The 72089-nt window shown below is 42.6% G+C and overlaps 1 long non-coding RNA gene across 1 annotated transcript; it reads right to left on the bottom strand.

The window, feature by feature from the left end:
- Positions 1 to 9633: 9633 nt before the first annotated feature.
- On the bottom strand, positions 9634 to 34302 carry LOC124712494. Its single transcript, XR_007005581.1, has 4 exons — positions 34259 to 34302; positions 25174 to 25260; positions 15931 to 16067; positions 9634 to 9899 (listed from the first exon to the last, which is right to left on the bottom strand). It is a non-coding gene; the product is annotated as an uncharacterized LOC124712494 (long non-coding RNA).
- Positions 34303 to 72089: the final 37787 nt, after the last annotated feature.

Raw genomic sequence — 72089 nt, forward strand, 5'->3', positions numbered from 1 at the left:
TAACACTTGTGCATGTACGAGCATTGTGCTCTCTCGATAGAGATGCCAAAGATCACCATCTATCCTGCTTTTCAGAGTCATGGACGTCCAACCACATAGCACCTAGTGGTAGTTTCACTGTCCTTCTGCATCTCTCCATACATGCTTACGACTGTATCACGTTAACATTCGACCAACTTCGCCGTTTTCGAGGTACTCGTTCAGAGGCTCTGCATAATAATAGCAGTAGTCAGCATTATAAAAATTCTTTTAAGGTGATTAGCTGGGTGTAGGTGTCCTTAAATCAATTTTCTATGGATATTCTAGAAATAACTTCCGTAAGTGAGTGAAGAAAAGTGGAATTTCAAACTCATATTACATCCCATCTTCTCGAAATTTTGCTACTTATTTTCAGCAAACGACTAGCAATTTGGATTTTTGTAAACCCTAATACTATTCAGATAATTTTGAAGTCATCACAGATTAGCCACTTGTGTTCTTCATAGTGAGATACTTGAAAACAGTACCTTCATGTTCTAGTACTCCTCTTTCAGTGGAACTGAATAGGCCACATACACTCTCCCATAATGCAGTACCACGCCTTCCGGATTCTCGTTGGTGAGCCTAGAAAAAGTCCCCAATAGGCAGGATCTTGTTCAGTGCCATAGAAGTGCATTAAATCTTTCACGTTACAGCAGTAAACTAAGGAATCGCTGTGTGAGAATAAAGCCACTAGGTCTTTCTCTCTATCTGTACCATGAGTAATGTGTTACTGGTTCCGGAAGATTCATAGTTTTTCCCCGGGAGCCACGTAGTTCAGCAGATTCCTGAGGCAAATTTAAATCTCCTACTAGAACATTAAATTTACTCAGAGAGAATAATTGTGGAGTGAAGTCGAATTCAGGCTGGTAGCCATCACTATAATCTTCGATAAATGCGTCAGCTTCATTTTCGTCATCGTCTTCCGCCATTTTCTCTGAAAGAGCTGGAAGAAGAGGAGCAATCAGTTCTTCTCCATGTGCTACTGTCCTGATTGCTGAAAAAAGGCTTGGATACACAATGTGTTTGTTAGTTTCGGAACGGCTTCCCTGAACGTTAACTAAACAGAAGTATCAATCATTAAGGCGACTTTTAGGCCAGCTCCACACCACTGGAATCGCAAATATCATGCGCCGTTTCTTTTCTCAATCCGCAACACAACAGCAGCAAATTGTCTTTGGCACCCGTCATCTGCATCTACATCATACTCGGCAAGCCACCTGATGTTGTGTCGCGGAGGGTATTTTCGGTACCACTATCTGATCCCTCTATCCCTGTTCCATTCGCGAATAGTTCGTGGGCAGAATAATTGTCGGTAAGCCTCTGTATTGGCTCTAATTTCTCGACTTTTCTCCTCCTGGTCAATACACGAGATGTATGTGGGGGGAAGTAATATGGTTTGGATCTTTTGTATCTCCTCTGTCATTCCTACCTGATGGGGATTCCGGACATATGAACAACACTCAAGTATCGGACGAACAAGCGCCTTCTTTTGTGGATTAGTCACATTTCCTTTAGATTCTTCCTATGAATCTGAGTCTAGTGTCTGCTTTTCTTACTATCTGTTGTATATGGTCATTCCACTTGAGGTCGTTCTGCAAAGTTATACCTACATATATTACGGCAGACGCTGTCTCCAGCTGTTTGTCATCGATAGTGTAGGTGTACAGTAGTGTATATATTTCCCTATGTATGCGCAGTATGTTACATTTACTTACGTTCAGTGTCAACTGCCAGAGACTGCACCATTCATGAATTGTCTGCAGGTCGTTCTGCTAATTCTTATTATCTACGTTGTTATAAACAACTGCATCATCTGCGAATTGCCTTAAAGAACATCCGACTCTTTCTACTAGATCAGTTATATACTAGGTGATCAAAAAGTCAGTATAAATTTGAGACCTTAATGAACCACGGAATAATGTAGATAGAGAGGTGCTTGGACTGACATGATGGGGTTCTATCAGACCAAAAAAAAAAAAAAAAAGATTTCACAAAATGTCCGACAGCAGGCGCTGGACAGCAAAACTGCGCATGACAGTCGTGTATAAAAGGAGCTGTAATGAGAGAGAGAATCAGAGGCGCCAGCAGTCGCAGCATGTTGGGTGCTAGTTCAGCGTTACGATCCTATCGCCATAGGAAGCGGACTCGAACGGGTAAAGGTCCGTTGACAAATGCAGATGTGGCGAGAATGATTTCGAAGTTCGAAGCCACGGATTGTTTAGACGATAGACCTCGTAGTGGCCGACCGAGCACAAGGTGTAATGCTGCTGAGACAGTTAAGGAAGAAATGGAGACTGTAGCGGGTTCGTCTATGCACGGGAAATTCAGTGCTCGTGCAGTCGCACGTCACACCGGAATTCCATACTCTGTTTGGTTGGCACTTAAGTGTACCCTCCGTTGCTATCCGTACAAAATCCATCGGCATCATGAACTGTTACCTGGCGATTTAGTGGCGGAGGGCATTTGCGGTGTGGGCGTTTCAAAACATGGCGGAAGATGACGACTGGTTGAGTAACGTGTTGTGGACCGACGAAGCTCATTTCACTCTCCGAGGATCTGTCAACGCCCACAACTGCAGAGTTTGGGCTACCGAAAATCCTAGAACTGTCGTGGAAACTCCATTGCACGACGAGAAAGTCACGGTATGGTTTGGATTTACCACATCTACCGTTATCGGGCCTTTCTTCTTCGAGGAAATGCGTGATTCTGGTTTTGTAACTGCTACCGTGATGAACAAGAGGCACGCCGATATGTTACAGAATCACATCATCCCCAGCCTGGCTGATAAACACCTGCTGGAACGTAGGATGTTTATGCAGGATGGAGCTTCACCCCAATGCTAGACGCGTGAACGTTCTCTTGCGCGGGTCGTTCGATGATGATCATGTGCTCAGCCGACACTTTCGTCATGATAAGCCTCCCAGGTCCCCAGACCTCAGTCCGTGAGATTATTGGCTTTGGGGATACCTGAATTCGCAAGTGTATCGTGATCGACGGACATCTCTAGGGATGCTGAAAGACAACATCCGACGCCAATGCCTCACCATAACTCCGGACATGCTTTACTGTGCTGTTCACAACATTATTCCTCGACTACAGCTATTGTTGAGGAATGATGTTGGACATATTGAGCATTTTTTGTGAAGAACATCATCTTTGCTTTGTCTTACTTTGTTATGCTAATTATTGCTGTTCTGATCAGATGAAGCGCCATCTATCGGACATTTTTTGAACTTTTGTATTTCTTTGGTTCTAATAAAACCCCATGTCATTCCAAGAATGTGTGTCAATTTTTACCTCTCTATCTACATTATTCCGTGATTTATTCGGTATTCAAATTTATACTCACTTATTGATCACCCGGTATATTGTGAACACCTACGGCCCTGTCACACTTTCCTGTGGTACTCCGAATATTACCTAAACATCTGTTACGTTAAGAGCGACGTGTTGAGGTCTATTTGCTACGAAAGTCTTGAATCCAATCGCAGGTCTGCTCCGATACTCAGTAAGCTCGTATAATTTCATTAAACGGCATTGTGGGACGGTGTCAAAAGTCATACTGAAATCAAGGAACACGACATCAGCCTGAGCGCCGTTGTCCACTGCGCTGTGTATCTCATGGAGGAACAGAGCGACCTTAGTTTCGCAGGACCTCTGTTTGCGGAATCAGAGTCGATTTTTATAGAGGAGCTGTTCATTTTCCAAGTACGTCATAATGCATAATTCTAGTTCTGGTCACCACGTTCCATTTTAAAATAATCATGGCTAGCTTTCTTCAAAAAGTCTGTTTTAGCCCCTCTCTGCTTAGACATGGTATAATTTCCACAAACTCAACAGCAAACACTTGGGTCGTTCACGCACTTGAATGTTGACATTGTAGAAACTACAAACAGTAGGCGAACTGTTTTATTAATAGTGTCTTAAATACACAGACTAATCAAATTATATCACTGGTAACGCATGCCCGTGAGATAAAAGCACTTTCAATGTCACACAATAACAACTTGCATCCACAGCTGTGGCAACCGAAAGGTATACAGTGCGAACTGACAAAATTTCTCTCCAACAATATGGATTACCTAGCACAGCAACATACATTTAAGCAGATTGCGCCCAAACTGTACGTTACAGGAAAAAAATGTCAACATATTTAGAAAAAGAACAGAAAGTAGAAGTAATATCACATATTAGTTTTCAGTCACCTGGTACCATGCGGACTAGAATATGCCCTTTATCAAAATCGTTTATCTCAACTGATTTCCCCTTTTGCAACCCATATATTCTCTAGGGTGAGCCCACATACGAATCTGCTCCTGCTACAAACTGTTGTTACCGCGTCAAATGGCCGCAACGCCTCTCGGCGTCATCCAACGCTGCGGTGGGCAGCAGTCGTACTGCTTTGACTTACTAGTGTTTACAGGGTGTAGACAATGACATTCCAAGTTCAAAACGCATGTAGAATGAGAAGCATTCTTGAGAACTACCTCAAATTTTAAGAGCATATTACTGACACGGGGGGAATGGTCAGTGGACAAAAAAACATGTCACAAAAATTTGACCAACAGATGGCGCTGTAAGAGTCAGACACACGACTGCATCACGGTTGCTGCCCTCCAAGACAGGGAGGTGGCGCCGCCCTTGGTCTTGGAGGGCAGCAATCGTAATGGGCGTCGCATGCGCCGTCTACTGAACGCTGGCCTATATAGCACGTCGATTTGCAGCCCGGCGTCAGCTCTCAGCGCGACTCATCAGCAGAAGCAGCATTTTCCTTAAGACGGCGACCAGTTGGATCGCCGAAATATCGAGTCAAGATGATTCTAGGATCGGGCTGCAAATCCGAAGAGACTTTCAAGACTTATTACGCTTGGAAAGCCTACGTAATAGAAGGGAGAACCGATAGAGGTACTCAAGGTACCCTCCCCCACACACCGTGAGGTGGCTTGTGGAGTATGGATGTAGATGTAGATATAGATCACATGTAGACTAGTTTCTTACGTGGAAATTGATGTGTTTTCCCCATGTAAAATCAAAACCTTTGCCATTTTCACACAGGACAAATGAGTAGTTACGACTGTCTTGGTTATTTTACAAACTACAAGAGGCTAGTTCCCACTGCCAGGATTTCCTACATCCGAAATATGGTTACATGTCGTATTTCAAGGGATGGGATAGTGGCGAGGAAGCTTGCCAAAGCACATAGCAACACACATGCGAACATGAATTTATAATTGTCACGTCCTTAATATGAACAAGTGGAGTAACTTCCATAGCAGTATTTTTTCATGTTGAGCAATTCATGACTCCATATAATTTAAAGCTTCCTCTTTCATGACAGAAGCAGTTCCTGTATAGCGTAAGTCCAAAGGATAGGAAATATTTGTAATATCTTCTCCACTCTTTTGAAAATTATCTCACATTGTTATAACTTTGAAGCCAGTGGACGGAGATACGTCGGTTATAGAGACCAAAGAGTTAAAAATGCAATTAAAAGAAAACAGCCCTCGGTCACTAATTTTTAACGAATTAACCGGGTTTCGACACTGCCAGGAGTGTCTTTCTCAGAAGTTAAACCAAAGAATAGTTTGTAACATGGTCTTAGAATTGTGACTAAAAACGTTTGATACAAATTAAGAGTATGGAATTACCGTGAAAGACTGGCCGTACTTATATTTCATTTATAAAATAATAAATATGTCAAAAGCGCATTAGTCACAAGATGCCCTTTTGACCAATTTTTGACACTATGCATCACGGAATATTGAGTTCCAGAACGATTTCCGAAACGGAATATCCCATGTGTCTAGCTCCTACCACCACTGCGCGTTGAAAGTCTGTTAACTCTTGTTGTGCGACCATCATAACGTCTGAAAGCTATTCAAATGAATCGCCAAAGTACAAATGACAACTCTGCCAACGTAGCGCCCTTTTATTCCATGTGTACGCGATACTACTGCCATTTGTATACGTGCATATAGCTAATTCATGATCTTCGCCACCTCAGTGTATTAAAAGAAACTATTGACAATCGGACGAGAGATTATAGCTCAGAAGTATAACCTTGGTACATAGGAGTGGGGAGGATGAAACACAGTTACGTTAATAATTTGCCGATAAGACCAGTGACCACGTAAGTTGAATAGTTAAATGTAGGAAGCACACAGAAACTTAGGAGTGAACACCATACGTTTGCCAAAACGCGCAGCGAGGGCAACAAGCTTGATTCGTGGCCTTAAAATCCGCACTCGTCTGCTGAAGGAACTGAATGAACTTCGCGTCTGAAAGGCGACCAAGCGGGCAACGGAGATTCGTCTTACCAGGCGGGCAAAGAGCGAAAAAATCGGAAGACAGCACCAACAACTCGAGTGTCAGATTCAGCAGTCCATTTGTACTTAAAAATCAAGTGCTGAAATCCTTCCAACGGCAGCAGGGTTCAGATCATCAGTTATCTCTCCTGTCCTAGCCTGAAGCTGCAACTCTGCAGAAACGTGAAGTGACAACTCTGGAGAAACCTAGAACGAATTCATTACTCTGCTGAAATGTACAGGTGATCTCCTTTTGCTTCACTTTGGATCTTCGCTGCATTTCGCCAGAGAAGAAATTCGTTGGACAATGGTGACGAAGATTGCAAATGCCGACCAGAAAAAGCCTAATGAAGGTGTTAAACGATCTCCTATTCTTGTAGATTTTTCTCTTTTTTGACCCAATAGAGCTCTTAGGTGTTGAGGAAGGCAGAAGAACTCCCCTACTACATGGTACAATTCTCAAAAGGGCCTGTCCAATGTTCCGCAAGTAGAAAGAACGAAAACGTGTGGGCATGCCAGAAATTAATAGCATGACCGAGCCAGAAATCTACATTCTCTATGTTTAAACCGGACGTTATTATGAGACGTTGTATTGAAAATTTAGACGGCATGAGGGAAACCACACCCGGCTAGCGGTCTCTTATATGACTAAATGGCTTCTGCGGAGAATTCTATGATTCTTACGACAAGAAAAGTGCTTCCTGGTCTGCCGGCGGAGGGAGAAAGAGGGGTAGGGTTGTTAGAGTGGTCATGAATACCTATCTGCCCACCTTAGGCCGCGCCTCTCACAGGGCTTAACATTTTTATGGTGGCCAATCCTCTTGACAGGACTGATATCTCGTGCAGCCAGCTAGAAAGCTTTCAGTTCTTGGAAACCTCTACTGTATTATCTAGCAAATGTAAAGAAACAAATAGTGAAATGAATACATCCACTGTCTTGGCTAACCCAAATCTGCTATTTCAGAGCCATAGAAATGAACGAGTATGTTTGGTTTCACAACTTACCAGCCACGCCCAAGTACCATCTAGCGGCATTTTGCAAACTGGTCAGGTTAGTCTGTCCAGTATAGTCTGCTACCTGTAGCGATGAATTGAAACGTTGTTTGTCCAGAATTAGGCATGCTCGTCCCCTGTTGACTCAGATACTGGCGAACATCCGTTGAGGAGACACTGCAGCTAGCAGATGCGTGTCTCGACCAGTCAACGACCGCAGCTCTTGCGGAATTTCTAATGTATTACTGAATACCATCTTGGTCACTTGTAAAACGATATGGATTAAAGTATTGTCATATCGCCCTCTGAAAAATGTTAGTGGCAACTTTCAGAGACTAATGCCCATGTTAGAAATGGAACAGTTCTTTAAAATGTCATTCCAAAAAAACTATAACCAATGTTGACATAATTCAGAATTAGCATGGGAAATATGACACACAAAAAACTATAGAATTTGCTTGCTAAGAGCAGGGGACAAAGCAGGGCACAAACCTTATGTACATTCTCGAGTGTGTACTCAGAGCACCAGCACAATACATTATACATACATACATACACTCACACACACACACACACACACACACACACATATATATATATATATATATATATATATATATATATATATATATATATATATATATATATATAAGGCTGGTCCTTAAAACTACAAAGAACGAAGCTCGCCTAGCTTGAAGTGGGAAACGAGATGGAGCTATGGTTGGCCCGCTAGGTGGCGCTGCCATAGGTCAAACGATATGAACTGTGTTTTTTTGAATAGGAACCCCCATTTTTATTATACATATATAAAAGCAGTACTTACGTTCAAAGAACCAAGGTGAATTTATTAGTTCACATGCAACACCATGATAAATACAATTTACTCACCTTTGGGCCATGCCGTGTGGCTCCCACAGGTGACAGCAACACCACAGGTCTGAGTCTGGCAAGCGAGATGTTAAAATTTGTAAATAGAGTCCTAGCATGAATGTGTTAATCCCAGAATGAATGCACTGAATAAAATCTTCTGCCAAGTCGCCAGGTACCTTCAATAGTGAATGCTGTATTCGCCTGATAAACATAGGCATGGAGAGTGTGCAGGTTGTGTGTGTCTACTTCAGACCTTCCTCAAAAGGTATCGGAGTCCAAGTGGTTTTGCCATGAGATTGGGCGCCGAGTGTCATTATAGTGCAGCTTCTAGCGACTCTCTTACATAAGCTGGCCTTGCAGTGTAGTTTGGATTTAAAACGGTTTTATTTACAAGACCTGCAATATCTTCTTCTCCCAAATCGCCAATTATCCTATCTCATATACTTTGTTGACAATGTTGTTTACCGTAATGTCGGATGATTTTTACAATACAATACAGTAAATACCTTCCTACTTGACAATTTGTATTTCAGATTTGTTATGAGGAAGTTTCTGACTTTATGAAAATATGAGAAAGGAGTAGGGTTTCAGAGGACAGAAGAGAGATAGAGTGTGAATTAGGGCGTCGTCGGAGACTGGATCATCCGTTGCTAATAGCTACTATTAATTGTATACCATCATTCTGATTATTTCCGATAATAGCAGCCGTCAGGGTTACATGGTTCCCCAAACTGACCTAGTACCAAACTGGGGCTTAGGTTTGATAGAAAACCCTATGTATTTAGTTTGAGGAGAAGGTCCCATGAGTGAAATTGCGATCTGTCAACTGAAATAGCAATTTAAGCGAATTAACAAGGCAAGGTGTGCTGCTGTTTACGAAATAGTGATTTCAGATGGCGTTCTAGTTGCATTTTTCTATCTGAACTCTCTGATTGGCATTATTTTGGTTCTCCTACCTTTTACGACCCTATAACTAATGCCCTTGGCGTGTATATTCATCGTAAACAAAATTTTCTCTTTTCTAGAGAATTCTTTTTCATGTAAGTTTGCATTTTGTTGCTGGATAATATCTTTCATCAAACGGTCGTATTCTTTCTGTGGCACTTCGCTGCTTCTTTAGTTGTACTGTTTCTGTGGCACTTAGCTGCTTCTTTAGTTGTACTGGGTGAAATCCAGGTATCTATGTGTGTCATTACAATTTTTTAATACCTTAGCAATGATTGACCAGTGTTGTTGTTTATCACAGTCATAACTTCTATTTTGTTAACTTCGTATTGTACAAAGCAAGGATCAGTCGTTTATGACTGAACTTGTGTGGAAACGAGGATATTTTGTTGTAGGCAGTTAGGAAAAATGTGAAAGGAAGAGCTTCTTTATTAAGACTGAAGTTGTGGGATGAATTGACAAAATAAATCAAATCATCATGATGAAAAGAAGTAGTTTATTTCCAATAGAATTGTGGAAATTAATATTCGTGCGAGTTATTTCTGCATGTGGTGCTGTTATCACTAGTATTATTGAAAGAGCGACAGATATCGTAGCAAATAGTCTGCATTTATTAGTGAAGATGTTATCATTACTACGGTAGTGAACAGCAACAGGCCTGGAATTGTCAGTAGCCGTTGTACGTCAGTGAGGTTGTTGGTTGGTAAGAGCTCATCCACCTTCTTGCGTCGTGGTTTAGCCCCTAGATGGACGAAGCGTTGGACGCTAGAGAGGAGGACAAGAAAAAGAACTCGGTTATTACTATGTTTCTATCATATCTCGAGCCATCATCACGTTCCACAATTAACTTCTTATATCAACGAATGTAGCATAAGAATTGCAGAGAATACACAAGGACCTGTATGTTACGTTTGCAGGAAGTGTCTCCTTAGCCATTTTGTTGCTGTGCACGTCTATAGCAGAGAGATAGGAACAGCAACAGACCGTCACACTCATAGCGCACAAATGTCAATCAGTGTTTTATAAATGGGGTTGTTTGCTTCGTTCTCACCCATCGTTGTTGGCAAAGTGTATGAATACTGCATAGCTTTCAATTGCGAAAGGCGGCATACATCAATAAACGTTTTTGACCAAGGCATAGTCTTTTGATATCTTTTCTTAGTTTGACACAACTGAAAGTCTATGTGTCGAGGAGGCATCACAGAAAAACTATTACGGTTCAAGTAACTGTTGTATTATCGTCGTGGGAAGAGTTCACAATTAACTATTTGAAACTGACAATAGGCAAAGATTCATGATTTACATTGTGGAAACGTCAAGAATTATGCCGCGATGGACTTGGTACCGTTCCAGTGGTGCCGGATTTTAATTTATTATGATGTTCAAAAGCTTATTGTGTGATTTCTTTTCCTGTTTACCGTCTCTGAAGCTTATCTTATTGAGGAGTTGAATGACTGCGAGGTTGTTTTTATACCAAGCAGTGGATTTTAATAAATATAGCGAAACCTAACACACACAGACAGAGACACACACACACACACACACACACACAAACACACACACACATACATACATATATATATATATATATATATATATATATATATATATATATATATATATATATATATATATATAAAACCAACTCAGTACTACCACTACTACCACTCTCCTTGGTTGAGTTCTGTAGTGGCAGCGGAGTGTGGTTGAGAACACTATGTGCCTTATATTTTATAATAGCTTTACATTCTACTAATTCTATGTTTAAGATGCGTGGCCGGCGTTCTATTTGAAGTGGTCTGTTTCACCGTGTCTGCCTCAGAGCTGTTACGTTTAATGCTTCGAGGTAAGTAAAACTGAGTTCAGAATTAAAAATAAGTATGAATGTTACTATGTCGGAAGTTTAAATGAAGTGTTGTATCAACCGGCATTGCTGCCGACGTCGGGCGGGGAATGTATGACTACAGCCGTGTCTGTTACTGAAATGACGTTAGTAGACAAGTTGACATTACTTTCATTCTTCGAAGAACTGGAACCGTCCTCCCTACAACTAAATTCCTCCGGCACCAACGGGGAAGGTGTACTTTACGCCCATCTCTCGTAAGTACTATAATCTAGTGATGTACTTCATATTTAAAAAGTTTGAAAAAATGTATACTGGTTCCCAAGAATGCTTCTGCCATATTCTACAGTACTTTTAAACTTTTATCATTTAAAGTTAATTCAGAAATATAAGTTGTAGTGATAAATGTAGTTGTAGTAGTATACTAGTAGTCCAGACGACTTGCTACAACGACAGTCATATTAAATATTTTCAACTTCTGAACGCTATTTACACGTCATCTATTTAAAATGTAGGCTATTAGTAAAAGTCCACAACAGCTAAGATTATCTGTACTTTTTTTTAACTTTTTGTTTTCGTGGTGCTGTTGATGAACAAGATAGAATCGAGTTTAATAAGCTGTAGGTAGAGACAACATTGGGTAAGGGCGGTAATGAGAATAGAATTAGTGCAGAAATGTTTCAGGTGAGTGAGTATCAACCATGTTAAGTGAGTTTGCCAGTTGGTACGTAAGGGAAAATGTGCAATGTCTTAGTGACTAGCTGCACGGAACGGAAACTGTTTTAATTATTATGTCTTACATGTGCAGCAGGACAGCAGGATTTACTGCTACTGTTCCCTTCATTTGCGTTATATGCGGAAAAAAGCTGTGTATGCTTTGACTCACGCAGTTAAATTTCCCTAGTCAGCGAGAATTGTTACCGGAATAACGATTCAACTTGAAAAATTCCATCATTGGTTTCAGATGTGGGTACATGTAAGATGGAAAATTCGGACGAGATGTTATTACTAAGCGACTCCGATTAAATACCACTATTTAACTTCAAATTCCGCGTGAGAGGGAAAAGTCATTTAGCAGTATCGCAAACTTTGGGCTGTTATTTGATAAAACATTCGAGCCAGAGGGTAGCTTTACAAAGCACAAACATGTAAATTTTGTGAGCTTACGATACCATTGGTAATTCCGTTGGGGGCAAGGAAGACGTCGAGATCGATCACTTGTCAACCGAGAAGGCCATATACTTACTGGATTCCTTTCCTGACGTTCCCACTGATGACTTGGGAGCGACGAAACTGATGTCAGTTATAACGTGAAGAAAAGGTAACAGTCATACCGACTCTTACCCTCACGGATGACACAACCTTAGCCAATATCGGTTAGTTGATACGTGAAGGAATAATTAGACTTTGTGTCATCATTATATTGACTAATATATTTACTTCTGAAAAGATGAGGCGGGGTTTGGCCAGCAGCTGATTAAAGAGACCTGAATTACAAAGTAATCCTCCAGTCTATTACACTACGAGACTTCCATTCACGTTTTCGTGCTACGATAAGTCAGAGATATTTATTACACTGGACCTAAACCAGGCTTATATCAGATACCGCTTGCAGAAGCGTCTAAGACAATCACAGCCTTCACAATGCACTAAAACTTATATGAATTTAACTGAGTTTTGTTCAGGCCTTCAGCTGCGGTGTTGTTACGGCTCCTGGGCGACATTTTTTGACACAGCTAGGTGCTGTGCCTGCATTTACCATAATGAAATGAAGTCAGAGTTACACAGATACGGTTACAGGATTCCTTTCTAAATAGCCTTTCAAACGCGATTACATTCACTTTATTGTGAATACGAGGAAGTCATTGTAACTAGACTGATAAACGATCTTAGTGATACACTTTATGCATAACTTATTATAACTTAATTTTTTTTTTCGAGTCATTCCTGTCGCGATTTGCATATTTTTCAGCATCGATCAAGATCGATTCAAGAGAGTTTCACGTGCGCATTTCAAACATCGCTGTAATCATTTTCGTGACTACTAGATTTTTAAAAAAGAAGACACTATAGCCAATTTATGAAGCACATGCAGCGATAGACCACTTCTGCGAGAAACGTTTCTCAGGTTACACTTTGGCATATGCACTTACTGAGTCGTTTAAACAAAATAAGTCTTGAGAATTATTTCACAGTAAAGGTTCAGCCTCTTATTCATTTACACAGCATCTCTTCTAGTCATTTCCTTCCCTGTTGCACTCGCAAATAGAGCGAGGGCAAAACTACTGTCTACAAGCCTCCACACTAGACCCAGCTTCTGTTGTCTCATCTTCGTGGTCCTTGCTTGAAACGTACGATGGCGGCAATAGAATAGTTCTGCTGTCAGCCTTAAAACCGAGTTCTCTAAATTTCTTGGATGGTGCCTCGAGGGAAGTGCGCCGTCTGCCCTCCGAGGTTCTCATTTGAGTCCACAAAGTATATTTCCCTGCTGATCGAACCATCCGGGAACAAATCTAACAGCACGAATCTGAATTATTGCGATGTTTTCCTTTAACCCGACCTGGTGAGTATCCCAAGCACATGAGCAGTACACAAGAAAGGGTCGCACCAGCGTTCTATATGCCGCCTCCGTTATAAATGAGCTACATTTACCCAAAATCCTTCCAATAAACCGAAGTCGATCATTCGCTTTTCCTGCTAAAAACCTGACCTGATCGTTCCATTTCATATTGCTTTGTAAATTTTCGCCTAGATCTTGAATCGATGAGTGTGTTATGCAGCACACGACTAACTCTGTATTCTAAAGTTACAGGAATTGTTTTTTTCCTACTCGATCACATTATCTTATATCATTCTAAATTTAAAGCACGTTGCAACTCATCACACCAACTAGAAATTCTGTTTACGTCATCTTGCGTCGTCCTACAGCCAGTCAACGTCGACACCTTGCCGTACATCACAGAATCATCAGCAGAAAGACGTAAATCTCTGTAGCCTGTCCGATCACTTACGTATATAGAGAATAAAAGCTGTGAAATCATGCTCCCCAGAGACATTCCTGACAATGCACTTGTCTCTGGTAAACGCTTGCCGACAAGGAAAACGTACTGGGTTGTATTACTCAAATAGTATTGGCTCAAATGGCTCTGAGCCTATGGGACTAAACATCTGATGTCATCAGTCCCCTAGAACTTAGAACCAGTTAAACCTAACTAACCTAAGGACATTACACACATACATGCCCGAGGGAGGATTCGAACCTGCGACCGTGGCGGTCACGCGGTTCCAGACTGTAGCGCCTAGAACCACTCGGCCACCTGTGGCCGGCCACGCAGCTTATGGGAACATTAATCATATCGACCGTGGATCTCTGGAACGTAGTGCTCATAAACGCTGTAACATCAAATAATCAGTGAACCAACAAGTGAGCAAAGATCCAGAAACTTATTAATAAGTTCATGGCTCATATACGAATAATACAAAACTTTCAGTTATGTCAAATATTCATCCACAGGTATGATGCTGGCTGGTGCTACGAAGGATACAGAAAATTGCTCAAACGGGGAAAGCAATAAGTCTGCAATGCAAAAATATGGCATACCTTAGGTGGCACTGTACGAGAGCTTAGATTACGTGGAAGAATCTCCGTAGCTTGGGTGAAGGACAGAAAAAGCCAGCTGACAAGGTGAACAAGTTCTTTCAGCTTTAATCAGCCCAAAGGCTAATAGGAACTACTTTCTGAAAGAAAATTAAGGCTAAATGACCCTGATCCTTACTACTTAAACCACGTTACAGCACGTGAAATTAGAAAAGCTGTAATGAGAATCCCTTCTGAAGCAATAGGTATCGACACTATTAGGCGTACCATTTTCCAAAATATACCACACGGCATCGTGCGAGCCTCGGCTAACCTTCACTGGCGGAAAAAGTCGCAACACCAAGAAATAGTTGTGAGACATCAGAGCTACTCTAAATACACGCTGTAGCAGCCGTGAGCACTAGTTACTTTTGATAGTGGACACGGTGTGCTGCTGTTAGTCAAGAACGCGTTTATGGTGACTAGGTTTGAACGAGGTCGTGTAATATAGTACTAGAAGCTGGATGCTCCGTCTCCGATACTATAGAAAGACTTGGCAGGAACGTAGCCACTCTGCGCTACTGCTGAAATCGGTCGTCACGAGATTAAACAGTCGCAAGAAGATCGGTCTCCGGATGGCTACGTGGCACTACGAAGACCATCCGTTCGGCGTGTAGTTCTGGGGCATATTTCAGCAGCGGTTGACATCATAGCGCCATAGAAAGCTGTTATAAATCTGTTACTTCAAGAACAGCTCTGAGCCAGACGCCTTGTAGCGTGCATTCCGCTGTGCCCAAACCATTGGACAGCGCGGTGGCAGTCTGTCGTGTTTTCTGGTGAAAGCAGGTTCTGTCTCTTTGCCAGTGACGGCTGTGTGTTGGTTACTGGGACATCATTTGAGGGCCGGCGGCCAACCTGCCTACTTTCTAGACGCAATGGACCTATACGTAGAGTTATGGTCTGCGATGCGATTTCATATATCAGATGGAGTACTCTTATGGCTATCCAACGCACTCTGACAGCAAATCTGTACGTCAACCTGTAGATTGAACCTATTGTGTTGCCATTCATGAACAGCGTTCCAGGGTGTATTTCCCACATACAGTTGTTTTCACTCAACATGCTCTACAAATTGTCGACATGTTGCCCCAGCCAGCTCTATCATCACATCTGTCTCCAATCGAACCCATATGGAGCATCATCACACAACAGCTCCACCGTCCTCCACATTAATTATTCTTGGTGTTGTGACATTTTTTCCGTCAGGGTATTTAAATTTGCCTTCGAGTTGGGTACACAACGCCTTCAATGAGTAAGAAGTAAAGTTCAGACTACTCCTAAAAGAAACCACATGCAGTTAGTGATAAACTAATTACCAGATAATACCAAAACGCTGGATTATACACTTCGCTAACGTTGTTTTCCAGTGGTATCGGCTTGCTATTTGCTCTGGTCGCTGAGGCGGGAAGTGGCGCTCGTAGACTTTGACGGGGCAGGTCCCTCCCATCGCGTCCTGTGCAGGAAAGTTGAGTTAGTTACTGCTGAGAATTTTCCTGGAAGAAAAAGTGTTTACAATCGCTTCTTTCAGCTACCCGATGACGTGGTAATTCACTTTCGGATGCTGAAAGCAGGAGCCACAATGAGCTACATTCTACCAGCTCTACTTTAGTGTTCGTTTCTGGTGCAGGCAACAACACGCCGAAATCTACATCTTTTGCTGTGAGTTTTGTGCGCGTCGGTGCGTTTCCGTCAATTAAGGAAAGTGCGTTCTGATTAGCTTACGATGTTACTGCAATGAGATGTAATTTGTGGTTCGGGACGTTTACCTTTCTTTTCTGCATGCAAATTGCCCGGAGTATAAGTTATCATTAGTTTGTCTGTCTGTTGTTTTTTACTATCAATTGTGCATTGAGATCTCTGGATTTGCGGAATTTGCCTGATAGCTTGTACTGATAGCCTATATCAGGGATTGCACGATTAGTTGAGAGAGTGTACTGACGGGGAATCAATTACGCACATCACTCTGTGGTTCTGTTTAAACGGTTAAGGAACCGGGACTGAGCAAGGATGTACTATTTTTTGGAAATTTGTGGTAAGTTCCTATATGACCAAACTGCTGACGTTATCGGTTCGTAGGCTCACACACTACTGAATATAATTTAAAATAAGTTACGGTAAGGACTACACATACACCCATTCCCAAGGGAGGACGCGAACCTCCGACGGAGAGAGTCGCGCGTACCTCACTCGATCAAGTTTGTATCTGTTTGGATTCACCGAGAACTCGAGTTAATGATATCCATGTCCGAGCGAGCACTGAGTCTCACTGTGTGTGTTTTATAAAGTTTTCTAAACGCCGTTAAGTGTGTGCGTATTTAAGTGTTACCTTTTGTTGGCAAGAGTACTATAAGAACTGCATTGTGTTTTCGCATTGCACGTTATTTACTGTCAAATACTGAAATGTGGCAATAAGGAAAAACGTATGTTGGTCACTGCGGTTCAGCTGGATAAGGTAAGGTTAGTGCCGTCTTTGGGTAAATGGGTTTTTGTACGAAAATTGTAAGTGATATCTTACGACAAACGGCCTTACTTGTAAGAGGCGGATACATTAAGAGTTAGTTTGGTTGTAGTTCGGTGAGTTTCCACTAGTGTATCTACTAATTCAGAGCAACGATTACGACAAACCGGGCTCAGGTAATACCTGTTAAGTGTGCAACTTATTCGGCTATTGACGGTGTTAATTGTTACCTGTGATAACCATTTAACCCATGTTATAATCAATACCACGAGGCAGCTGTGTTTGTTCGAAACAGCTTAGACCGATTTGCGGACACTAATAATTACCAACTATAAGATAAGTAACTGAAGTGTGTTGTCTGCCTTACTATTTGGTATTCTTTGATGGCAGAATTTTACTTTCTTGCAAATATAGTTTCACAAGTTAGTGTCAAAATTTTTTTCTAGGGCACTTCTTTACGTTTTAAAGGTGCTGCAAATTTTATTTCATTAATAGTCGTGCTCAAACTGTAAGGATTGACATAAATTCATCGCTTGAAAATAAAATCGCTGATTAAAAGCAAAGTAACTGTTATATCCTAGCCAGTAATGCCACCCGAGCCCGCTGCCAAAAGGTTGGCAGCATCAAAGTCCGGACGCCGTCCGCATAAGCAGCGCCAGCGAGACAGGAAATCGCCGCAAGTCTGCGCGCGCCACCGCTGGCTTCTGGCTTCTTAAGCGCTGGAGTCGCGAGCGCTAGGACAGTCCTGTATTCGCCGCTCAGTTGTATACTCGCCTCCGAATTGTGTACTTGCTAGTCAGTTGGGTGTTCATCGCAGCAGAGTTGTTGTTTGTCGTCAGCCGACGCTGACCTAGCCGCTCCGACTTGAACTAGACAGATTTCCGTAGACACGGAGTTCACGACCTTGTTTCTGTATCTTCGTGAATAAAGATAAGTACCGACTTTTATTTAATCTGAGTGTTTGGGCTTTCATCTTTCTGTTCACTGTTCCAGCGGACCGGTCGGCCCGCTATTAAAAGTGTGGCGGTAACTTCGTAAGCCATTTCTACAGCCAAGTGTTTGTCGCTACGAACACCGCCACAAAACTGGCGACGAGGACTTCCAAACTCGTGTGCAGGGCTGGGTCAACTTGTTTCTGGTTATACTAATTATAGTGATAAAATTTTGGGGGCTGGTTTAATTTGTGTTCACTATGTCTGCCGAATTACAACAGTTGATCTTGTTACAGAGTCAGCAAATACAATGTCTGGTGGAAACAATCGCCAAACAAGCGGCTAATCCTCCAACACAAAAGGAACAAGCACTGGCAGCACCACAGTTCCGTGCTTTTGATGCATCAAGAGAAGAATGGCAAGAATACTTCGCGCAGTTGCAGGCGCACATGACAGTCTACAAAATCACAGGTACTGAGCGGCAGCTTTATTTGATTTCCACTGCAGGCGTGGAAATCTATCGACTACTTTGTAAGTTGTTCCTGGAATCCCAGCCAGAAGCTTTAGACTATGACGTTGTTGTTAACAAGCTTGCTGAGTATTTCGAGTCGCGAGTTCATGTGGCAGCAGCCAGATTCAAGTTCTTCAGATTAAAGAAACTGCCACATCAATCTAATAAACAGTGGTTAACAGATTTACGGGGCCTCACCCGTCAGTGCCGATTTAATTGTGTGTGTGGAGCTTCCTACAGTGATGTCATGTTACGAGACGCTATTACGCAAAACATTGCAGATTCTCGTATTCGTGCTGCTATCTTAAAGTTGCCTGACCCGTCCTTAGAGACTGTGATGAACATCATTGAAGCCCAAGATACTTTTGACTATGCTGAGTGTGAGTTAGATCAGCCATGTATTTCTCAAATTGCCTGTGCTAAGCAAGTTATGTCACGCCCGCGGCCCCACCGGCAGAGTCAGACTGTAAACACTAGCCGGCCGCGTCATGTTAAACACATTCGTCAGCCGCGTGTGCAAAATGATAAAGTTAAGTCTTGCCCTAAGTGTGTTCTTGCTCATCCTCGTGAACGTTGCCCGTTATGAAACGCGGTTTGTCACTTTTGTCAAAGGAAAGGACACATACAGACTGTTTGTTTGCGTAAACGCAAGAACAATTCTAGTGCTGCCCAGCCCATGGATATTCATGTTCTTCAAAGCCAGCCCGCCCAGAAGGTCGCGTTTAAAGACTCTTCCACGGTTCGTGTGGGTAATAAACTTGTTCGCAATAAGCCACCCACCCACCCAGCCCTCTGCTATACGACCCAAGCGTAATTCAAACGCTGTGAAAAGTGATGTACAGACTGCAAGTGACGCGGGAGTTGTTGTTCCACCCGCCCAACCCACGAGTTGTCGTAAGCAGCGAACACGCGCTAAACGGGCTGATTTTGTGTCTTCCGCCTCCACTGCACCGATCCAGAGACAGTGTAATAAACTATTTGTGAAGCTACGCATCCAGGATAAGACCTTCAATTTTCAATTAGACACTGGTGCGTCTGTGACTCTCATCAATAGTGCTACGTATGCGGCTATCGGCCGCCCTAAACTTTCAGCGGCAAAACATTCTTTGGCTACTTATAGTGGAGAACAAATTCCTGTGTTAGGTGTATGTAGCGTCCAGCCACATTCCGTGGCAATACAAAAACAGTTTCATTCACAGTGCTCCGCGCTACAGACAGTGTAAACAACTTCGGGTTAGACTGTTTTGACTTGTTTGGCCTGTCTATCCAAGACAATGTGTTGCAGCTTAATTCTGTTGTTGTTCCTCAAGACAGCATAACCGATTTGTGTAAACGATACAGTGACATATTTAAAGACGAACTGGGTTGTGCTGCGAACTTTGCCGCTCATATTACGTTAAAAGATAATGCTCAGCCTCGATTTTGTCGTGCTCGTCCAGTGCCTCACGCCCTCCGGGCACCTGTAGAAGAAGAACTTCGTCGTTGGCAAAACAACGGTGTTATTGAACCCGTTTCAGCGAGCCAGTGGGCTTCTCCCTTAGTTATTATAAAGAAACCGTCTGGCAAGTTACGTTTGTGTGCTGATTTTAAGTCGACAGTTAATCCTCAGACTGTCATTGATTCTTTTCCTTTGCCTAGACCGGACGAGCTGATGGATAAGTTAGGGGAAGCTCGTTTCTTTTCCTAAATTGATCTCCGTGAAGCATATTTGCAATTGCCCCTCGACGAGCAGTCACAACAGTATTTTGTCATAAACACGTCGTAGGGGTTGTTCCGTTTTCTGCGTTTGCCTTTTGGTTGTGCGTCAGCTCCAGCTGTTTTTCAGCGTTTTTGGTCACAACTTCTGGCTAATGTGCCATCGTGTTGCAACTATTTAGACGATGTTGTTGTGTCCGGTCGGACGCCTGCTGAACATTTCCGTAATTTGGAGTGTTTGTTTACAGTGTTGTCTCAGGCAGGCCTACGTTGCAACATCGATAAATGTTCATTTTTCCTTACGGAGATGGAGTATCTGGGACATGTTATTAATACTCAAAGCATTCATCCCTCCCAGTCACATTTAGCAGCTATTCGTGATTTGCCCGCCCCTCGCAATCTGCATGAATTGCAAGCAGTTCTTGGCACATTGACATATTATATTAGGTTTATACCTAATGCATCACAGATTGCTGCACCGTTGCATCGTCTCCGCCGTAAGAATGTTCCGTTTGTGTGGTCAGCTGATTGCCAATCAGCCTTTCAGCAGCTTAAAGAGGCTTTATTGAATGATCGTTGTCTGGTCCATTACGATCCTAACAAGCCTCTGGTGTTAGCTTGTGATGCCTCTTCTTTCGGCCTCGGTGCTGTGTTGTCTCACCGAGTCGGTAACACCGAACGTCCTATTGCGTTCGCATCTAAATTGCTAAACAAAGCTCAGTGTAATTATCGCCAATTGGACAAGGAAGCGTTGGCTATTGTGTTCAGTGTCACAAAATTCCATCACTACCTCTATGGTAGACCATTCTATTTAGTAACAGATCACAAGCCCCTGACGTCACTGTTTCATCCGTCTAAACCAGTTCCTCAGCGGACAGCTCAGAGACTGCAACGTTGGGCTCTTTTGTTATCACAATACCAGTATGAGATACTGTATCGCCCTACAGCTCAGCATGCAAACGCTGACTCGCTTTCTAGATTGCCGATTGCTGCGGATGATGTCTTCGATTCCTCTGACGACTCTTGCCATCAGATTGACGCCGATGAGCATCAATCCCTCCGGGATTTTCCGATTGATTATCGTCAGGTGGCACGTGAGACAGCTACGGATCCTCATCTGAGTTTACTATTACGTTTTGTTCAAAATGGTTGGCCGTCCCAGGCAAAGGACATATCGGATCCTGTGGTTCGTCGCTATTATCCCCAACGTCATCTGTTGTCTGTTTCGCACGGAGTTTTGCTGTTACGCACCGAGAATGACCAGCTTCGTGTAGTGGTTCCCCAAGTGCTCGAATCCAAGGTCCCCGACTGGTTGCATCAAGGTCATTGGGGAGTGGTCCGCACCAAGCAGCTTGCCCGCCGTCATTGTACATGGATCGGCATTGATAAGCAGATTACGCAGATGTCTACAGATTGTTCGACGTGTGCCGAACACCAAGCTGCTCCGCCTCAACGCTATTTTGAGTGGGCACACCCTGCCGGTTCCTGGCAGCGAGTACATATTGATTTCGCTGGACCATATTGGAATTCTCGTTGGCTCATCGTGATAGATGCATTTAGTAATTTTCCGTCTGTTGTGCCCATGCAGTCTACAACGTCTGCACAAACTATACAGGCGTTGACTTCAATTTTTTGTATTGAGGGTCTTCCAGAAGTTTTAGTGTCTGACAATGGTCCACAATTTACCTCTGCTGAATTTGAAAGTTTTTGTTCTGCCAATGGCATTCGCCATGTTCTTACTCCGCCGTTCCACCCTCAATCGAATTGTGCAGCGGAACGTTTTGTACGCACATTCAAGGATCATATGGACCGCCTTCGTGCTACGCACTCTCGTCAGCAGGCCCTCATCACGTTCCTGTCGTCGTACCGGACCACGCCACGCGACGGCCCTTCGCCCGCGGAGCTTCTCCACGGCCGTCGTCATCGCACCCTACTACGGTTGTTGCACCCCCCGGATCGACCCTCCGCTTCTGAGCATCGCACGCGTTTTCAGCGCAACGACGCCGTTTTTTTCAGAGTTTATCACGGTCGCCGTCGTTGGGAACGTGGTACCGTGATAAGTGTCCCGGGTCGCGGTTTTTATACTTTTCAAGGTGCTACTGGGGTGCACAGGAGGCATCAGAACCAGTTGCGCCGCGCTGGCCGCCCGGATTCTGCCGCTCGTTCTTTGTCCACAGATTTGGTCCGCGGCGGGTTCCAGCCGCGCCTTCCGTCTTCGCTGCCGCCCCCAGGGCAGCAGGAGCAGCCGTCGCCGCAACCACGCCGACAGCCGGTCCCGTTGATGCCTCCGGCGCAGCTTCATCCGGGAGCGCCCCAGATAGTCGCTCCGGCGCCTGCGGTCCCTCTTCAGTCGCCACCGCCTTCGGAGCTGATGGACGTCGACCCCTCAGCCGGGCCGCCTTCCCAAGCGGTGGCTGTGCAGCCTGTCCTGCAGCCGCTTTCCTTGGGCGCCCCCAAGGAGTCTGACACCGCAGCGCCTTGTCCGGCGCCCACTCAGCGTCAGGAGACGCTGCCTCTCTTCGTGGGTCCCGACGCCCCGTCGCGTCCCGTACCAGAAGCTGCGCCCGTGGTCACAGGCGTGCACCCTGACCTCGGTTTTCAGTCGGTGTTTCCCGAGGCCCCGCGCAGCCAATGCTGGGGTGCGGACCGGGGACTGCCACCGACAACAGTCTCCGCCCCGGTCTCTTCTGCTACGCCTGCGGCCAGACCCCTCCCCCGCCGTCGACGGTCGCCACGTCATTATTCAACGACGGTGCGGCGATTTGGGGGGGAGGAGTGTTATACCCTAGCCAGTAATGCCATCCGAGCCCGCTGCCAAAAGGTTGGCAGCATCAAAGTCCGGACGCCGTCCGCATAAGCAGCGCCAGCGAGACAGGAAATCGCCGCAAGTCTGCGCGCGCCACCGCTGGCTTCTGGCTTCTTAAGCGCTGGAGTCGCGAGCGCTAGGACAGTTCTGTATTCGCCGCTCAGTTGTATACTCGCCTCCGAATTGTGTACTTGATAGTCAGTTGGGTGTTCATCGCAGCAGAGTTGTTGTTTGTCGTCAGCCGACGCTGACCTAGCCGCTCCGACTTGAACTGGACAGATTTCCGTAGACACGGAGTTCACGACCTTGTTTCTGTATCTTCGTGAATAAAGATAAGTACCGACTTTTATTTAATCTGAGTGTTTGGGCTTTCATCTTTCTGTTCACTGTTCCAGCGGACCGGTCGGCCCGCTATTAAAAGTGTGGCGGTAACTTCGTAAGCCATTTCTACAGCCAAGTGTTTGTCGCTACAAACACCGCCACAAAAGTAACATATGTAATTTTTCATCATAAAAATATGACCTTGAAAATACACTCCTGGAAATTGAAATAAGAACACCGTGAATTCATTGTCCCAGGAAGGGGAAACTTTATTGACACATTCCTGGGGTCCGATACATCACATGATCACACTGACAGAACCACAGGCACATAGACACAGGCAACAGAGCATGCACAATGTCGGCACTAGTACAGTGTATATCCACCTTTCGCAGTAATGCAGGCTGCTATTCTCCCATGGAGACGATCGTAGAGATGCTGGATGTAGTCCTGTGGAACGGCTTGCCATGCCATTTCCACCTGGCGCCTCAGTTGGACCAGCGTTCGTGCTGGACGTGCAGACCGCGTGAGACGACGCTTCATCCAGTCCCAAACATGCTCAATGGGGGACAGATCCGGAGATCTTGCTGGCCAGGGTAGTTGACTTACACCTTCTAGAGCACGTTGGGTGGCACGGGATACATGCGGACGTGCATTGTCCTGTTGGAACAGCAAGTTCCCTTGCCGGTCTAGGAATGGTAGAACGATGGGTTCGATGACGGTTTGGATGTACCGTGCACTATTCAGTGTCCCCTCGACGATCACCAGTGGTGTACGGCCAGTGTAGGAGATCGCTCCCCACACCATGATGCCGGGTGTTGGCCCTGTGTGCCTCGGTCGTATGAAGTCCTGATTGTGGCGCTCACCTGCACGGCGCCAAACACGCATACGACCATCATTGGCACCAAGGCAGAAGCGACTCTCATCGCTGAAGACGACACGTCTCCATTCGTCCCTCCATTCACGCCTGTCGCGACACCACTGGAGGCGGGCTGCACGATGTTGGGGCGTGAGCGGAAGACGGCCTAACGGTGTGCGGGACCGTAGCCCAGCTTCATGGAGACGGTTGCGAATGGTCCTCGCCGATACCCCAGGAGCAACAGTGTCCCTAATTTGCTGGGAAGTGGCGGTGCGGTCCCCTACGGCACTGCGTAGGATCCTACGGTCTTGGCGTGCATCCGTGCGTCGCTGAGGTCCGGTCCCAGGTCGACGGGCACGTGTACCTTCCGCCGACCACTGGCGACAACATCGATGTACAGTGGAGACCTCACGCCCCATGTGTTGAGCAATTCGGCGGTACGTCCACCCGGCCTCCCGCATGCCCACTATACGCCCTCCCTCAAAGTCCGTCAACTTCACATACGGTTCACGTCCACGCTGTCGCGGCATGTTACCAGTGTTAAAGACTGCGATGGAGCTCCATATGCCACGGCAAACTGGCTGACACTGACGGCGGGGGTGCACAAATGCTGCGCAGCTAGCGTCATTCGACGGCCTACACCGCGGTTCCTGGTGTGTCCGCTGTGCCGTGCATGTGATCATTGCTTGTACAGCCCTCTCGCAGTGTCCGGAGCAAGTATGGTGGGTCTGACACACCGGTGTCAATGTGTTCTTTTTTCCATTTCTAGGAGTGTATATTTAAAACTTAGCAGTAAATATTTTAAACTACCACAAGCACCAACAAATATCAGTACTTATTAATTGTATAAAAATAGCAACGAAGAATTGAAAAGAATATGAGCATAAATATCGCATAATTTTTGGAATACTCAATTAATTTTAAAAAATATTTCTTTTAGTATATTTTTCAGACATATGTAGTGCTAATATACAAACCAGACTGCAGTTCGTCTTCTGCAACCGGAGGCCCTCCTGCCAGCCCTAGGCACTCCTCGGGACATACCACCTGTGCAGAGATGGCTCCTGCGCAAAGGAATTGTTTTGTAGTTTTAATATGTTTCATACAACGCAATTGCACCAGTACATTCATCATTCACAACAGAAAATTGAACTTATTTAGATGAGAGACCTAAACAGATACTAAATGTTCACTTTACACATCAAAAGTCTCACAGTACTATATCTCGATGCTTTTCCTGTATTTACTATGGTCAACTGACCTCTGAGTTATGAGAAAACAGTTCCAGAATCTGTAATAATTTACCAAACTGTCATCCATTCAATGGGAATTACATTCACTTCTGTGTCTATAAGAGTAATTTAACTTAATTCGAAGCGTGAACAGAAACTTACTAGGAGAAACTCTCTCCATAATATAGCTAAGAAGATTGTGTACTCGCAACATTTTGAGATTGTTGCTGCTACACCCCACGCATCTCACTGCATGCAATAAACACTTACAGATGTAGAATGAGAATTTCACTCTGCAGCGAAGTGCGTGCTGATATGAAACTTCCTGACAGATTAAAACTGTGTGCCAGACCGAGACACGAAATCGGGACCTTTGCCTTTCGCGGGCAAGTGCTCGACCAGCTGAGCTATCCAAGCACTGCTCATGCCCCGTCCTCGCAGCTTTACTTCTGCCAGTACCTCGTCTCCTACTTTCCAAACTTTACAGAAGCTCTCCTGCGAACCTTGCAGAGTGAAAATCTCATTCTGGAAACATCCCCCAGGCCGTGGCTAATCCATGTCTCCGCAATGTCCTTTCTTTCAGGAGTGCTAGTTCTGCAAGGTTCGCAAAAGAGCTTTCGTAAAGTTTAGAAAGTAGGAGACGAGGTACTGGCAGAAGTAAATCCGTGAGGACGGGGCGTGAGTCGTGCTTGGGTAACTCAGATGGTAGAGCACTTGCCCGAGAAAGGCAGAGGTCCCGATCGAGTCTCGGTCAGGCACACAGTTTTAATCTGCCAGGAAGTTTGTTACAGAGGTAGCTGCAGCGAAAGTTTTACAGTGTAAAAGATATGGTAATATTTAAGCAACAGAACTCTGAGGGCATAATTTAATATCCATTGTCTACTCCACACAGCACAAATTTTGTCACACAACTTGGAGGAACGTTAGATATATCGATCGTGACAGTCCAAAGCGGACTGCCTCCAGCATGGTTCACAAAGATATGCAAATATTTTAATATGTTACTCTGCAAGTACAAGTAAAGAAAAAAGTTCAAATGAAGATAGGTCCGCAAATGCTTATTTACGGCTAATAATAGCTTTTCCGTGTAATTTAGCAAGTTCGTTAATGTGAAACCATAGCAAAACCTTTTTTAGATTAAAGTAAGGCACGATTTCAGATTTTTGTTGTTGTTATTGGTCTCCTGAATCTAATAAAACATGTCCCAGACGTGCAGTAGTTTTCCAGATCATCCAACATGGATTCACAGGTGCTATTGTATTGATGAAAGTAGATTATCAGACATATTCACACAGTTTCATTTAACGTTATTACTCCGGTTTTTTTTTTAAATTAAGTTCTCTATTACTTCTGTTGAAAACATTGTGCATAGTCTGCAATTTAAACAACGAATTAGGCCAAGTAGTTAATAAATCAAAATTTTACGAAATTACGTCTTCACTTCTCTGGATGTTATGGAAAACTACTGCAGATACACGTCTGGTACATGTTTTATTAGATCCAGTTGATCAATAAAAACAAAATGAATGGAAATCACGCTTTGCTTTAACCTCGTACAGTCATGGCTTCAAATTAACGAAGTTGCTAAAGTCCCGACAAAATGTTTTACTAGCCACAACGCCGTAACTAAACATTTTCGGACGTGTGTTTATCTGCACTGTTTTCTTTAGTTTTACTTATGGAATAACATAGGAAAATATTAGCATATCTTCGTGAATCACCCTGTAGAAATACAAAGGCTCCAAATAAATAGTGCTTCCAAGAAAGTTGCTAAATTTTTGAGCTTCTGTTTCATGGCTCCATACAAAAAACATTCAATTCAGTATAACAATACAAGCCCTGCGTCCTGTTAAAGGATTTCTGTAGCTTTGGTAAAAGTCAGAAAAAATCAATAGCTGTATATCACATCATAGTTGATAAACTTGTACAACTTATACCGCAAATATCAGTCGGAATTAAGTAAGCACCCGGTACCAACTGATGACCTGAGATATGCCACTGACAAACGTGCGGCTACCATAACGACACTGCTTGAGTTCGGCAAAGTATTTGATGCACAAGAAATTGGACCAGCGCGTGAGAAAAATAGACAATTACATACACATACTTCTGTAGCTACTCTGATTTCTCTTACTTTATTAAGATGGTCATTTCTCCCTATGTAGGTAGGTGACTCTAAAATAATTTCACATTAATGGAAAATATTGGTGACTGAAATTTCGTGAGAAGATCCCGTCGCAGTGAAATCGCCATTCGTTTAATGACTTGCAAAGGACGTATAAGGGTACTGTAAGCAGTCTCTTTAGTAGAAATGTTATACCTTCTAAGCTTGGTGAAGTACAGTCCATGTGGTGTCTTCCTCATAACATTACCTATCTGGTCTTTCCAATTTAAATTGTCCTTAACAGTAATTCACAGATACTTAGTTCAACTGGAAGCTTTTAAATTTGTGTAATTTCTGGTGTAACCAAAATTTAATAGCTTTCTTTTCTTACTCATTTGGGTGACCTTATAGTTTATCTATTCTGAGACCATTGTCACTTTTCGCACAATGCAGATACAGTGTCGGTTTTGGAAATGGTTTGGATGTTCTAAAGACTTCACTAGAGGGCAAACGATAGCTTCTTCTACAAACAGTCTAACAGGGCTACCAAGATTGCCTCCTAAAATGTTTACATAGGTTAGGGAGGGCAGAAGACTATAACTCTTATTTTGGGAAAGCCAGATAATAGTTCTGTTTTATCGAAACCGGACGTGTTTTTCTTCATAGAGTTACCACAATCGTTACTGAAGAAAAAGAACGAGATTGAATTGAAATAATTCTATTTTACTCGATAATTTTCTGTAGATTACTACGAACTGTGACCTATTTGATAGGAACGCACGAGTCTAGTCACGTAACTGAGGTGATACTTCATAGACAAGCAATTGTTTAGAAGTCATTTATGAGGAACAGTGTTAAAAGCCTTCTGGAAGCCTAGAAATATGGAATCAATTTGAGATCCCTCGTCGACAGCACTCATTCTTACTTGCGAATGAAGAGCTGGTTGCGTTTCACAAGAACGAATTTTCTGAAAACACGCTGACAATGCGTCAGTGGATATCAGGCATATGAATATCGATCTTTCTTCAGTGTTCCAAAAACTACGACTTAGAGTACGTGTGTTGACGTCGCAGGTATTTTTTGTAACTGACCAGAAATTATTAACTTTCATGTTACACAAACTACTGATTTCGTTTCATCTTGACGGTATCCAAATACCATGTATCAGAAGATGGTAAAAACGAAGAGTGAAATTTCGCAGCGGCAGCTCAGCTGGACAGAAATGCTGTCGCCACATCCAAAAAGACGTACATTACGCAATGAGTTATTAGAACGAAACTGCCCTATTATGAAGTAATCCATACCGGCACCAGCAGTTGTAATGCTAGATGATTAGAACTGACCATGAACGAATGTGTGTTACATCCAACTTGTCCCCAATATGAGCACGTCAGTGCTTCGCTGCCCTGTTAATGATTTCGTCTAAACAAGTTACGTGACTAACATAACCTTTGTCTACATCACCAACTCCCCAGGGCGCAAGCACACTTTTTACCTCGTGTGACGTCGTGTGCTGTCAATACTACGCCACCTGAGTCCACATGTAGAATTTGGCGGTAGCCCCTTGTGACTACGCTGCAAATCTACGGCCGGCTTAGAGACACGACCTCCTCAGCCCACGCCGCTTGTACCGCCACAAAACCGACTTACTAGACGACCCACCGCTCTCTAGAGTAGTCTAGTCTAGTCTTTCTGTTGTTCCGCTCTCTCTGTCTAGTCTAAGCGTTGTCGTTCAGCCTTTGTTACTACTGCGGACATCGGACTCGACCTATCTCACCGACTTGTGTTGGATATTACGCCGGACTTGCTGGGAATCACGTTCAGTTTAGAGATGTATCTAACACTACCCTATGATTCTCGTTATTTGTGTCCCAGTCACAGAAGCCACCACGTCCTTGACCTCCACAAGTTTTTGGTCAACCAGACATCTCACATGAGAGGCCACGCGTTGTCACTGAGGCGGAAAAAGTCATGGGATATCGTGCCGGATGTCCTGTTGCCCAGTGAAGTGCAGTAACTCGTTTTAGCATGGACTCAAAAAGTCGTTGGAAGTCTCATGCAGTAAAATTGACCCATACTACGTATATAGCCGTGCACAACTGCAAAAACGTTGCGAGTGCTGGATTTTGTGCTCGAAGTGAGCCCTTGATTATGTCCCATAAGCGCCTGACTGTAATCGTGTGGGACGATCTAGGTGACCAATCTATTCGTAGAATGTTCTTCATACCAAACTAGAACAATGGCACATGGCGCATTGTCATCCATAATGATTCCACGACTGAATGACTGCAAATGGTCTTCTGTTAGCCGAATATAACCATTGCAAACATCCAACTTTCAATTTCAATCATGACTATAGTAAAAATATGGCAAAGGTAATGTTGAATCATATCACTTGGAGCAGTTGTGATCTAAATAAGAATTTATTCTTAACATCACAAGACAAAAAATGACTAAAGAAAAGACACACACATTTTTTATTTGGACAAACGCTATCAATGATATGCGGCCTAAGGTGAACAAAGTGATCACCTAGGGATCAACACACGACACAAACCAGAACACTAAACGCTTTACCTGACTTCATACATGTGAATCCGCGGTATGGCCCAAAAACTACGCTACAGTCAAGCATGGTGCTGAGAAGAATATATTGGAGCCCTACGCCATAGCAACGAACACTTTACCCTCCTGCTCGACAGGGCGGCACCCCGCGATGCGCTCGGCGACCCGAGTCATGGACGGCAGTAAACTGTTATTAATGTCGCGCGTCCGAAAGATGTAAGTAGGCGGTCTCGCGTTTGGCTAATTCGGAGCCTCTCAAACCCCGGTGGGTTCTAGTGTGCAGGTGGACCGGTTTGCTGTTGTGCCAAACCAATTTGACTCCATGCCACAACTATGAATGACGGAATATGTCAAATGTTTGGACGGATGACTCAAAACAAATAAGTGCACCCACGCAGCACTCGTTGTGTGCGTGATGCTAAAAGCAGTACGTCTGACAGTTCAGATGAAAACTGGCACAGGCTCTCCCTTGCTCTGCATACACAGATTTGACCAATTAGTGACTTTAAGAATTAATTGGGAGAAAAGGAGATACAGACTCAGATTATAGGCCTCTTTCTCCCACGTTTACGCTGTGACGTTTGCTAAAAGCATGAACTCGATGGAACCACAGTCTTACATACAAAGATTGCTGTGTACCCTGTAGCGTCCATCTCGAACTTTCCAAAGAATGGCCATAAACTCGCTAAACCCTTGTGCCTTCACAAATATGTCTTGAAGAAGAGTCTTAACGTATGGGCGCCCGTGGTCATGGAAATTCGCAGAAACGCACAGTCGTCTCAATGCCTTCCTGCCTAACAAGGGCCCATCCTCTGATTTATTTGCTGATCATCAATGCTCTGCCCATAGCTAGTTGGCCGATGTGAACGCGGCCGCCGGCCGACTGGCGCCATCCAACGAGTCTGCACAATGACACTGATTAGCAGCACGTTTTCACCCTGCATAAAAAACGTCCCCTCGGCTCTGAGCCACCGTACGCTTTCACTGCAGTCGTTTAAATCGGCACCCTCTTCCTTTAGATGCAGGCAAAGCTTACCGCAATTCCTTCAGTAGAGCACACAAGCAAGAGCGTAACTACTGCCAACCATTTCATGATATGAATGAAGTCAGATAATTTCCAGCTATTGCAACCATGTAATAAAGATCAACTTCCCTAGGAACACAACACCATATCAGAACTGACTGTGCCCTGCAATCTCTCACCATCGCCAGTCAATGAGAGATTCAGATGAACTAGACTACCCAGTCCATTGAATCGAAACACAGCTCTCACCATTATTGAACCACTACCAACTTACACTGTGTCTTGTTGAAAACTTGGTTTTGTGGATAAGTGGGGTGTGTGACACACTCAAAAACCAGCATGAGCTCTTACGAACTGAAATAGGCACTCGTCTGACATGACCACCGTTTCCCTGTCATTTAGGGTCCACCCGATATGGTCATCGGCTCAGGAGAGGCACTGCAAGTGATGTCATGCTGTTAGCAAAGGCAATCAGGTCGGTCGTCTGCTGCCATAGCCCGTTAACGACATCTTTCGCAGCACAGCCGTGACAGATACGTTAGTCGTACGTTTCACACTGATTACTACGGCTATTTCACGTATTGTTATTGCCTGTTAGTACTGACCAATCTAATTCAGTTGCTGTCGGTCGTTAAGTGAATTCCATCAATTACTGCATTCTCCGCCTGAAACGTCATATTCTCGGCACACTCTGAATTCCCAAACGATCTCCAGAATGTACTTACCCAATCGTCTCGCTCCAAATGCCTTTTCGCGTTCAAAGTATGCTAATTACCTTGTTGAGGCCATAATTAACTTGGTAAATTATTGTACATGAATCACATCTACATCTACATCATACTCCGCAAGCCACCTAATGGTGAGTGGCGGAGCGTACTTTTGGTACAACTATCTGATCCCCACAACCATGTTCCACTCGCAAATAGTGCGCGCAAAGAATGATTGTCACTAACCACCGGATCACAAATGAAAGCTCCGCCGACGCACTGCCGTTTTACGCCTTGTGTACCCGATACTGCCGACACCTGCATGTGTGCATGTCGTTATCCCATCACTTTTGTTACCTTAGAGTTATGTTTCGTACATGAACCAGTCGCCTGCTGTGGAGGCGACACTTGAACCGACATCCATTGACCTCTGTACAACAACAGGTCCATTATCAGTGGTACCGGGCATATTCGACTTGTAATCTCACTAACTGGAGTGGAGGTGTTTACAGTGATGAGTCCCGCTTCAAACTGAGCCCCGATGACCAGTGAAGACGTACTTGCAGAGACGCATGGATGGGTGTGCCATATCATATCATAGCAGGACCCCTTTGAGTGTCATCCACGCAACTTTACAGCATGTTCTAAGCCCGTTTTATTGCCCTTTATGGCAAGGCATTATGGGCTTACATCTCAGCTAGATAACACCCTCCTGCACACGGAGACACTTTCAGCTGCTTGCCTTCGTGCTTTCCAAAACATACGTTACACAGTAAGGTCACCTTATCTCACCCCAGTTGAGAAAGTTTAGAGCATTATTGGAAAGACCCTCCAAGCAACTCGGCATTTTGAAGATCTAAGGAGCAATTGGGACTGCATGTACCATCAGGAGGACATCCAACCATTCTATCAAACAATGTCAATACTAATAACTGCTTACATAGCGCCAAAGGTGGACCAAAGCGTAAACGACTTCCTCAACTTATGAAGCTTTTCCTCTTGAATTAACTATCGAATTTTTCCTTAAGTTGCAATCATTTGTTGACTGTACACGCACACTACATCAACCGAGTTCCGTCCCAGCCCTTCGTGATGCATCACTTTTTGTCTTAGAGTATATTCGTAAAGTATTCTGACGCAAGGATTGTCCTTTTTAGGAGTAGTAGTGGTCAATTTCATAACAAATAACCTTTTCGTTCCAAATCAAGGCGGGAGGAATATGGGAATCTTTTATCTGCATACGTGAGAACGAAAATTATTCGACACAATGGAAGAGACACCAAAGATTTAGACCTTGTATCGTAAAGCTGTTAATACTCAGTAAAAAGCCCTGTCCGGTTAAGAAGCAGCACATGAGCCACGCTGCCTCACGGATGACCCAATATGTGCAAAATGGGTTTAGCTTTAGAACTGACTGCCGCAGGACCGCCTGTCGAGCTATGTGACGAACGCTACGAACAATACCATACAGTTACCATAATCATTGCATCCCATTAAAATGGAACTAACTCTTAATTTAACGAAACTGGAATGTAAACGCAGCCATGGAGCACAAAACGACAAAAATTTATATATTCATTAAAGTTATTTACGAAATATCAAGGTAGTTAATTTACTGTTTAGCTTCTGGAAATTTGTATGATATCTATGTCGTAACTGCTTCTTTAAATTATCGCAATAAATAATCCGTAGTATAGCACGTATATTTTGGAAGAAAATTCATTTCTATAGTCTTGTCATCGCAACGATATGTAAGCACAGCGTTCATTGAATTATTGAAATTTAGGAAACGTCTGTTAGATATTGGTCAAACGAACTCCACTTACTTAAACATCTAAACGGGAATGCTATCACAGCTCTGAATATGTGAACATAGCAACTTCATGCTGCATTTTGTTCCAAATGGGTGCTGTTTTTGGAGCTAGCAGTTACTGACTGGTAACATTAATCTTCTTTCCCAGAGTTTATTTCTAGGTAATTAAGTGCACATAGTCTCACTCTGCTGTACGCGACGCTTGCCTCATTTATCCTTTACGTTTCCCTTTCTTCACATATCAGATATTACTAGATAAAGTTATGCCTATGGTTCCACCCTTAATATTTTCTGTCAATCAATCTGAGGTGAGAGCAAAAACTATGACGCTGTTGAGTCCGTCCCGTCAGTCAGCGTACAAGAACAAATGAATAAAGGCTTGTATACTGGTGAACGCATACAGTGCAGTTCGATGAAAGGGGATGCATATAAGGAACGAATGGAAGAACGGAGTGTCTCAAAGATTAGCAACAAGTAATTCGTTTCCAGCTGTTCGCCTCTTCAAAACGTAGTTAGAGGTCAAACATCGTTATTGGTATATCTGTTACAAATTGAAAATGCGTCTAAGAGTCAATTACAAACGAAGTTACGTGGCTCTGTTCGGCGAATTGACTTACCGACACAGGCGGCGACCACGACGATGACAATGAGTGTCTTCTGCATGGCGAATAGTAGCCAGGAGTTAGGAACATCGCCTTTTATAAGCTAGTAAGCTTCCGTTGTTACGTAAAGCGAACGTCATCAGTTAAGTGCGAATTGTAGTGATAAAAGCTACCAGGTGTTTTGTACTTCACAGAAAATTATCCGTTGTTCCCTCCTGTGGATGTTAATAGCAGTCGAACAAGGAGAAGGGAAATGAATTTACATGTCACTGGCTGAGGGAGGCGTGGCCACTCGAACGAGCCATATAACAAAACGTTTACGAGATACGAAGTCTGCTTACGTAAAGTTTTTAGTTTTTCATTTATTTATTTATATAATGCTTTGAATTAAAAGAAATACTATCGACGGCTCTCTAGTAACATATACTAAATAAATTAATAAGAAATGCTACTGATCCCCTACATTGCACAGTACAGGTCGGAACACTGTTGCAAAACCGACGAAAAAAGCATATCAAATTAGAATGAACGCGAAACCTCCAAGAGTGGTGAAGTTTTACAGAAGCTAGAAATTTACTCCGAACTCGAATGACAAATACTTTTAATAGTTTTCACAACGAAACTCAATCTAAAATGTGGCAGAAGATCCAAAGACATTCTGGTCGTATATAAAGTACGCAAGCGGAAATAAGCAATGAATATCTCCATTACACTATAACACCCTACTGATGACAGTGCCATTAAAGCAGAGTTACTAAAAGCGAATTTAGAAAATACTTTCCCCAAAGAAGACGAAGTAAATATTCCAAATTCGAATCAAGATAAGCTGGAAACGTGAGTAACTTACAAGCAGATATCCTTGGTGTAACACAGCAATTTAAATCATAAAAGCAAAGCCTCCGGTCCTTACTGTATACCAGACAGGTTCCTCTCAGAGTATGTTGATAAAGTAGTTTCATATTTATAGAAGTATGTACAAGCGCTTTCTCGTCGAGTCATTCTTACCTAAACACTGGAAAGTTGCGCAGCTCACACCAATATCTAAGATAGGAAATGGCTTTAATCAGCTGAATTACAGACCCAAATCGTAAACGTCGATTTGCCGTAGTGCTTAGGAACATATATTCTGTTCGAAGATTATGAGTTACCTCAAAGCAAACAATTTATTGAAAAACGGATAACGGCTTGTGAAACACAGCTACCAATTTATTGTCAGGAAGTAATGAGCGCTATTGACGGGGTTGTCATAGTGTTCCGTAGCTACAGGTTTCCTGAAATTCCGTATTTTTAGGTTTCCTGGAAGTTATTGACACCGTTCTACACGGGCAGGAGTTGCTTCTGTTCAAATTGCGTGACTGCGGAGGATCGTCCCAGTTGTGTGACTGGATTTGTGACTTCCTGCCAGAAAGGTCACACTTCGTAGTAATAGACGGAAAGTCATCGAGTAAAACAGAAAAAATACCTGACGTTCCCCAGGAAGTGTTATAGGCTTCAAAAATGGTTCAGATGGCTCTGAGCACTATGGGACTCAACTTCTGAGTTCATAAGTTCCCTAGAACTTGGAACTACTTAAACCTGGCTAATCTACGGGCATCACACACATCCCTGCCCGAAGCAGTATTCGAATCAGCGACCCTAACGGCCGCGCGGTTCCAGACTGTAGCGTGTTATAGGCCCTCTGTTGTTCCTCGTCTACATGACCGATTTAGGAGACAATCTGAGTAGCACTCGTAGATTGTGGGAAGATGGAGCTGTCATTTATGGTCTTACAAAGTCATCAGATGCTCAAAACAAATTCCACTACAATTTAAACGAGGTATCTGTATGGTGCGAAAAGTGGCAATTGACTCTAAATAATTAAAAAGGTGAAGTCGACCACATGAGCACTAAAAGAAATCGACTTAATTTCGGTTATACTAAAAAATCACACAAATATAAAGGCTATAAACTCAACTACATACTTATGGATATCTATTACGAATACCTTAAGTTGGTTCTATCACATATAATGTTGTGGGTAAAATAAACCGAAAACCCCAATTTATTTACAAAACACTTAAAACGTGTGACGGGGCCTCTAAAGAGACTGCGTACACTACGCTTGTCCGTGCTCTTCCGGAGTAGTCCTGTGCGGTGTAGGAGACGCATCATATTGGATCTACGGAGGACACTGAAAAAGTTCAGAGAAGGGCACCTCGTCTTGTTCTGTCACGAAATAGCGAAGAGAGTGTCACGGATATGGTACGTGAACTGGTGCGGCAATCACTAAACGGAAGTCGTTTTCCTTTGTGGCTGTATGTTGTCACGAAATTTCAATCACAATTTTTTTCCTCAGAGTGTGGAGATTTGGGATTATGCCCACCTACATAGGGCGCAATGATCATCGTAATGAAAGATGAGAAATCAGAGCACTCACGGACAGATGTACTCGTATGTATTTGTGTTTCTCGCGGGCTGTAACAAAGTGGTGCGTTAGAGAAAAAGAATGACGGTGGTTCGGTGAACCCTGTGTCAGGCACTTCATTGTGAATTGCAGAGTAATGAAGCAAATGTGGATGTATTTTCACAGACCATAAGTGACTACCTGGACCAACAGAGTGAACTGGACAGAAAAAAAGCTATAAGCTACCCGTGGTCTAGGGGTAGTGTCTTTGATTCATAATCAAAACTTCTTCGGTCCCGGGTTCGATTGCCGCCATTGCCTAAGTTTTGATAAATAATCAGCATTGGTGGCCGAAAACTTCCGGCATAGAAGTCAGCCTCATTCTGCCAACGGCCTTGTCAAAGAGGGTGGAGGAGCGGATAGAGGTTCAAGGCACTCTCTTGTCCTAGGGGTGGGAAATTGCCCCTAAAGGCGGAAGAATCAGCAATGATCAACGACATGAGGATGCAGAAGGCAATGGAAACCACTGCATTAAAGACACGTAACGTGTATCCACAGGACATGTGGCCTGTATTAGAAGAAGTGTCATGATGATCTCTCCATTGGCAAAAGATTCCCGAATAGTCCCCCATTCGGATCTCCGGTAGGGGACTGCCAAGGGGGAGGTTACCATGAGAAAAAGATTGAATAATCAACGAAAGGATAGCGTTCTACGAGTCGGGGCGTGGAATGTCAGGAGCTTGAACGTGGTAGGGAAACTAGAAAATCTGGAAAGGGAAATGCAAGGCTCAATCTCGATATAGTAGGGGTCAGTGAAGTGAAGGAAGCCAAGGATTTCTGGTCAGATGAGTATCGGGTAATATCAACAGCAGCAGAAAATGGTATAACAGGTGTAGGATTCGTTATGAATAGGAAAATAGGGCAGAGGGTGTGTTACTGTGAACAGTTCAGTGACCGGGTTGTTCTAATCAGATTCGACAGCAGACCAACACCGGCAACAATAGTTCAGGTATACATGCCGACGTCGCAAGCTGAAGACGAACAGATAGAGAAAGTGTATGAGGATATTGAAAGGGTAATGCAATAAGTAAAGGGGGACGAAAATCTAATAGTCATGGGCGACTGGAATGCAGCAGTAGGGGAAGGAGTAGAAGAAAAGGTTACGGGAGATTATGGGCATGGGACAAGGAATGAAAGGGGAGAAAGACTAATTGAGGTCTGTATCAAGTTGCAGCTAGTAATAGCGAATACCCTGTTCAAGAATCACAAGAGGAGGAGGTATATATGGAAAAGGCCGGGAGATACGGGAAGATTTCAATTAGATTACATCATGGTCAGACAGAGATTCCGAAATCAGATACTGGATTGTAAGGCGTTCCCAGGAGCAGATATAAGATACTGGATTGTAAGGCGTTCCCAGGAGCAGATATAGACTCAGATCACAATATAGTAGCGATGAAGAGTAGGCTGAAGTTCAAGACATTAGTCAGGAAGAATCAATCCGCAAAGAAGTGGGATACGGAAGTACTAAGGAATGACGAGATACGTTTGAAGTTCTCTAACGCTATAGATACAGCAATAAGGAATAGCGCAGTAGGCAGTACAGTTGAAGAGGAATGGGCATCTCTAAGAAAGGGCCATCACAGAAGTTGGGAAGGAAAACATAGGTACAAAGAAGGTAGCTGCGAAGAAACCATGGGTAACAGAAGAAATACTTCAGTTGATTGATGAAAGGAGGAAGTACAAACATGTTCCGGGAAAATCAGGAATACAGAGATACAAGTCGCTGAGGAATGAAATCTATAGGAAGTGCAGGGAAGGCTCTGAGCACTATGGGACTTAAGATCTATGGTCATCAGTCCCCTAGAACTTAGAACTACTTAAACCTAACTAACCTAAGGACATCACACAACACCCAGTCATCACGAGGCAGAGAAAATACCTGACCCCACCGGGAATCGAACCCGGGAACCCGGGCGTGGGAAGCGAGAACGCTACCGCACGACCACGAGCTGCGGACGAAGTGCAGGGAAGCTAAGACGAAATGGCTGCAGGAAAAATGTGAAGACATCGAAAAAGATATGATTGTCGGAAGGACAGACTCAGCATACAGGAAAGTCAAAACAACCTTTGGTGACATTAAAAGCTACAGTGGTAACATTAAGAGTGCAACGGGAATTCCACTACTAAATGCAGAGGAGAGAGCAGATAGGTGGAAAGAATACATCGAAAGCCTCTATGAGGGTGAAGATTTGTCTGATGTGACGGATGAAGAAACATGAGTCGATTTAGAAGAGATAGGGGATCCAGTATTAGAATCGGAATTTAAAAGAGCTTTGGAGGACTTGCGGTCAAATAAGGCAGAAGGGATAGATAACATTGCATCAGAATTTCTAAAATCATTGCGGGAAGTGGCAAAAAACGACTGTTCACGTTGGTGTGTAGAATATATGAGTCTGGCGATATAACATCTGATTTTCGGAAAAGCATCATCCACACAATTACGAAGACGGCAAGAGCTGACAAGTGCGAGAATTATCGCACAATCAGCTTAACAGCTCATGCATCGAAGCTGCTTACAAGATTAATATACAGAAGAATGGAAAAGAAAATTGAGAATGCGCCAGGTGACGATCAGTTTGGCTTTAGGAAACGTAAAGGGACGAGAGAGGCAATTCTGACGTTACGGCTAATAATGGAAGCAAGGCTAAAGAAAAATCAAGACACTTTCATAGGATTTGTCGACCTGGAAAAAGCGTTCGACAATATAAAATGCTGCAAGCTGTTCGAGATTCTGAAATAAGTAGGGGTATGCTATGGGGAGAGACGAGTCTTATACAATATGTACAACAACCAAGAGGGAATAATAAGAGTGGACGATCAAGAACGAAGTGCTCGTATTAAAAAGGGTGTAAGACAAGGCTGGAGCCTTTCACCCCTACTCTTCAATCTGTACATCGAGGAAGCAATGATGAAAATAAAAGGATGATTCAGGAATGGAATTAAAATACAAGGTGAAAGGATATCAATGATACAATGCGCTGATGACATTGCTATCCTGAGTGAAAGTGAAGAAGAAATAAATTATCTGCTGAACGGAATGAACAGTCTAATGAACACACAGTATGGTTTGAGAGTAAATCGGAGAAAGACGAAGGTAGTGACAAGTAGTAGAAATGAGAACAGCGAGAAACTTAACATCAGGATTGATGGTCACGAAGTCAATGAAGTTAAGGACTTCTGCTACCTAGGCAGTAAAATAACCGATGACAGACGGAGCAAGGAGGACATCAGAAGCAGACTCGCTATGGCAAAAAAGGCATTTCTGGCCAAGAGAAGGCTACTAATATCAAATACCGGCCTTAATTTGGGGAAGAAATTTCTGAGGATGTGCGTCTGGAGTACAGCATTGTATGGTAGTGAAACATGGACTGTGAGAAAACCGGAACAGAAGAGAATCGAAGCATTTGAGATGTGGTGATATAGACGAATGTTGAAAATTAGGTGGACTGATAAGGTAAGGAATGAGGAGGTCCTACGCAGAATCGGAGAGGAAAGGTAAATGTGGAAAACACTGATAAGGAGAAGGGACAGGAGGATAGGACTTCTGCCAAGACATGAGGGAATGACTTCCATGGTACTAGAGGGAGCTGTAGAGGGCTAAAACTGTAGAGGAAGACAGAGATTGGAATACGTCAAGCAAATAATTGAGGAAGTAGGTTGCAAGTGCTACTCTGAGATGAAGAGGTTAGCGCAGGAAAGGAATTCGTGGCGGGCCGCATCAAACCAGTCAGTAGACTGAAGACCAAGAAAAAAAAAAATTAAAAAGCCCAGTTTACTCTAAACACCGGATTTGAAAGTATTTCATCGTTTAATAAAGGCTAAACGTATAAATACCGTCGAAGTGCTTCACTGGCATTTTTTTTTTTTTTTGTTACAAGCTCAGTAATAAGTATTATGTTAATTAGCTCCAAATGTAGAAAAATGAAAGTGAATGTGGATGATAAACCGTAGTACAGGGATACAGCGTTAATAGTGCCCTGTTTGCCACAGTCACGTCGTTTAAATACATAGGCGCAATGCTGCAAGCGATATGAAACGGAACGAGCATGTGAGAATTGTTGTGAGGAAGGCGAATGGTCGAATTCTGTTTATCGGGAGAAACATAAGTAAATGAGACCACATATAGGACGCTAGTGCAACCTATTCTTGGGTACTGCTCCTGTTTTTGGAGCCATACTGGGTCACATTAAAGGAAGACATCGAAGCAATTCAGAGACGGGCAATTAGATATTTTACTAACAGGCCCGAGCGACGCCTAAGTGTTCCGGACAGGGTGCAGGATCTAAAATGAGGATTCTGGGAGGGAAGGAGACATTATGTACCAGGAACACTATTGAGATTATTTAGAGAACCAACATTTGAAGGTGACAGAAGATCGGTTCTACTGCTGCCACAGTATATTGTCCACAAGGACCGTGAAGATAATATACGAGAAATTAGCACACATACGAAGGCACATACACAATCATTTTCCTCTTGCACTGTTTTTGAGTGGATCAGGAAAGGAGACGACTGACAAGGGTACGGAGTACACTCCACCACTCGTCGTATGGTGGATTGCGCAAACAGAAAAGAATGTTTCATAAGGATGGAGACATGTGAAAGTAGCAAGATAATACGCACTCCTTAAAAAAAGTTTCTTTATTCATGATTATATGTGAGGTGCTTGACCATCTGCTATACAAGGTAAATGGGTGTAAGTGCAGACATGTCTACTGGTGACTGAGGACGGTGTACTGAAGAAAAATGAATCAGTATTTAAGTCGATTGTAGACTAATAATTACGGCTATTATAATTCTTACTTTTTCTGTCACGATAGTAGTACCTCCATGGAAGTGTTGTACAAGTACGCCACTAACATTCATTTTCACCCTGTGTAACAGGTCAATTATCGATTTGTGTACGTGTGGAAGCAAAACGGATAGTATATACCGAAAGGCATAGTCCACTTTGTTGTGCAGTTGCGACCATGGAGAAAACATGAATTATTGTTCGTGGGTAGACTGATGCAGAAGAAAAAACCAACACATTGATGTGTGTACGTATAAACGTACCACATATAAAAATATCTGCATTGATAACTTCCACACCCTGTACGTTCCTGAGCTACTCCTCGAACCAACATTTTACTGTCGTAATTTCTTTACTGTGATTTCATATAATTACTAATGGCATTCCCATTGTGAAGAGACGAGCCATCTGTCTCTTGTTCTAATCTATATAAAATGCACTACCTAGGGTGCTTAGCTTGGACCTGTTCTGTCATCTAATGAATCAATGGCCACTTGGCTTAACTGCTAAATCAGCGTCTACCTGACCAGTTATTACATCACTGGCCTCTTCACACAACTCTCGCAGGGACAGGTACTGTCCAAAACATTGCTAACTGAGATGATGTGTTGTCGTGAACATTACACTACATGAAATATATATATATATATATATATATATATATATATATATATATATATATATATATATAAGTGTGTGTGTGTGTCTGTGTGTGTGTGTGTGTGTGTGTGTGTGTGTGTGTGTGTGTGTTTGTGTGTGTGTGTGTGTGTGTGGGTGTGTGACATTTGTAAGACTGCTACTCATGCTACTCATCTATCAGATGTAGCACTGGCCACTCATAGGTGAAGTAATACCGTTCCTTCTTCAACTGCTGTGTCCTAGACGCTGGCGCTTACTGCGTCCATAATTACTACTCACTGACTCTATAAATGTTTACTACGTCCCATTTATGACCATTTATACGATCCTTAAGTGACTTTTGCGACTTGGAACTGTGTACACACGACACTCTTCACTGTTTCTGGAATATACAATCTACGTGTGGTAATATCCATGTGTTAGCAAAATCCAGAGAGGACTTTTCATTGTCATGAGTTTGGTGTCGACCCTCAACTCATTTGACATGGTGACAAGTGTCACCCATGTGTTGTGGCTACAGCAGGTTGTCAAATGATAAAGAGTATTCACCTGCTTCCAAAGGGGCTACCGTTTACAAGTGCTCTGGTTCTCCCCGTCGTTGTCGCGTCTGCCGGTACAGACCCATGGGTGTCTGCCAAGAAGTTCCGTTCAGCAACACAGTACCTACTTCATCAACAACAGAAAGGACTGATCCCAGTGAAACAACTGAGTGAGCTGTGGAGACAACATCAGAGGGGACAACATCTTCGGCCGGCACTGTGGCCGAGCGGTTCTAGGCGCTTCTGTCTGGAACTGCGCGACCGCAACGGTCGCAGGTTCGAATCCCGCCTCTGGCATGGAGGTGTGTGATGCCCTTAGGTTAGTTAGGTTTAAGTAGTTCTAAGTTCTAGGGGACTGATGGCCTCAGAAGTTAAGTCCCATAGTGCTCAGAGCCATTTTAACAACTTCTTCAACCACAACAAATGCATCGACCTTAGCAGAAGAAGAAACAACAGTTGCTGACACAGCAACATATGGTTCGTCACAACTGCTGAAACTGATTCTTCCACATCAGAGGAGACAAACGTGTCAACCTGAACTGCGTCGTAATGCTATCGCATTGGGTAAGATAAGTTAGCACCACGACTTACGCCATCGCTTTATGCGTCACTCTAAACACGCAAAACGTGGGGGACATGGAGAACATGTGAAAAATGAAGAACATGGCTCTTTTGACAGATAACGTATTTCACAAGCGGTGTAACAAGAATGGTTCAACCAAATTTTAACTAACCATACTAATAATCTTTTACTTTTACGTGGATGAACTGAAACCTTGCAATTAGAAAGACGTAAAACACTAATAATAGGTTGGTTGATGCAGATATTGCACTGCAGAAGTGAATGCATAGCATGATGCTACGATAACAATTTAAAGAACCCAGTCAAACTCATTCATGTCACTACATTACTAATCATGCACTAAACAATAATGATAGCAGTACATACACAACCATGGAAATAATAAATCTATCAGTCTACTGCAATTGCTGAAATCGATGTTTGTGAAGCAACATTACGTTATGGTGCCAGACTTTAAAAAACAACCAAGATAAATTTAGGAAAATGAGGTGTAACCAAACCTATTCAAAATTGTAGCTCTCTGCAACATATTCAGGTTTCAAATTCCTTAACTTGAACGAAAACCTGTCATCCAGGTGAAGTACTTTACAAAAGATCGTCGAACTTACGTAGACTGTTGCAATGTTGATGTGGAATTTGCGTGTGTGATTGGCATTTCCATGACCTAATTATATCTCGTAATCCAGGACAGTAAATTCCTTCTTCCCGCATTAATATATCTCCTCCGCAAACACGACAAGCCCGGTTTTCCATCCAGATAAAAAATTTCCATACCACTGAACTTCAAGCAACACGTATCATCACAGTGCCAGCCGCCCACAAAATACTACTCCACACCGGAACGGTAAAGAAGTTTATGTCTAGGTAGTGCAGTTCTCTTACAGCTATAATGAAATGTTTTACATGTTTTAGCATTTTATTATGCATTCTGCTGTTCTGAAAAGTTTAACTTTTGAGGGAGCTGATGACAAAAATATTGCATTTTTCGATAAATGCGAACCAAGGAACACTTATCACCAGAAGATGTGCGTCAGATGGATATGTAGTGAACATGATGGTTTATGAGACTCTACTAACTGTAATCATCAAACATAATATCTAACGCCTGTTACACTATAAAAAGTCTGTTAAGTCGTTCTTACTATTAAAATGACTTATAACTTACCAGCTGATAAATGCTCCTGTCAGATAAAAAAAAAGCCCCTATACTCTTCTTTAATAGAAGAGTGTTGTCAATCAGCAAAGATTCACAGCAATATTTTCTTGTCTGCTGTGAAATGAGGAGAAACTGAACGAAATACGTTCACTTTTAGAAATGTAGAGAAACGCAAACAGTACGCACACTTTCAGCGCCAGCAAGATGTTTAACACGAAGTTTTGTATTTATATAGGTTCTGTAGGTATCATGACGTTGCTCTAAGTGGCATATTATGTCCAACAGTGACTTGGTAACGACCTGAATTGCAAAGCTAATTAAGAATGAATTAAAATCTTTACTAGGTGAAAAATACGTTATATACAAAAATCCTTTACCAACATTGCTATTTCTAGCATACCTGATGTCTAAATAACAATGCATCACAAGTCTGAGTAAACAATATAATTGTGTGGTCGTTGAAAATTTGTGCAACTGGGTATGCTTCAGGGAAAAGCTGCAACCAGTTTTGAATTTGTGTATAATTATTCTAACCGGCCGCGGTGGTGAAGCGGTTCTAGGCGATCGCAGGTTCGAATCCTGCCTCGGGCATGGATGTGTGTGATGTCCTTAGGTTAGTTAGATTTAAGTAGTTGTATGTTCTAGGGGACTTACGACCACAGATGTTGAGTCCCATAGTGCTCAGAGCCATTTGAACCATTTTTGTATAATTATTCTAATTTCGGATATTATATTAGAAAGTTTACATAATACACAGTATCGAGACGACATGGTTTATGCACAAAGGTGATAATGGCAGTTTCACCAAATGGAGAGTCACGATCAACGCACTGAACGATCTCGATAAAAATATGTAGTTCACTAAAATTGATGAATTGTATTAAGTTTAAGTAACCTGATTAAGTGACTTGTCATGAATACTACGGAATATTGAAAAATACTGATCTTCATTACGTGAAATATCTAATGACGGGGATGATAAAAGAAAATGTATAAGCAGTGATTCAGAATCGCAACTTTATTTAAAGGATAACGTCAGCAAAGAAGAAGGTTCGACTTTAATAGTGGAATAAATTACAATAGAACACCTACATGCTCGATCGTTCGACCGGCAGATAAATCACGAAACATTTCAGAAAAAAAGCTTGAAAAAAACCAAAGTTCCTAAGGTTATTGGTGTCAGAAACATAAATCTTAAATAAGAAATGCCGTAATATTTAAATAGTTCTAGTATCATGGTTGCGTATTCATTACATACAACAAGAAGTCAATGGCGCGAGTACGTACGGGTCTCACTCTAGTCACTGAGCAAGGTGGCGCAGTGGTTGGCACAATGGACTTGCACTCGCGACGACGTCAGTTCAAAACCGCTCTCGGCCATCTTCCTTCCGATGTTCCGTGATTTCTCTAAATCGCCTCAGGCCAATGCAGGGTAGGTTCCTACGAAAGGGTACGGCCGACATATTTCCCCATCCTTCCCTACTCTGATGGGTCCGATGACCTAGCTGTTTGGTTCCCTCCCCCAAATCACTCCAATCTGCTAGGCTCAAGACGTAGGAACAAGATGAATGTTCTAAAGAGCGTCCGATACATTTATGAGCTGTTATAAAAAAGTGGACAATTAAGTCGATAAACATGCAGCCTACGAAACCTCGCCTGAATGCAGCCAGTTATTACAGAGTTATAAGAAAGCGAATAAGTATGTCAATTTTTTTTTGTATGGAAATATTACACTGTTAACAGTACTTTTGACATTCTGTAGCCTTCTGTTTATATCAGTTTATATTTTCAGCCAAAAACTTCTCTTACATACAATACATATAGTATTGTGTTGTCTTTGATTACATAACAAGTAGGATGGAATACGGGCCACAGAAGTTCAAGTTGTTTGTTCGTCGGATTACAATCTAGTGAATATACATGAGTGCAGTCCATATTTGAGTCTGAGAAAAAAGTGTATATATAAATTTTTTATTACATCTAGCTGTGGTTGAGGCACATCTTTCAATGTAGCGTTCTTACAAATAAGTGTACTTTTACGCAAGATGTGCTGCCAGAGGTAGGGTTATTTTTAACCTTGGATTAATATTTTGTCTCTTACACCGTCTTTGGATCATGTTTAGCTGAAAACCAAAGAAAAACTGCGAACAGGGCCTTCAGACTGTCATGTCAATGGTTTTTAAAGAAGGGTTTCGTTCTTTGGTGTACTTGCTTAAGTTTCACATTTGATCATCCACACATACGTTTTATTGCTACTACAGTAGAAAGTTTATTTTCTAGCGCAATACATATACAGACATCAATGTCATTACATTGTAAGCAGAATAATATACATATTAGCTTTATGATTTGTTTGTAAATGCGAATTCGTTATAGTCATAAAAATTATACAGACACTGAAGAGCCAAAATATGTCTTCCTGCTTAACAGCCTGTTTGTCAATCTTTGGAACGAAAAACATCACTGATTCTGGGTATCAGGGGTCCGAGAGTTTGTTGCTAGGTTTCTGTAGGTACATCTACATCTACATGTACATCTACGTGATTACTCTGCAATTTACATTTAAGTGCTTGGCAGAGGGTTCATCGAACCACAATCATACTATCTCCCTGCCATTCCACTCCCGAACAGCTTATTTTGTTTTGATGATCATTTCTACCTATGTAGGTTGGGCTCAACAAAATATTTTCGCATTCAGAAAAGAAAGTTGGTGACTGAAATTTCGTAAATAGATCTCGCCGCGACGAAAAACGTCATTGCTTTAATGACGTCCATCCCAAGTCGCGTATCATATCTGCCACACTTTCTCCCCTATTACGTGATAATACAAAACGAGCTGCCCTTCTTTGCACCCTTTCGATGTCCTCCGTCAATCCCACCTGGTAAGGATCCCACACCGCGCAGCAATATTCTATCAGAGGACGAACGAGTGTAGTGTAAGCTGTCTCTTTAGTGGACTTGTTGCATCTTCTAAGTGTCTTGCCAATGAAACGCAACCTTTGGCTCGCCTTCCCCACAATATTACCTATGTGGTCTTTCCAACTGAAGTTGTTCGTAATTTTTACACCCAGGTATTTAGTTGAATTGACAGTCTTGAGAATTGTACTATTTGTCGAGTAATCGAATTCCAGCGGATTTCTTTTAGAACTCATGTGGATCACCTCCCACTTTTCGTTATTTAGCATCAACTGCCACCTGCCACACCATACAGCAATCTTTTCTAAATCGCTTTGCAACTGATACTGGTCTTCGGATGACCTTACTAGACGGTAAATTACAGCATCATCAGCGAACAACCTAAGAGAACTGCTCAGATTGTCACCCAGGTCGTTTATATAGATCAGGAACAGCAGAGGTCTCAGGACGCTTTCCTGGGGAACACCTGATATCACTTCAGTTTTACTCGATTATTTGCCGTCTATTACTACGAACTGCGACCTCCCTGACAGGAAATCACGAATCCAGTGGCACAACTGAGACGATACCCCATGGCCCGCAGCTTGATTAGAAGTCGCTTGTGAGGAACGGTGTCAAAAGCTTTCCGGAAATCTAGAAATACGTAATCAACTAGAGATCCCCTGTCGATAGCGGCCATTACTTCGTGCGAATAAAGAGCTAGCTGCGTTGCACAAGAACGATGATTTCTGAAACCATGCTGATTACGTATCAATAGATCGTTCCCTTGGAGGTGATTCATAATGTTTGAATAAAGTATATACTCCAAAACCCCACTGCAAACCGACGTCAATGATATAGTTTTGTAGTTCGATGGATTACGCCTACTACCCTTCTTAAACACTGGTGCGACATGCGCAATTTTCAAATTTGCAGGTACAGATCTATCGGTGAGCGAGCGGTTGTATATGACTGCTAAGTAGGGAACTATTGTATCAGCGTAATCTGAAATGAACCTAATCGGTATACAATCAGAACCTGAAGACTTGCCCACACCAAGCGATTTGAGTTGCTTCGCAATCCCTAAGGTATCTACTTCTAAAAAACTCATGCTAGCAGCTGTTCGTGTTTCAAATTCTGGAATATTCCATTCGTCTTCCCTGGTGAAGGAATTTCGGAAAACTGCGTTCAATAACTCCGCTTTAGCGGCACAGACGTCGGTAACAGTACCATCGGCACTGCGCAGCGAAGGTATTGACTGCGTCTTGCCGCTTGTGTACTTTACATGCGACCAGGAATTTCTTCGGATTTCCTACCAAATTTCGAGACAATGTTTCGTTGTGGAACCTATTAAAGGCATCTCGCATTGAAGTCCGTGCCAAATTTCGCGCGTCTGTAAATTTTAGCCTACCTTCGGGATTTCGCGTTCTTCTGAACTTCGCAAGCTTTTTCTGTTGCCTCTGCAACAGCGTTCGTACCTGTTTTCTGCACCATGGGGGATCAGTTCCATCTCTTACCAATTTATGAGGTATGAATCTCTCAATTGCTGTTGCTACTATATCTTTGAATTTGAGCCACATCTCGTCTACATTTGCATAGTCAGTTCGGAAGGAATGGAGATTGTCTCTTAGGAAGGCTTCTAGTGACACTTTATCCGCTTTTTTAAATAAAATTATTTTGCGTTTCTTTCTGGTGGATTTGGAAGAAATGGGTGATCACTAATCCCTGTATCAGTCATGATGCTCTCTATTAGCTCTGGATTGTTTGTGGCTAAGAGGTCAAGTGTGTTTTCGCAACCAATTATAATTCGCGTGGGTTCGTGGACTAACTGGTCGAAATAATTATCGGAGAAAGCATTTAGGACAATCTCGGAAGATGTTTTCTGCCTACCACCGGTTTTGAACAAGTATTTTTCCCAACATATCGAAGGAAGTTTGAAGTCCCCACCAACTATAACCGTATGAGTGGGGTATCTGTTTGTTACGAGACTCACATTTTCTCTGAACTGTTCAGCAACTATATCACCGGACTCTGGGGGACGGTAGAAGGAGCCTATTATTAACTTAGTTCGACTGTTAAGTATAACCTCCACCCATACCAATTCGCACGGAGTTCCTACTTCGACTTCACTACAAGACAAACCACTACTGACAGACACAAACACTCCACCACCAATTGTGCCTAATCTATCTATCCTAAACACCGTCTGAGACTTCGTAAAAATTTCCTCAGAACTTATTTCAGGCTTTAGCCAGCTTTCTGTACCTATAATGATTTCAGCTTCTGTGCTCTCTATTAGCGCTTGAAGCCCAGGGACTTTCCCACCACAACTACAACAATTTACAACTACAATTCCGACTGTTCTTTGATCCAAGCACGTCCTGTATTTGCCATGCACCCTTTGAGATTGCAGCCCACCCCGTACTTTCCCGAGGCCTTCTAACCTAAAAAACCGTCCAGTCCACGCCACACAGCCTCCGCCACCCTTGTAGCCACCAGCTATACGTAGTGAACTCCTGACCTATTCAGCAGAACCGGAAACCCTACCACGCTATGGCGCAAGTCAAGGAATCTGCAACCAACACGGTCGCAAAACCGTCTGAGCCTCTGATTCAGACCCTCCACCCAGCTCTGCACCAAAGGTCCGCGGTCTGTTCTGTCAACGATGCTGCAGATCGTGCACTCAGCCTTCAACTCGTAAGCAAGACCGGCAGCTTTCGCCAAATGAGATAGCCGCTGTAATCCAGAGAGAATTTCCTCAGATCCAAAGCGACATACGTCATTAGTCTCGACGTGTGCCACCACCTTCAGCTGGCTGCACCTGTGCTCTTCATGGCATCCGGAAGCACCCTTTCCACATCAGGAATGACTCCACCCAGAATGCACACTGGATTACTTCCCCTCCTTACCAGCCATATCCCGAAGGGGCCCCATTACGCGCCTGACATTGGAGCTCCCAACTACCAATAAGCCCACCCTCTGTGATTGCTCAGCCCCACTGCGGGCAGACAACCGGGGCAACCACAGCGGCAGACCGACCTGGGGACAGATAGGACGAGGGTGAGATCCCCGTGATACCCAAGTCCGGCATCCCACAGTGGTACCCGTTGGCAACAGCCTCAAGCTGCAGGACCTAAGTCAGCGCCACCTGCAGCTGTGAGCGAAGCGATGCCAGCTCAGCCCTCATCCGAACACTGCAATCACAGTCCCTGTCCATTCAAATCGCTGTTGAACACAGTTACTGAAACACGAGTCCGTGCCTAGATAACGCAAGGGAAACACACAAAGAATGTATGAACTAACGTGTACTCGGCTTTAGAATCTACGCACAGGTCACGTAATTTACGTACATAACGGGACACTGATTTGTGTACGCAGTGATGACGCCCAATAGGGACCCACACTTTTCCAATAGGGTTTACATCAGGCGATTTTGTGCGCCGAGACGTCAACTAGCACTCCACAAATCACTGTGGCACGGTTCTGGCTCCGATATACGAAGAGTTACACTGCTGAAAGATGAATCGCCGACGGGAATGCATCAAACATGAACGGGTGCAGGCGATTCGCAGCAGTCTTCCCATGGAAGCGTAGTTCAAAGTCTCCAACTGCATAATATTGCTCCCACCACCCTGTGCCTGTTGCTCGCTGCACGTTTCGAGCCGCCGTTCATCTCGATGACGGTGTTTGTCGAGATTGTTAGCTACCTAGTGTAGCAATAATGTGATTCTCCCGAAGAGCTGATACTTTTCCATTGATCGACGGTCGAATCCCGATGATCCCATGCCCTTTGCAGTTGTAACTGACGGTGGCGTTGGGTCAACATGTTAACACGTGAGGGTTGTCTGCTGCAGAGCTCCATGTTCAACAACGTACTATGACTGGTGTCCTCCGTAACACTTGTGCATGTACGAGCATTGTGCTCTCTCGATAGAGATGCCAAAGATCACCATCTATCCTGCTTTACAGAGTCTTGGACGTCCAACCACATAGCACCTAGTGGTAGTTTCACTGTCCTTCTACATCTCTCCATACATGCTTACGACTGTATCACGTTAACGTTCGACCAACTTCGCCGTTTTCGAGGTACTCGCTCAGAGGCTCTGCATAATAATAGCAGTAGTCAGCATTTTAAAAATTCTTTTAAGGTGATTAGCTGGGTGTAGGTGTCCTTAAATCAATTTTCTATGGATATTCTAGAAATAACTTCCGTAAGTGAGTGAAGAAAAGTGGAATTTCAAACTCATATTACATCCCATCTTCTCGAAAATTTGCTACTTATTTTCAGCAAACGACTAGCAATTTGGATGTTTGTTATACCCTGAACATATTCAGTAACTGATCGGACGGCGGACCATTCGTTATTTTCTTTCGTTTTCATTGACTTGTCAAAATTTTCGTCCTTTATCTGAGGATCAACAACAATTGTCTCGTATGATGAAAAGAAATATCTCGGGAAAGTTGCTTAAAGCAGGGTCCATCCTGCGGCAGAACCTTTAAAAACTGCTACATCAAATCCAATTTTGTGTGTAGTGGTGGAAGCAAGATTTTATTTCTTTGTGTGCTTCTACAAGCGGTCCGTGCAAAATAATACTAGTTCCAGGCACAAAATTTCTCCGTTATGGACAAAATTTCTCACTCCAATATGTTTTCCTTGCCCGTATCTCCCATTCGTGTACGTAGCAAAGCATTTTTGTAAACCCTAATACTATTCAGATAATTTTGAAGTCATCACAGATTAGCCACTTGTGTTCTTCATAATGAGATACTAGAAAACAGTACCTTCATGTTCTTGTACTCCTCTTTCAGTGGAACTGAATAGGCCACAGGAATGGGCCCATACATTTTCCCTTAATTCAGTACCACGCCTTCCGGAATCTCGTTGGTGAACCTAGAAAAAGTCCCCAATAGGCAGGATCTTGTTCAGTGTCATAGAAGTGCATTAAATCTTTCATGTTACAGCAGTAAACTAAGGAATCGCTGTGTGAGAATAAAGCCACTAGGTCTTTCTCTCTGTCTGTACCATGAGTAATGTGTTACTGGTTCCGGAAGATTCTTAGTTTTTAACCAGGAGCCACGTAGTTCAGCAGATTCCTGAGGCAAACATAAATCTCCTACTAGAACATTAAGTTTACTCTGAGAGAACAATTGTGGAGTAAAGACGAATTCAGGATGGTAGACATCACTATAATCTTCGATAAATGCATCAGCTTCATTTTCCTCATTGTCTTCCGACATTTTCTCTAAAAGAGCCGGAAGAAGAGGAGCAATCAGTTCTTCTCCATGTGTAACTGACCTGATGGCTGAAAAAAGGCTTGGATACACAATGTGTTTGTTAGTTTCGGAATGTCTTCCCTGAACGTTAACTAAACAGAAGTATGAATCATTAAGGCGACTTTTAGGCTAGCTCCACATCACTGGAATCGCAAATATCATGCGTCTTTTCTTTTCTCAATCCTCAACACAACAACAGCAAACTGTCTTTGGCGCCCATCATCTGCATCTACATCATACTCGGCAAGCCACCTGATGTTGTGTCGCGGAGGGTACTTTCGGTACCACTATCTGATCCCTCCAACCCTGTTCCATTCGCGAATAGTTCTTGGGCAGAATGATTGTCGGTAAGCCTCTGTATTGGCTCTAATGTCTCTACTTTTCTCCTCCTGGTCAATACACGAGATGTATGTGCGGGGAAGTAATATGGTATGTATCTCCTCAGTCAGCCCTACCTGATGGCGATCCCAGACAGATGAACAACACTCAAGAATCGGGCGAACAAGCGCCTTCTTTTGTGGATTAGTTACATTTCCTTTAGATTCTTCCGACGAAAACCTGAGTCTGGTGTCTGGTTCTTCTACTATCTGTTGTATACGGTCATTCCACTTGAGGTCGCTCTGGAAAGTTATACCTAGATATATTACGGCAGACGCTGTCTCCAGCTGTATGTCATCGATAGTGTAGCTGTACAGTAGTGGATTTATTTTCCTATGTATCCGCAGTATGTTACATTTACTTACGTTCAGGGTCAACTGCCAGAGACTGCACCATTCATCAATTGTCTGCAGGTCGTTCTACAAATTCTTACTATCTTCTGGCGTTGCGACGTTGATATCAACAACTACATCATCTGCGAATAGCCTTAAAGAACTTCCGACGCTTTCTACTAGATCATTTATATACTGGGTGATAAAAAGGCGATACTGGGTGGTCAAAAAGTCAGTATAAATTTGAGACCTTAATAAACCACGGAATAATATAGATAGAGAGGTGCTTGGAATGACGTGATGGGGTTTTATTAGAGCAAAAAAAAAAAAAAAAAGAAGTTCACAAAATGTCCGACATTTGGCGCTGGACAGCAAAACTGCGAATGACAATCGTGTACAAAACGAGCTGTAATGAGAGAGAGAATCAGAGACGCCAGCAGCCGCAGCATGTTGTGTGCTAGTTCAGCGTTACGATCCTATCGCCATAGGAAGCGGACTCGAACAGGTAAAGGTCCGTTGACAAATGCAGCTGTGGCGAGAATGATTTCGAAGTTCGAAGCCACGGCTTGTTTAGACGATAGACCTCGTAGTGGCGACCGAGCACAAGGCGTAATGCTGCTGAGACAGTGCAGGAAGAAATGGAGACTGTAGCGGGTTCGTCTATGCACGGGGAATTCAGTGCTCGTGCAGTCGCACGTCACACCGGAATACCATACACTGTTTGGTTGGCACTTAGGTGTACCCTCCGTTGCTATCCGTACGAAATCCATCGACATCTTGAACTGTTACCTGGCGATTTATTAGCGGAGGGCATTTGCGGTGTGTGCTTTTCAAAACATGGGGGAAGATGACGATTGGTTGAGTAACGTGTTGCGGACCGACGAAGCTCATTTCACTCTCCGAGGATCTGTCAACGCCCACAACTGCAGATTTTGGGCTACCGAAAATCCTAGAACTGTCGTGGAAACTCCATTGCACGACGAGAAAGTCACGGTATGTGTTGGATTTACCACATCTACCGTTATTGGGTCTTTCTTCTTCGAGGAAATGCGTTATTCTGGTTTTGTAACTGCTACCGTGATGAATAAGAGGTACGCCGATATGTTACTGAATCGCATCATCCCCAGCCTGGCTGATAAACACGTGCTGGAAAGTACGATGTTTATGCAGGATGGAGTTCCACCCCATTGCTAGACGTGTGAAAGATCTCTTGCGCGCGTCGTTTGGTGATGATCGTGTGCTCAGCCGACACTTTCGTCATGCTTGCCCTTCCAGGCCCGCAGACCTCAGTCCGTGCGATTATTGGCTTTGTGGTTACTAGAAGTCGCAAGAGTATCGTGATCGAACGACATCTCTAGGGATGCTGAAAGACAACATCCGACGCCAATGCCTCACCATAACTCCGGACATGCTTTACAGTGCTGTTCGCACCATTATTCCTCGACTACAGGTATTGTTGAGGAATGATGGTGGACATATTGAGCATTTCCTGTAACGAACATCATCTTTGCTTTGTCTTACTTTGTTATGCTAATTATTGCTGTTCTGATCAGATGAAGCGTCATCTGGCGGACATTTTTTGAACTTTTGTATTTTTTTTGGTTCTAATAAAACGCCATGTCATTCCAATAACGTTTGTCAATTTTTACCACTCTGTCTACATTATACCGTGATTTATTCAGTTTTCAAATTTATACTCACATTTTGATCACCTGGTACATAGTGAACACCAACGGCCCTATCACACTTTCCTGTGGTACTCCGTATATTACCTTCACATCTGTTACGTTAAGAGCGACGTGTTGAGTTCTATCTGCAAAGAAAGTCTTGAATCCAATCGCAGGTCTGCTCCGATACTCAGCCGACACTTTCGTCATGCTTGCCCTTCCAGGCCCGCAGACCTCAGTCCGTGCGATTATTGGCTTTGTGGTTACTAGAAGTCGCAAGAGTATCGTGATCGAACGACATCTCTAGGGATGCTGAAAGACAACATCCGACGCCAATGCCTCACCATAACTCCGGACATGCTTTACAGTGCTGCTCGTATAATTTCATTAAACGGCATTGTGGGACGGTGTCAAATGCCTTACTGAAATCAAGGAACACGACAACAGCCTGAGCGCCGTTGTCCACTGCGCTGTGTATCTCATGGAGGAACAGAGCGACCTTAGTTTCGCAGGACCTCTGTTTGCGGAATCAGAGTCGATTTTTATAGAGGAGCTGTTCATTTTCCAAGAACGTCATAATGCTTAATTCTAGTTCTGGTTACCATGTTCCATTTTAAAATAAGCATGGCAAGCTTTTTTCACAAAGTCTGTTTTAGCCACTCTCGGCTTAGTCATTGTATAATTTCCACAAACTCGACAGCAAACATTTATTCACGCACTTGATGTTGACATTGTAGAAACTACAAACAGTAGGCGAACAGTTCCATTAATAATGTTTTAATTACACAGAAGAATCAAATTATATCAATGCTAACGCAAGCCTGTGAGTTAAATTCACTTTCAAAGTCACACAATAACAACTAGCATCAATAGGTGTAGAAACCGAAAGGTATACAGTGCGAACTGACAAAATTTCTCTCCAACAATATGGATTACCTAGCACAGCAACATACATTTAAGCAGATTGCGCCCAAACTGTACGTGACAGTAAAAAACTGTAAACAGATTTAGAAACAGAACAGAAAGTTGAAGTAATATCATATATTACTTTTCAGTCACCTAGTACCATGCAGACTAGTGTAGTATGCCCTTTATGAAAATCGTTTATCTCAACTAATTTCCCCATTTGCAGACCGTATCTTCGCTAGGGTGAGCCCACATACGAATCTGCTCCACTTACATACTGTTGTTACCGCGTCAAATGGCCGCAACGCCTCTCGGCGTCATCCAACGCTGCGGTGGGCTGCAGTCGTAATGCTTTGACTTACCAGTGTTTACAGAGTGTAGACAATGACATTCCAAGTTCAAAACGCATGTAGAAAGAGAAGCATTCTACAGAACTACCTCAAATTTTAACAGCATATTACTGACGCGGGGGGAATGGTCAGTGGACAAAAAAACATGTAACAAAAATTTGACCAACAGATGGCGCTGTAAGAGTCAGACAGACAGGCGGCTGCATCACGGTTGCTGCCCTCCAAGACAGGGAGGTGTCGCCGCCCTTAGTCTAGGAGGGCAGCAATCGTAATGGGCGTCGCAAGCGCCGTGTACTGAACGCTGGCCTATATAGCACGTCGATTTGCAGCACGGCGTCAGCTCTCAGTGAGACTCATCAGCAGAAGCAGCATTTTCCTTAAGATGGCGACCAGTTGGATCGTCTAAATATCGAATCAAGATGATATTAGGATCGGGCTGCAAACCCGAATAGACTTTCAAGACTTATTACGCTGGGAAACCACAAGAGGCTAGTTCCCACTGCTAGGATTTCCTACATACGAAATATGGTTACATGTCATGTTTCAAGGAATGAGATAATGGCGAGGAAGCTAGCCAAAGCAGATAGCAACACACATGCGATACATGAATTTATAATTGTCACGTCCTTAATATGAACAAGTGGAGTAACTTCCATAGCAGTATTTTTTCATGTTGAGCAATACATGACTCCATATAATTTAAAGCTTCCTCTTTCGTGACAGAAGCAGTTTCTGGTATAGCGTAAGTCGAAAGGATAGAAAATATTTGTAATATCATCTCCACTCTTTTGAAAATTATCTCAAATAGTTCTAACTTTGACGCCAGTGGACGGAGATACGTCGGTTATAGAGACCAAAGAGTAAAAAATGCAATTAAAAGAAAACAGCCCTCGGTCACAAAATTTTAACGAATTAACCGGGTTTCGACACCACTAGGAGTGTCTTTCTCAGAAGTTAAACAGAAGAATGGTCTGTAACATGGTCATAGAATTGTGACTACAAACGTATGATACAAATTAAAAGTATCGAATTACCGTGAAAGACTGGCAGTACTTATATTTCATTTATAAAATAATAAATATGTCAAAAGCGTATTAGTCACAAGATGGCCTTTTGACCAAATTTTGACACTATGCATCACGGAATATTGAATTCCAGAACGATATCCGAAACGGAAGATCCCATGAGTCTAGCTCCTACCACCATTCCGCGTTGAAGGTCTGTCAACTGTTGTTGTGCGACCATCATAACGTCGGAAAGCTATTCAAATGAAACGCCAGAGTACAAATGACAACTCTGCCAACGTAGTGCCCTTTTATTCCATGTGTACGCGATACTACTGCCATTTGTATACGTACATATAGCCAGCCCATGATCTTCGCCACCTCAGTGTATTAAAAAAAACTATTGACAATCGGACGAGAGATTATAACTCAGAAGTATAACCTTGGTACATATGGGTGGGGAGGATGAAACACAGTTACGTTAATAATTTGCCGATAAGACCAGTGGCTTCGTAAGTAGAACAGTTAAATGTAGGAAGCACACAGAAACTTAGGAGTGAACGCCATAAGTTTGCCAAAACGCGGAGTGAGGGCAACAAGCTTGATTCGTGACCTTAAAATCCGCACTCGTCTGCTGAAGGAACTGAATGAACTTCGCGTCTGAAAGGCGACCAAGCGGGCAATGGAGATTCGTCTTACCAGGCGGGCAAAGCGCGAAAAATTCGGAAGACGGCACCAACAACTCGAGTGTCACATTCAGCAGTCCATTTGTACTTCAAGATGAAGTGCTGAAATCCTTCCAACGGCAGCAAGGTTCAGATCATCAGTTGCCTCTCCTGTCCCAGCCTGAGGCTCCAACTGTGCAGAAAACTGAAGTGAAGTGACTACTCTGTAGAAATCTACAGGTGATCTCCTTGTGCTTCTCTTTGGAACTTCGCTGCATTTCGCCAGAGGAGAAACTCGTTGGACAATGGTGACGAAGATTGCAAATGCCGACCAGAAAAAGACAAATGAAGGTGTTAAACGATCTCCTATTCTTGTAGAATTTTTTTTTCTTTTTTGATCCAACATAGCTCTTAGGTGTTGAGAAGGGCAGAAGAACTCTCCTACTACATGGTGCAATTCTCAAAAGGGCCTGTCCAATGTTCTGCACGTGACAAGAGCGGAAAAGTGTGGGCACGCCAGAAATTAACTGCGTGACCGCGCCAGAAATCTACATTTTCTATGTTTAAACCGAACGTTATTATGAGGCGTTGTAATGAAAATTTACATGGCATGAGGGAAACCACACCCGGCTAAAGATCTCTTACATGACTAAATGGCTTCTGCAGAGAATTCTATGGTTCTTACGACAAAAAAGTGCTTCGTGTGTCGCTCCTGGGCTACCGGTGGAGGGTGAGGGAGGGGTAGGGTTGTTAGAGTGGACATGAATGCCTATCTGCCCATCTTAGGCCGTGCCTCTCCCAGGGCTCAACATTTTTATGGTGGCCAATCCCTCTTGACGGGACTGATATGTCGTACAGCGAGCTAGAAAGCTTTCAGTTCTTGGAAACCTCCACTGCATTATCTAGCGAATGTAAAGAAACAAACAGCGAAATGAAAAAAGCCACTGTCTTGGCGAACACATATCTGCTGTTTCAGAGCAATAAAACTGAACGACTATGTTTAGTTTTGCAACTTACTAGCCACGTCCAAGTTCCATCTAGCGACATTTTGCAAACTGGTCAGGTCAGTCGGTCCAGTGTTGGCTGACACCTGTAGCGATGTATTGAAACTTTGTCCAGAAGTAGACTTGCTGGTCCTTTGTTCACTCAGATACTGGCGAACATCCGTTGAGAGCGAATGCCTCATGTAGCCTGGAGACACTGCAGCGAGCAGATGCGTGTCCCGACCAGTCAACAGACACAGCTTTTGAGGAACTTCTAATGCATTACTGAATACCTCCTTGTGCACTTGTAATACAATACGGAAAAAAGTATTTTCACGTAAAGGTTGTGTTCGGTGTCATCATTGTGGAGTGGAAATAAGGAGAGGACAATGAGTCCTCTCGTACTACACATTACAAACTCAAATCTACGAATGCATTAACAGAGGCCTGCAATTGAACTTCCTAGATATCAATTTATCAAGCGAATTTACTTATCGCCCTCTGAAAAATGTTAGTGACTACTTTCAAAGACAAATGCCCATGTCAGAAATGGAACAGTTCTTTAAAATGTCATTCGAAGAAAACTATAACCAATGTTGATAAAATGCAGAATTAGCATGGGAAATACGTCACACTAAACACTAAAGAATTTTCTGGCTAAGAGCAGGGGACAAACCTTATGTACATTCTCGAGTGTGTACACAGAGCACCAGCACAATACACACACACACACACACATATATATATATATATATATATATATATATATATATATATATATATATATATATATATATATAACGTGGTCCTCAAATCTACGAAGAACGAAACTTGTCTAAGTGGGAAACGAGATGGCGCTATGGTTGGCCCGCTTGGTGGCGCTGCCATAGGTCAAAAGATATCAACTGCGTTTTTATAAATAGGAACCCCCATTTATATTACATATTCGTATAGTATATATATATATATATATATATATATATGTCTTTGTAACTCCGCCTAAGCCGGTCCCAAGCCCGGTTGTAAAAGGAGGAGGGGGAGGAGTAACACCTCGTAAAAAAACCTTGGTTCACCTGGCCCGGGTGATAGTACCTTGTGAGGGTCCCTTGCCAGGGATACGGCGAAGACCTCAACGGTAGTGAAGACGGAGATGAAGATCATCGGTACGGCGGAACTGGCGGAAGAGGCAAGCATTATCAACAAGATAAAGCATATTGAAAAGCCCAGACACGTCTGTGTGGCAACCACCGGTACTCTGGCCAGCGTCTGTTCACCATGTGAGGTGCGGCTGAACACCAAGCTCTAGGAACTAACAATCCCTGGTTCTAACTACCCAGCATTAGCTGGAACTTAATTACAAGCAGTATGATTCGTACAAGTAAAATTAATATTACCCCAGGTGGCCAATCCACTCGCCCTGTGGCGACAACCAAGCTATCGGATTCTGGGGAGCTTGGGTTCGTACGACAGAGAAAGTCGGAGTTCTCTAGTAAACGTCCACGAAAGTCCCATACATTTATTGGCACTTTTAACATTCAGACACTAATTCAGACAGGCAAACTTCATAATCTTACAACAGAACTCAACAAACAGAAAATTCAAATCCTTGCTCTCCAAGAGACCAGATTCACTGATTCAGAAACAATAGACTACAACAATTACCGTATCTTTAAAAGTAAAACAGACAAGAAAATTGGCAAAGGAGCTGTAATATTTGGCATGGCTTTTATTGTAAATAAGGACACCCTTGACTCTGTTATAGACATGAATCAAATCAGTAACAGACTAATGACCATGCGAATCAAGCACACCAACAAAATATATACATTTATTAATGTTCATGCACCTACCAACATTGCCAACAAAAAAGAACCGGAGAAGACAGAAAAATTTAGGGAAAAACTCGAAACTGAAATGTCCTAAATTCCAGAGGAGGATGTAAAAATTCTTCTAGGGGATTTCAACGCGCAAATTGGCAAAGAGAGGAAATATAAAAAAACAGTCGGTAATTACCCTGCACACAAATTCACAAACAAGAACGGCATGAGACTCATCGAGTTATGTCAGCAAAACAACCTAAAAATCGTGACAACATCACTTCGAAAAGACCCCAAGAAACAAAAAACATGGAGATCACCAAACCTTCAGCTTGGTGAATTTCAAATAGACCATGTTGCGGTCTCCTATGACTTCCAGAAAGAAATACACGACGTTCAAGTCCGCAGAGGGGCAAATATAGATTCTGACCACTACCTTATCAGAGTTAAAATTAAATTCACTCCAAAAAGGAAACGCCAAAGGAAATCACCACTAATTCCCAAATTTGACTTGAAAAATATCAAGGAATCAGAAATTACAGAAGCATGGGATAAACAACCAACAAACAACTGGAAAGATTTCCGAACGAAAATTATACAGAAAGCAAGAGATTTGATTCCGTTAAAGAAAATATCCAAGCATCCATGGTGGAATTCGAATTGTGATAACGCATTAGAAGAGAGACAACAAGCCTTTTTAAATTACAATTGTGACAAATCAGAAACCACACAACAAACATTTTTCAAAGTGAGAAAACAAACAGCTAAAATACTTAGACAAACTAAAAGAAAATACCTTAATGAACAGCTAAACACAATTGAAGAAAACTTTAAGAACCACAACACTCAAGATTTTTATAAAATATTCGCAAATCAAATCAAAGGATACACTCCACAAAATCTCTGCTTCCGGAAACAGAATGGAAAATTGGCACTAACTAACAAAGAAAATTGCCAAGAACTAGCTAAATATTTCTCACAACTCCTAAATTGCCCACAACCAAGTACAAGATTCCCCAGATTACAACCAGAACACACGAATGAGACTTCACTACCACCATCTCAAGAAGAAATTTATAGTCACATTAGAAAACTCAAAAATAATAAATCATCGGGAGAAGATGGAATTGTAGCTGAACTACTGAAAAACCTTGGTCCAAATTCGTTAAAAGAGATCACTAGCATCATCCAAGAAATTTGGCAGACAGAAAATATCCCAGAGGAGTGGAAGTGTGCACTAATTCACCCATTGCACAAAAAGGGAGAGAGATCAGACGTAAACAACTACAGAGGCATTTCACTTTTACCAGTTACCTACAAAATTCTATCTGCATGTCTCCTAAAGAGGGCACAAGAACAACTAGAACATACAATTTCAGACTACCAAGCAGGCTTTCGTCCTAATAGATCATGCCCGGAACAGATATTCAACCTTAAAACTATTTTAAAGATTAAAGCAATCAGGTCAAAACCAATAATCTGCACATTCGTTGATTTCAAAAAGGCATACGATTCCATAGACAGACAGTCTCTATGTCACATTCTCGAAGAACGAGGCCTAGACACTAAAACCCGAAAACTAATTGAACAAACACTAACAGAAACCAAATCAAAAATTAAATTCAGAGGGGAAATTTCGGAACCATTCTCAATTAAAACAGGAGTAAGACAAGGAGATGGGATCTCACCACTATTATTCAATATAGTTTTGGACAAAGTTATGAAAGAGTGGGAAGTAACACTAAGGAAACAAAGCTTTTGGAAGCCAATTGAACTAGGAAGAGGTAAAGGAAAATTGAACATCCCTTATTTAGCGTTTGCAGATGACTTGGCAATTATAACTGACAGTGAAGAAACAGCAGTAAAACAAATTGAGACACTTAAAGAATGTGCTGAGAAGGTTGGCCTGCAAATCTCCTTTGAGAAGACAGAATTCATCTGCTCAAAATTAGATATTTCGAAACTAAAAACAAAGTATGGTGAAATAACTAGAGTCAAGCACTTTAAGTATCTCGGTGAAGTTATTGAACCAACAGGACTTGAGAAAATAGCACAAAAAAACCGATTACAGAAAATCAAGAAAGCATTCGGACTTATTCAAAATATATATAACAAGAAATGTCTATCAAAAGGCACTAAAATCAGACACTACAACACAGTCATCAAACCAACAGTCACATATGCAAGTGAAACACTCTCCCTGAATAGAAAATCAGATTTACACGAAATTAAGAAAGTAGAGAGAAAAATTATTAGAAAAATCCTAGGACCACGATACACACAAGATGGATACAGGCTGCAGACTACCGAGACAACCGAAAAAATATCAAACATCGAGGCAGATATCAGGAAGAGGCGGATGAAGTTTTATGGACATATAGACAGATTACCTGGAAACAGGTTAACTAAACGTCTATTGGACTATATGACATCACTTAAGGCAACAATACCCTGGGTAACTGAAGTTAAGAAGGATTTGAAAAAGGCAAAAATTGACATAACAAACACATCAGACCGGGATACATTCAGAAGAAAAATCGACAAGTGGAAGTTTACTCCAGAGACGGAATCTAAACCTTTCCGACCAAAGTGGACCGAAGAAAGGAAGAAGGCCTTTGGGGAGGCAATGAAGAAATACTGGGAAAATAAGAAGAACATTAAGAAATGTTAATCACCTGCTTATCGTTCTCCCATGGGGACATTCGCTAATAATAATAATAATAATATATGTCTTTGTGTGTGTGTGTGCGTGTGTGTGTGTGTGTGTGTGTGTGTGTGTGTTGTGTGAGTGTGTGTGTGTTTAGATTGTCAAGCACTACTAACGTTCAAAGAACCAAGGTGATTTTATTAGTTCACATACACCGCCATAATAAACACTATTTACTCACCTTTGGGCCAAGCCGTGTGGCTCCCACAGGTGACAGCAACACCACAGGTCTGAGTCTGGCAAGCGAGATGTTAAAATTTGTAAACAGAATCCCAGCATGAATGTGTTAATCCCAGAATGAATGCACTGTTTATTAGTTCACATACACCGCTATAATAAACACTATTTACGCGTACTACAGTAGTACAATTCTATATGCCAACTAGCTCTGCATATGACGAAGAAATTGATGAAATGTATGATGAGATAAAAGAAATTATTCAGGTAGTGAAGGGAGACGAAAATTTAATAGTCATGGGTGACTGGAATTCGTCAGTAGGAAAAGGGAGAGAAGGAAACATAGTAGGTGAATATGGACTGGTGCTAAGAAATGAAAGAGGAAGCCATCTTGTAGAATTTTGCGCAGAGCATATCTTAATCATAGCTAACACGTGGTTCAAGAATGATGAAAGAAGGCTGTATACAAGGAAGAACCCTGGAGATACTAAAAGGTATCAGATAGACTATATAATGGTAATACAGAGATTTAGGAACCAGGTTTTAAATTGTAAGACATTTCGAGCGGCAGATGTGGACTCTGACCACAATCTATTGGTTATGAACTGTAGACTACAACTGAAGAAACTTCAAAAAGGTGAGAAATTAAGGAGATGGGTCCTGGATAAACTGAAAGAACCAGAGGTTGTACGGAGTTTCAGGGATAGCATAAGGGAACAATTGACAGGAATGGGGGAAAGGAATACACTAGAAGAAGAATGGGTAGCTTTGAGGGATGAAATAGTGAAGGCAGCAGAGGATCAAATAGGTAAAAAGACGAGGGCTAGTAGAAACCCTTGGGTAACAGAGGAAATATTGAATTTAATTGATGAAAGGAGAAAATATAAAAATGCAGTAAATGAAGCAGGCAAAAAGGAATACAAACGTCTCAAAAATGAGATCGACAAGAAGTGCAAAATGGCTAAGCAGGGATGGCTAGAGGACAAATGTAAGGATGTAGAGGCTTATCTCACCAGGGGTAAAATAGATACTGCTTACAGGAAAATTCAAGAGACCTTTGGAGAAATGAGAACCACATGCATAATTATCGAGAGCTATGATGGAAGACCAGTTCTAAGCACAGAAGGGAAAGCAGAAAGGTGGAAGGAGTATATAGAGGGTCTATACAATGGCGATGTACTTGAGAACAATATTATGGAAATCGAAGAGGATGTAGATGAAGATGAAAAGGCAGAAACGATACTGCGTAAAGAGTTTGACAGAGCACTGAAAGACCTGAGTCGATACAAGGCCCCCGGAGTAGACAACATTCCATTAGAACTACTGACAGCGTTGAGAGAGCCAGTCCTGACAAAACTCTACCATCTGGTGAGCAAGATGTATGAGACAGGCGAAATACCCTCAGACTTCAAGAAGAATATAAAAATTCCAATCCCAAAGAAAGCAGGTGTTGACAGATGTGAAAATTACCGAACTACCAATTTAATAAGTCACAGCTGCAAAATACTCACGCGAATTCTTTACAGACGAATGGAAAATTTGATAGAATCCGACCTCGGGGTAGAACGGTTTGGATTCCGTAGAAATGTTGGAACACGTGAGGCAATACTGACCCTGCGACTTACCTTAGAAGAAAGATTAAGGAAAGGCAAACGTAGGTTTCTAGCATTTATAGACTTAGAGAATGTTGATTGGAATACTCTTTTTCAAATTCTGAAGGTGGCAGGGGTAAAATACAGGGAGCAAAAAGCTATTTACAATTTGAACAGAAACCAGATGGCAGGTATAAGGGTCGAGGAGCATGAAAGGGAGGCAGTGGGTTGGGAAGGGAGTGAGACAGGGTTGTAGCCTATCCCCGATGTTGTTCAATCTGTATATTGAGCAAGCAATAAAGGAAACAACAGAAAAGTTCGGAGTAGGTATTAAAATCCAAGGAGAAGAAATAAAAACTTTGAGGTTCGCCGATGACATAGTAATTCTCTCAGAGACAGCAAAGGATTTGGAAGAGCAGTTGAACGGAATGGACAGTGTCTTAGAAGGAGGATACAAGATGAACATCAACAAAAGCAGAACGAAGATAATGGAATGTAGTCGAATAGGATCGGGTGATGCTGAGGGAATTAGATTAGGAAATGAGACACATAAAGTAGTGAAGGAGTTTTCCTATTTGGGGAGCAAAAGAACTGATGATGGTCGAAGTAGAGAGGATATAAAATGTAGACTGGCAATGGCAAGGAAAGCGTTTCTGAAGAAGAAAGATTTGTTAACATCGAGTATAGATTCAAATGTTAGGACGTCGTTTCTGAAAGTATTTGTATGGAGTGTAGCCATGTATGGAAGTGAAACATGGACGATACATAGTTTAGACAAGAAGAGAATAGCAGCTTTCGAAATGTGGTGCTACAGAAGAATGCTCAAGATTAGATGGGTAGATCACATAACTAATGCGGAGGTACTTAATAGAATTGGGGAGAAGAGGAGCTTGTGGTACAACTTGACTAGAAGAAGAGATCGGTTGGTAGGACATGTTGTGAGACATCGAGGGATCACCAATTTAGTATTCGGGTTCAGCGTGGAGGGTAAAAATCATAGAGGGAGACCAAGAGATGAAAACACCTAGCAGATTCAGAAGGATGTAGGCTGCAGTAGGTATTGGGAGATGAAGAAGCTTGCACAGGATAGAGTAGCATGGAGAGCTGCATCAAACCAGTCTCAGGACTGAAGACCACAACAACAACAACTCACCTTTGGGCCAAGCCGTGTGGCTCCCACAGGTGACAGCAACACCACAGGTCTGAGTCTGGCAATCGAGATGTTAAAATTTGTAAATAGAGTCCCAACATGAATGTGTTAATCCCAGAATGAATGCACTGATTGAAATCTTCGGCTAAGTAACCAGGAACCTTCAGTAGTGAATGTTGTATTCGCCTGATAAACATAGGCATGGAGAGTTTGCAGGATGTGTGTGGCTACTTCAGATCTTCCTCAAAAGGTGTCGGCGTTCAAGCGGTTTTGCCGTGAGACTGAGCGCGGAGTGTCATTATCGTGCAGCTTCTAGCGACTCTCTTACATAAGCTGGTCATGCAGTGTAGTTTGGATTTAAAACAGTTTTATTAACAAGACCTGGAATATCTTCTTTCCGAAACCGCCAATTCTCCTATCTCATATACTTACCAATAATAGCAGCAGTCAGTGGTCACATGGCTCATCAAACTGACCTAGTACCAGACTGGGGTTTAGGTTTGATAGAAAACCCTATGTATTTAGTTTGGGAAGGAGGTCCCATGAGAGAAAAGCGTTCAGTCAACCGAAGGAGCACTTTAAGCAAATGAACATGGCAAGGTGCGCTGCTGTTTACGAAATAGTGATTTCAGATGCCGCTGTTGTTGGATTTTTCTATCTGAACTTTCTGATGGGCATTATTTTGGTTCTCCTACCTTTTACGACCCTATAACTAATGCCCATGCTGTATATATTCATCGTAAATAAAATTTTCTGTTTTCTAACGAATTTTTTAGCAAGTAAGTCTACATCTTTTTTTGGATAATATCTTCCATCAAACGGTCGCATTCTTTCTGGGGCACTTCGCTGCCTCTTACATTGTACTGGGTGACATCCAGGTAGCTATGTGTGTCATTACAACTTTTTAACACCATAGTAATGATTGACCAGTGTTATTGTTAATTACAGTCATAATTTCAGTTTTGTTAACTTTGTGTTGCACAAGGTAAGGATCCAGTCGTTTATAGCTGAACTTGTGTGGAAACGAAGATATTTTGATGTAGGCAGTTAGGAAAAATGTGAAAGGAAAAGCTTCTTTATTGATACTGAAGTTTTGGGATGAAACGACAAAATAAATCAAATCATCATGAGGAAAAGAAGTAGTTTATTTGCAGTAGAATTGCGGAAATTAATATTCGTGCGAGCTATTTCTGCACATCGTGCTGATATTACTCAATTTATTGAAAGAGCAATGCATGTCGTAGCAAACTTTATCATTTACTACGGTGGTGAACACCAACAGGCCTGGAATGGTCAGAAGCCGCTGTACGTCAGTGCGGTCGTGGGTTGGTAAGAGCTCATCCACCTTCCTGCGTCGTGGTTTAGCCCCTAGATGGAGGAAGCGTTGGACGCTAGAGAGGAGGACAAGAAAAAGAACTTGGTTATTACTTTGTTTCTATCATATCTCGTGCCATCATCACGTTCCACAATTAACTTCTTATATCAACGAACGTAGCATAAGAATTGCAGAGAATACACAAGGACCTGTATGTTACGTTTGCTGGAAGTGTCTCCTTAGCTATTTTGTTGCTGTGCACGTCTATAGCAGAGAGATAGGAACAGCAACAGACCGTCTGTACACTCATCGTGCACAAAAGTCAATCAGTATTTTATAAAGGGGGTTGTTTGCTTCGTTCACACCCATCGTTGATGGCAAAGTGTATGGATACTGCATAGCTTTCAAGAGCGAAAGGTGGCATATATCAGTTAACTTACTTTAACGAAAGCCTAGTCTTTTAATATCTTTTCTTAGTTTGACACATCAGAAAGTTTATGTGTCGAGGAGGCATCACAGAAACAGTATTACGGATCAAGTAAGTGTTGTATTATCGTCGTGGGTGAAGAGTATACAATTAACTATTTCAAACTGACAATAGGTAAAATTTCATGATTTACATTGTGGAAACGTTAAGAATTGTGCCACGATGGACATGGTACCGTTCCAGTGGTGCCGGATTTGAATTTATTATGATGTTCAAAAGCTTATTCTGTGATTTCTTTTCTTGTTTACCGTATGTATAGCAACTTAGCACTACCACTCTCGTTGGCTGAGTTATGTATTGGCAGCAGAGGGTGGTTGAGAACACTATGTGCCTTATATTTTATTATAAATTTACATTCTATTTATTCTATGGTTGAGATTTGTGGCAGGCGTTCTATTTGAAGTGGTCTGTTTCAGCGTGTCTACCTGAGAGCTTTTAGGTTTAATGCTTCGAGGAAAGTAAAAGTGAGTTAAGAATTTAAAATAAGTATGAATGTTACTATGTCGGAAGTTTAAGAGAAGTGTTGTATCGACCGGTATTGCTGGTGACGTCGGGCGGGGAAGATATGACTGCAGCCGTGTCTGTTACTGAAATGACGTTTGTAGACATGTTGACATTACTTTCATTCTTCGAAGAACTAGAACCGTCTTCCTACAACTAAATTCCTCCGGCACCAACGGGGAAGGTGTACTTTACACCCATCTATAGTAAGTACAATAACTTAGTCATGTACTTCATATTTTAGAATTTTGAAAAAAAAAGCAGGCCGGCCGGTGTGACCGTGCGGTTCTAGGCGCTTCAGTCTGGAACCGCGCGACCGCTACGGTCGCAGATTCGAATTCTGCCTAGGGCAAGGATGTGTGTGATGTCCTCAGGTTAGTTAGGTTTAAGTAGTTCTAAGTTCTAGGGGACTGATGACCACAGTTGTTAAATCCCATAGTGCTCAGAGCCATTTGAACCATTTGAACCATTTTGAAAAATGTGTATACTGCTTCCCATGAATTCTTCTAGCACATTCTACAGTACTGTTAAATTTTTGTCATCTAAAGTTAATTCAGAAATTTAAGTTGTAGTGATAAATGTAGTTGTAGTAGTATACTAGTAGTCCATGCGACTTGCCACAACGATAGTCATATTAAATATTTTCAACCTCTGAATGCTAGTTACACGTCATCATCTATTTAAAATGTATGCTTTTAGTAAAAGTCCACAACAGCTAAGGTTATCTGTACTTTTTTTTTAACTTTTTGTTTTCGTGGTGGTGTTGATGAACAAGATAGAACCGAGTTTAATAAGCAGTAGGTAGAGACAACATTGGGTAAGGGCGGTAATGAGAATAGAATTAGTGCGGAAATGTTTCGGGTGAGTGAGTACCAACCATGTTAAGTGAGTTTGCCAGTTGGTACGAAAGGGAAAATGTGCAATGTCTTAGTGACTAGCTGCGCGGAACGGAAACTGTTTTAATTATTATGTCTGACATGTGCAGTAGGACAGCGGGATTTACACCCACTGTTCCCTTCATTTGCGTTATATGCGGAAAAAAGCTGTGTATGCTTGGACTCACGCAGTTAAATTTCCATAGTCAGGGAGAATTGTTACCGTAATACGGATTCAGCTTGAAAAAATCCATCATTGGTTTCAGATGTGAGAACTGGTAAGATGGATAATTCGGACGAGATGTTATTACCAGGTGACTCCGATTAAATAGGACTATTTAACTTGCAAAATCCGCGTGAGATGGGGAAGTCATTTAGCAGTATCGCAAACTTTGGGCTGTTATTTGATAGAACATTCGAGCCAGAGGGTAGCTTTACAAAGCACAAACATGTAAATTTTCTGAGCTAAGATACCATTGGTAATTCGGTTGTGGGGAAGGAAGACTTCGAGATCGATCACTTGTCAACCGAGAAGGCCAAATACTTACTGGATTTTTTTCCCGACGTTCCCACTGATGACTTGGGAGCGACGAAACTGAGGTCAGTGATAACGTGAAGAAAAGGTAACAGTCTTAACGACTCTTATACTCACGGATGAAACAACTTTAGCCAATATCGGTTAGACTATGTATCATCATTATATTGACTCATATTTTTAGTTCTGAAATGATGAGGCGGGTTTGGCCAGCAGCAGATTAAAGAGGCCTGAATTACAAAGTAATCCTCCAGTCTATTTCACTACGGGACTTCCATTCATGTTTTCGTGCTACGATAGGTCAGAGATATTTATTACACTGGACCTAAACCAGGCATGTACCAGATACCGTTTGCAGAAGCGTCTAAGACTATTATAGTCTTCACAAGCACTAAAATTTATATGAATTTAACTGAGTTTTGTTCAGGCCTTCAATAGGAGCTGCGGTGTTGTTACGCCTCCTGGGCAACATTTTTTGACACAACTAGATGTTGTGCCTGAATTTACTATAATGAAATGAAGTCAGAGTTACACAGATACGGTTCCAAGATTCCTTTATAAATAGCCTTTCATACGTGATCACATTCACTTAATTGTGAATACGAGGAAGTCATTGTAACTAGAGACTGATAAACGATCTTAGTGATACACTTTATGCATAACATATTATAACATAATTTTTTTTTCGGGTCATTCCTGTCGCGATTTGCATATTTTTCAGCATCGATCAAGATCGATTCAAGAGAGTTTCACGTGCGCATTTCAAACATCGCTGTAATTTTCGTGACTACTAGATTTCTTTATAAAAGACACTATAGCCATTTTATGAAGCCCATACAGCGATAGCCCACTTCTGCGAGAAATGTGTCTCAGGTTTCACTTCAGCATATGCACTTATTGAGTCGTTTAAATAAAATAAGTCTTGAGAATTATTTCACCGTAAACGTTCTGCCTCTTATTCATTTACACGTCATCACTTCTAGTCATTTCTTTCCCTGTTGCACTCGCAAATAGAGCGAGGGCAAAACTACTGTCTACGAGCCTCCAGACGAGACCCAGTTTCTGTCCTCTCATCTTCGTGGTCCTTGCGCGAAACGCACGATGGCGGCAATAGAATAGTTCTGCCGTCAGCCTTAAAACCGAGTTCTCTAAATTTCTTGGATGGTGCCTCGAGAGAAGTGCGCCATCTGCCCTCCGAGGTTCTCATTTGAGTCCACGAAGTATATTTGCCTGCTGATCGAACCAACCGGTAACAAATCTAACATCAAGAATCTAAATTATTGCGATGTTTTCCTTTAACCCGACCGGGTGAGTATCGCAAACACTTGAGCAGTACACAAGAAAGGGTCGCACTAGCGTTTTAATGCCGGCTCCGTTATAAATGAGATACATTTTCCCAAAATCCTACCAATAAACCGAAGTCGATCATTCGCCTTTCCTGCTAAAAACCTGACCTGATCGTTCCATTTCATATTGCTCTAAAAATTCTCGCCTAGATGTTGAATCGATGAGTCTGTGTTATATCACGCCAACTAGAAATTCTGTTTTGGTCATCTTGTGTTTTCCTACAGTCAGTCAACGTCGACACCTTCCCGTACATTACAGCATCATCAGTAGAAAGACGTAAATCTCTGTAGCCTGTCCGATCACTTACGTATATAGAGAATAAAAGCTGTAAACCATGCTCCCCAGAGACATTCTTGACAATGCACTTGTCCCTGGTAAACGCTCGCCGACAAGGAAAACGTACTGGGTTGTATTGGTTGGTTGGTTTGGGGAAGGAGACCAGACAGCGTGGTCATCGGTCTCATTGGATTAGGGAAGGAAGTCGGCCGTGCCCTTTCAGAGGAACCATCCCGGCATTTGCCTGCAGTGATTTAGGGAAATCACACTGGGTTGTATTACTTAAATGGTATTGAAGCCACTCACATATCTAGAAACATAATCCATGTTGGCTCAAATGGCTCTGAGCACTATGGGACTAAACATCTAATGTCATCAGTCCCCTAGAACTTAGAACCAGTTAAATCTAACTAACCTAAGGACATTACACCAGATTCGAACCTGCGACCGTAGCGGTC

The sequence above is a fragment of the Schistocerca piceifrons genome, chromosome 8 (assembly GCF_021461385.2).
Source record: "Schistocerca piceifrons isolate TAMUIC-IGC-003096 chromosome 8, iqSchPice1.1, whole genome shotgun sequence".
Taxonomy (NCBI): Eukaryota; Metazoa; Arthropoda; class Insecta; order Orthoptera; family Acrididae; genus Schistocerca; species Schistocerca piceifrons.